This window comes from Myripristis murdjan, chromosome 5 (genome assembly GCF_902150065.1).
Source record: "Myripristis murdjan chromosome 5, fMyrMur1.1, whole genome shotgun sequence".
NCBI classification, from domain to species: domain Eukaryota; kingdom Metazoa; phylum Chordata; class Actinopteri; order Holocentriformes; family Holocentridae; genus Myripristis; species Myripristis murdjan.
In genome coordinates, this window is record NC_043984.1 from 26,366,461 (window position 1) to 26,435,514 (window position 69,054).

The 69,054-nt window shown below is 42.1% G+C and overlaps 2 protein-coding genes across 3 annotated transcripts; both read left to right on the forward strand.

Annotated features, from left to right (window-relative positions):
* The first annotated feature begins 16,714 nt into the window (after positions 1 to 16,714).
* On the forward strand, positions 16,715 to 26,735 carry kbtbd8 (kelch repeat and BTB (POZ) domain containing 8). The gene is made up of 5 exons (XM_030052144.1): positions 16,715 to 16,730; positions 18,282 to 18,489; positions 21,459 to 21,765; positions 22,487 to 23,306; positions 23,495 to 26,735. Exons 1-5 carry the CDS (start codon positions 16,715 to 16,717, stop codon positions 23,956 to 23,958), a joined length of 1,815 nt encoding a protein of 604 aa, XP_029908004.1. The 3' UTR covers positions 23,959 to 26,735.
* Positions 26,736 to 27,032: 297 nt separating this feature from the next.
* LOC115359457 (monocarboxylate transporter 2-like) lies at positions 27,033 to 41,867 on the forward strand. Of its 2 annotated transcripts, none has more exons than XM_030051963.1 (5): positions 27,033 to 27,137; positions 28,239 to 28,459; positions 33,011 to 33,154; positions 36,315 to 37,130; positions 40,679 to 41,867. In XM_030051963.1, the coding sequence occupies exons 2-5, from the start codon at positions 28,243 to 28,245 to the stop codon at positions 41,011 to 41,013; spliced, it is 1,512 nt and encodes a 503-aa protein (XP_029907823.1). In that variant the 5' UTR covers positions 27,033 to 27,137; positions 28,239 to 28,242; the 3' UTR covers positions 41,014 to 41,867. The 2 variants fall into 2 exon arrangements, with proteins under 2 accessions (XP_029907823.1, XP_029907822.1); XM_030051962.1 differs by having other exon boundaries at positions 27,063 to 27,132.
* The last annotated feature ends 27,187 nt before the right edge of the window (positions 41,868 to 69,054 follow it).

The following is a 69,054-nucleotide window of genomic DNA, read 5'->3' on the forward strand; positions in this document are numbered from 1 at the left end:
TGCTTCAGTAACCCGCCACTATCACAGCAATTGTTTGATTTTACAAAGGTAAAATTTAAGGTGAAAGCATTTTTTTTTTGACATCGGTGCACCATGAACCAGCGAAAGACAGCAGGAATGACTTCTCTGTTTGTCCTGCAAAACAAGTGCCTTGTGTTTCACGGTAGAGTAATGAGACAGACTCATCCACCAGACGCAATCAATAGGATAGAAAAATGCAAGCAGAATGAAATGCAAAAGGCATTACCTGCAGCGTGGTGCAGAAATGACCACCAGGATAACCTGAGATAACCCGGGATAACCAGGGGTGATTGTGCAATATGGAAATAATTGCAGCATACACTTTAAGAAGCTACACCCAAATTGTCCAACTTGATGTCTGTCGCTGTCATAAGTTAACCAAACGAGCACAGCTGGCTTCAGTGTATTACAAAATCTTTTGCCAACGCATATGGCAGCACTTTGAAATTGGAACCAAAAACGTAACTGAAATATTGATTACAGAAAAGAGGAAAGATGATGATATTGCCTGAAATGAGATCAAATGATTGGCCGACACACTGCAGCAGACCTGTTAAATAGTGTATATGTGCGTGTGTGTGTGTGTGTGTTCCCAATGAATGTGTGTGAATGTGTGCGTCTCCTTTCCTTTCCTTTCCTTTCCTTTCCTTTCCTTCGCCTCCCCTTTCTTCCCTTTCCTTCCCTCCCCTCCTTTCACCTGTGCTGTGTGGCTAATGAGGCTGCAAGCTGATGGCCAGATGAAAGATGGTCAGTGGGAGTGACAGTTTTATTTTGGGCCTCTAATACAGCACCGAGCATGAAAAATGACGTGCCAGCGTGAATAATTAAACAGCTTCAGAGCTTCACTGATCCGCCCGTCCGGAGATCAATAGACAACGTTCTGATGGAGCGTGCCATATGTTTTAAAACAGCCCACACCACCACGGACCTGAAAATGGAGGTCCACTTTAGATTTGGCACAGAGCTGCTTAGAAGTTCAGAAATGCTTCAAGGATAGATAATCAAATGACCGGACTGAGTTTCTTTCAACTTGAGGTGAGGCCTGTCATCTTTGACCGGCAGGAGGATCATCTCCTGACCACTTGAGGCTACGTATTTTCTTCGTCAGTACATAACCTCACGTGTGATAATTCCAAAACATGCTCCCTCATCTGTTCACCTATGGGCTAAACGCCTAATGAATACTGTTACAGTATCTGCTCTGCTCCCAGAACTCAATTTTCTATTCTGCTTCTGAGTATTGAACATCAAATGCTTTGCAGGGCCCTTGTGGGAGATTAGAGGGCTTGTTCTTTCCTAAAAGGCCCTTGACCTTCGCAGCTCCATGACAGGGCCCAGGCATTAGCCCTTCGCAGTAGCGTCCGCTGCCTGAGCTCCCGTGATGCAAATTTCATGCCACAACATCAAACGGCCTGCTGATCAAAGGTCATCCCTCCTTTGTGTAGGTGTTTGATATCGAAATTTCTATTTCATCTCCAGCTGTCAAGAGCTGTTAGAGCTGGAGAGGAAAGATGGAGGGAGGGAGGAAGAGAGCAGCAGAGACAGGGAGAGCGCGGTGGAGAGAGATGCTGCAGGGCTGTGCTTTTGGACTACCCATGGAAGGAGGCAGATAAGCTCATTGCTAGATGCTCATTTGTATTTAACGTGGATTTACATACACTTGGTTGCATTCGTTTTCAGTGGTTTTATTTGTTCTGATTAAAAAATCTATTCATATACATTTGCATAACTACAGCATAGCAGAAATGGTACAGAACTGTTCACAGCGGTTTAATCAAACGCCACATCTGAGATAGCCATAGTTTGTATTCTTGTTGTGAGAAATTTCTCTCCTTTGATTGTGCTTCTATTTCCACACGCATCCCTCACAAGCCCCTCAAAATTGCAGAGGAAAGGGAAGGAGGAAGTTGGAATCGATGCATCATTCCGATTAATTAGGGGCATGATTTGCTGAGGCGTCTCAGAAATAAACCAATCTGAATGTGGAATTGGGATTCAGAGGAGAACAGTTTGGCTGCGGAGCATCCAGATCTGTGACATTATGCATGAAATTATGGTTAAGAAAGAAGCCATCTCTTTCAATCACAACAACGCAGCCCTGTGACATTTAGTGTGTGTGTTTCTGTGTGTGTTTGTGTGCAACTCTGAGTGGATGGATGCACCTTTCCATGTGCCTGAAGGATGTGTTTGTGTGTGTGTGTGGTATTTAAACAAAAGGACATGCATCACACACTCTGATGTCACCGCCACTGTCCCAGCAGGAGAACAAACATGCAGCCATATCAGACATGTTTAATCACCCACACCACCTCCACTTGTAATCTCACACATGGGCAGGCCACTCCATGAGCTACACACTTCACTATATTAGCCCAGAGAAATTAAATCACATTCACAGTAGGCACCAATGGGACTTTTGGATCCGCAGCAAAGCAGTATTATCATTTGACTTCATGGCAGCACCACCGCATCCCATGCAAATCGACTACCACAATGCAGGCCAGAGGAATAAATCTCAGGTTCACAGTGCAGTATTCCCACACACGGCTGAGCTGGCAGCATTATGTGCATGAAGAACGTCAGTCAGTAGTACTTCAGTCATGTCAGACAGGCCAGAGTGAAAGGGAGGGAGAGGACATTCATATTGGGCTGTTTAGCCTGCATAGGGTCAGCTCATGTTGTAAAGGTTCATTATGTCTTAATGTTTACGACTGATAAGTGTAAAGTGTCTTGATCATAATTTACTCAACACTTCATGTTGTCTAAATGGCAAAATGCAAACAGTTTCTCTATAATAACATAAAGACAGACAAGAGTGCAAGAAATATTACAGAATGTTTCAGCATTTTGACAAATGTGGACATGATCGGTTCCTCACTTTGTGGATTTGCGACATCATATTCCTCCAGCTTATTGTAAAAAAAAAAAAAAGTCCATTTTTGTATAGGTGCTATTCTGTTTCTTGATGATAGATGGCAATGTTGCTCTTCCACAGAATACCACCAGGCTGAGTTTGAAGGGTTTGGTATTTTGAGATTGCTGGCTCTTGCATGGCACATTTTTACATAGAAATTGCCCAATTTCAATCCATCAAAATTCTGTTTTTTTCCAAATATCATGGTGTATGGAAGGACAAATGAAGAAAATACTTATAACTCCCAAACCTGCAATTTAGTATCAGTTATGGGAGTTATATAATATGTATGTCAGAGACCTCCAAATTGGAAAGAAAGCATTTCATAATTCTCAGCTGCCACTGTAACTCAAAATATATGTTTTAATTTTATCCTTTCAAAGAGTGAAATACAGACCTTTGCACAAAGTAAAAACAGTATAAATACTTGTGTTTATCTGTTGCATAACATCTGTCATTCTTTCCTGTGCCTTTTAAACCAAGGATGGAGTTTTTCATTTGTATGGTTGTTTATTTTTGCTTTGCTTTTTATTGATGTTTATGTACAGTTGGGTTATTAGTTCAAAACTTGTCACTGTCTTTTAACAGTAACTTGCATTTCTCTGAGTGCTGTGTGTGCGGGCACAGATAAACATCATACCCGGCATTTCTTTATGCAACAAATTTTACCCATAATCTCTTGTCATCTAAAAAAATTCCTTTATAGTGAAACAGGAAATGTTCATTGACTAAATAATTCTGTGCATGAATCCCTGTATATTCGCTAATACTGAGTGATTGTAATTCAGCTCAGATTAAAGGCCGGGCTTCTGCTGAATTGGGAGAGTGATACAAATTTACACTCCTCATGGGAGTATGAGATTTTCCCACTGTAATCCATAATATTACACTGAAATGTGAATTCAAATACGACAAAAAAATAAGAGGAAGAAATAGAGGCCTTCTTAAACAGATTGCCTCATCATCGCACATATAAAATGAATCAATGGGTGGGGAGATAGATTCATTGCATGGGGGTAATTATTCTCCCCCTGATACAAATGAAGGCATGGGCCTCATCTCCCAGCTCATGAATAGGCTTTGTTTATGACGAAGGGGCTCCACATAGCCATGGAGCGCTGCATTAATTGCCTGACAAGCCTAACTCTGACATGTTCATGAAGAGGCGTGAGGAGCACAAAAGGGGGATCATTCTTTATATTTCATTTTGTGTGCGTGTGTGTGTGTGTGTGTGTGTGTGTGTTGTGGGCCTCACCACTTGTGGTGAGAGAGTAAGAGAAACAGAGGGGCAGTGGAGAGGGAAGGAGGTAGAGCACAATTAAAAATAAGTTAGAAAAGTTCAGAGTAAGAGGGAAAATGACAGGCAGAGAAAAAGAGCGATGCAGGCAGAGCGAAACTGAATCACTGCCAAAATTAAAAATATACAAAAAATAAAACAAATAATAATACTAAAGAGATATGGGGCGATAGAGGGGAATGGATCCAAATAGAGACATCACTCCAGATGCTGCTCAAATCATTCCTCTCCACTAATGCTCATGATGATGTGGAGGGGGCTTCCTTTGGGGCTGAACACTTAATTATAAAGTGCACACACGCATACACACCCACCTACTCTCTCTCTCTCTCTCTCTCTCTCTCTCTCTCTCTCTCACACACACACACACACACACACACACACACACACACACTGGCTGGTTTGTGTCACTGTGACAGGTAATATGTCCCTTAGGAACAATTTGCCTTCCAAAGAGTTCTGATTCTGTAATGAAAACATGACATCTCAGCATCATGTGACACATATTGCAAAACATCTCATTCTGGTAAGACATCACTGTCATGATTGGAGCGTGACACAATCTCCATCCCTCCATCATCCCTAAACGCACAATCCCTTGTAATAGGGAGGATAAAGTGTGGGCGTAGTTTGCCATCGGGCCAGAATGATGAGGGTAAGCCAGGCCAGAGGTAATAAACTTTGACATTTCCAGTCTTATTGTGGCACACGGCGTCTGGCTGGCCACCACTCCTCGGTCTGTGCTCCATCTCTGCACCTCAGGTCAGTAACTTTGACTCGCTAAGCACCCTCATTAGTATTCCAGAAAGCTCCATGGCAGACATCCAGTTTCTGTGTGGAAAACAAAGGCTGGTAGTGTCATTGTACTGTAGGATTCGCTTCATCCCAATTGCTGTGATATGATTGTAGCGGAGCCGGGGATGGAGAGCGAGAGGGCTGAGGAGAATGGGGAATTGTCTCTGATGGTGAAATAGCGAATATAAGGTGTTACTCTCAAAATGAAACTCTTGGAAAACAGTTCATGGAGATTTAGCAACTCTTGTGTTTAAATTGAAGGGTTTTTGATTATGCCTCGGCAGCTGTTAGAAACCTCGAGATATGTAGGCAAATAAAAACTGTAGACAGAAAAGGACAAACCAAAATGTGAACCTGTAAGAAACCACCCAAAGCTGCAAACATGGCTAATGCATGACACATGCACAGACACGCACACACACGCACACACATATGCATACAAGCAGACACACAAGCAGGCACAATGCAAGCAATAAGTCAATTCAGGGGTATTTAGCTAATGGATGCTCACGCACTATATAATAAAAGATGGTCTCTGCATGACACCCAGGAAACACAAACACAAAAAGGCGAGAAAATGATCCATATTTATGTACATTTTTACGCCTCCCTATTGAAAGATTAATGTAGGCAAGAGCGCTGCAAAATTACTGTTTGTTATGCTTGACCCATAATGCCATGCTTTCAAATATGCAGTTGACAAAGTGGTGTTTATCTTTTTATAGACCTGAATGCTTCTGAATTGAAACGAAGTCATCTGAAAAAACAAAGCAGCGAGAGATCTACGACTTGTATGATTTATTCATTAACATATTGCCATGACATTTGTTGTGATGGCGCATTTTAAAAATACAGCCATCAACTTACAAGCAGTAACTCCAGTGATTTACTTTGTGCTTTCATCAAGCCTTTGAAACAATTTCTAGTGGACTGGCAGGCTGTGCACCAAATGCAGCAGGGAGGGGAAATAAAGAAACAATAACCAGGGGATACAGAGAATATGTATGTTCTTAATCATAATTTACTTAAGCATGATTTTAGCATAAATCCTACATGGGTTACCTTTATAAAACATCTTAAAAATATTGACGGCAACAACACCAAGCATGTCTTACAAATGAATTGCTCTTGGATAAATATACAAATCTCTGGTTAAACAACCTTGCCCCCACAGCTTAGCATGTTATACTGCGCCAGCTAATTCACTGACTTGGCCCCCGGTCATAGGATTAAAAGAGATAAGCACTAGTGCATATTCCACTGCTTCTGGATAGGAGGTCTCCCATTTATCACCCAGTGAGACCAGTGAATAATACATGGGCTTGTCCAGCCCAAGCACAGTAAAGCAAGGGCACTTGTAGTAAAAAAGTATCGCCCTTGTCCAACCAGTTAGGCCTCCCTGAGGCTGATTCCGACAGGTCTATTTGGAACAGTCTTGTTTGACCTCTCCCTGTGTCTTCCCTTGGAGCCATGCATGCAGCTGATCAATCACCTGATAATACACACACATCCCTCCTCATTCTTATGCGCACACACACATGCACATGCACATGCACATGCACACACAGTCTCTCTCTTGCTGTGTGTCTGTATGGTTTCTCACACATAATCTTTCACCTCTCTCACTGTCTTATGTGTGCACGCACACCCACACATTAGGTCTGCATTGTCTCTGTTTTCTATTAAACATGCAGACTCCAGCCACAGCCCCACAGGATGAAACAGTAATGTGTGGTGAGCACGTAAGCCGATATCAATAACGCCTCACACCTATCAGTCACCACTCGGCTTCAGCATGCATGGTCCTCCTCACCAGCGTGGAATTCATCATACCGGAATGGCTCTGATTGTCATGAACTCCACTGCATGTCAATGGGACTCATGAATCCAAATGTTTCAGCAGGTGTCTGAAGGTAACATCACACCCAGCTGAGGTCTTTTTCCGCATGGGCTGACTTGACATATAAGCACAGGTCTGAGGCGGAGTATTTGCTGCTCTTCAGGTAAAGAAGGATATGCACGTGCAAAACCCTCAGACAACCAAGGGGGATACACAACAGCATTCCCACCATGAGGGATATGGTCCCATATTGTGTGGAAAACCTTCCCATAGACTGGCGTGGCAGCTATGGGTGAGATGATTAAGTGCTAAAGTTGCATTTTCTCCTCCGAGCAGGCAGCCCGGAGGCCAGGGAGGTTGTATGATTGCCTCTGTGTGCTACATTACATTGACATGATGGAGAATACTCTCCAGGGGCATGGAATAATGTAAAAGGAAAGTGGGAGAGAAAAAAAGCCCATCCCAGCCTTTTCTGCTGGGACCTCAGAATTCTCTGCATGCAATCGGATTTGCTGATGGATCTCCCTGCGCCACCGCCTCAGTATTGATGACAGGCAGAGCTTTCACACACGGGTGAGTGGTGCCGCACACCAGGGGAGTCCTCTAATCCGATTCTGCTATTAGAGCCCCAGACCTCCCAGTTGGGTGTCTCCAGCCTCGCGGCAGCTCTGGCTCAGCCTGACGTGGAGAGAGCTCAGCCATGCTCTGGACGCACAGGCCTGTGAAGAAGACCATTGGAGGACAATTTAGAAGGAGAAAAAAAGAGGCTAGAAGCTTAGTCAAATTGGACAAAATGTGTGGAGTGCATGTGTTTTTTTCTCCCTTCACTAATTAGCGAGTGGCTAAAAAAAGCCAAATTTTATAAAACCAAATCCATCAGCTGGACAAGTGGAACAAATGAGTTGACCTCACAGTGGGAGGCAGTACAGCCTTATTTGTTTACTTTTACAACTTGAAGGGCAGGCGATACACGGTCACCCAGCCTACTGAATCGTCCCCAAAGTTCCAAGCAATGTGAACCTCGGCTTCCTACAAGTCACTGTGTTCTTTGGCAACCAGATCAAAACAGATGAGCTTTGATCTAGCTTTAGCTGCTCACTTACATTTTCAACACAATTTCAACAGATAAAAAGAGGCCATTTCCTTTTTGGGCACATCTCTGCTAAATCGGGGTTTTGCCTTCCATCTAAAACCATGAAAGCATGAATGGTTAATATCACTACAGCGTAAGACCACCCACGAGGAGTGCAACAGACTAGATAATATTTGAGCAATTTCCAGCGGGCAGCAATATTTCTACAATCTCAGATTTGCTCAAATGAGCTTGCATTGAGGAATTCTTGGCAGCACCTCTATCACAGGCCTGGGTGTGTAGTGAGAGAGTATTAAACACTTAAGATCAGTGTGAATCTCATATCTTTCAACTTCTTTTCATTAGCAACAAAATTAAATATGCAAGCTGCAGTATGCATAGACTCCTTTCCAAAGCCAAATATAAAAAAAAGGCCCTCAACAAAGCCACAGAGACATCCAAATCTCAAGTTATTATATTTCTAAACAGCAGCCATTAGCAAACAACTTTGTCAGCAGTTTGAGTGGGTATGCTGGGATCGTGCTGAAATCAGGGTGCCTTTGGGCAGACTCAGAGCATCTGCTGGTCTGTTCCTTGGTTGAGGTTGGTGAGAAAGAAAGTCAGAGAAAATGAGACAGGGAGAGCGAAAGGGAGAGAGAGACTTTTTAAACATGGAGCAGGACCTCCAGGTCTGTATTTACAGCAGCCTCCCATGGTGCTTCTATTTGTCTCCTCCCGAGTGGTAGAGGGGAGCCAGCGGCTCTTCACAACATCTGCAGGCATTCTTGCACAGGTCCCTGGAGGCATATAATAACCCATTACCTCCATCTCTGACAAAAACACACATTTAAACTACAATTACGCCCCCTGCCTCCTCTCCCTCATGCATTCCATCTCGTTCCTTCTTCTTCTGTTCTGCAATTCAATCCACCATTCAAGGCTCCACCATTTACCCCCCACCCCCACCCCCAACCTTGCACTGTCTCTCACTCTCTCTCATCCGCCTGAGAAAAAGCGAGAGATTGGCCCACAGCTTCTCTTGGAGAAAATAAGGAGGTTCATCATAAATTCACCTGTACTGGGTGTACACATATTATACAGTTCTATGTGCACAAAAATGTGTATACACACACTGTTTATGTACATATAAACACTGTACACACATACAAAACAAGCAATTCATCTTTAAAAATCATACTTTCAACACTAGGACATGAGTATCCATATTTGTGGCAACCCAGTGATGACAGATTTTCTTGAGAGAAAATAACTGGACAGCAATTGTATCTGAGGAAGAGCAGCAAAAAAAATGATCCTGTCTTTTCCTATATACTCCCAAGCGACACTTCTCCTGATTTCATTGGCTACAGTCATTTCTGCAGTTTTTCAGGCTGAAACAGTATCATTGTGATCGCACACTAGAATAGTAAATCTCTCGTTCATAGTGCTGTGACCAGAAAATTCAATGCAAGATGGGGAGAAAGCAGAAAGTGCAGATATCAGGTGATCAGTTTCAATGTATCAAAAAGGGACATCTGTGTGGGGGTAAACAGAAACCAGAGCTATCATCAAATAATGGTGACCCCAGGAAGCCGTTTTCTCTCATTCAACAGTATCTAGGCCCAATTTCACAGGCCACGATGTGGCTGAATGGGAAGAAATTGGAAAAAAATGTGAAATCGATTGCCTAGATTGCAGTTGTACTTTTATTTGTCTCCCTTTCTGTCATTTTACAGTGATATGCAGCGTTAGAGTGCATTTCCAACCTGCACCGTGCTGATAATGGCACAACAAACAGTCAGCCTGCTACCTTTTGGTTTGCAACAATTTCACTCTGCCTGTTGGAAATACCTCTAAAAAAATAATCCAGGTGGGCACAGATGAATGTTGGCTGTTCAAGCTGGTGGAGGTGTGGATTTTACATCAAGGAGTATTTTGCTTTGTGTCAGTATTTGATTTTCACTACATTTCTTTATTACTCATTACTATTGTGGAAAAACTCAGGACAAGAGAATGGCAGTTTGACAGTTTATTTAATCTGCATATTGGGAGCCAGAACCTCAAAATATGAATACAAGCAAGTTTGTACCACCAAATATTTAGGAGTATGATAAACAAAAAATGCCTTACTCGTCAGAGGTTTCATGCACAGTACAACTACAATAACTATAGTGCAAACATAAAAAAAGAAATATAAAACATAAGACAAACAAAATTTTCAAGGTTAGCTATTCAGTGTTAAAGGAAATAAAGGCCTCTGTTAATCCTATCTCTTGGTTCTCAGACACAATGAATAAGACACACTGTGTTGTCTGTAACTATGAAAGCAATATAGGTATATGGAAAGGCTTTAATATAAATCAAGGCACTTTAAGTACTGATTGTGGAGCTTGCATGTTTAACTGTGTTCACCTTTGTTTCATCTAGGTGTCCAGTTTTCTCCCACAGTCCAAAGACATGCAAGTCAGATAGATTACAGGCACTAAGAGTGTGAAAAAGTCTGTGTCTACCTGTGTTAGCTCTGCAATAAACTGGCAGGCTGTTCAGGAGCTTTGCCTGCCTTCTGCCAAATGTATGCTGGGATAGGCTCCAACCCCCAAGAACCTCAAAAGGAGCAAGCAAATAAAGAAAATGAATGAAGTACAGTTCATGTTTCCCCATACTGCCATAAGTAGGGTTGTTACCTAACATGCACAGTAATTAAGAGACAATTCCCATAATCAACCTTCCATATGGCATGAACTGCCAGAAATATTAGTAGCTAGAAAAACACCATCCCAAGTCTCCTAAGTATTAACAGCATTTAATACTTAGGATATTCAAGGAATACAGTTTGTTTCGATAAACGATAACATCCTCAGGCAGGCTTGAGTAATTATTCTTGGAAATCTACTGGTACATGAATGCTAATTAGACTAAATGTAAAAGATATGAAATCACAGCACATTAATACATGAAAATTACATGGAAATAACTTTGCTCAATAAACAGCAATTAGTCCATTTCTCTTGACAGCATTAGATTGCAGGTGTAATCACACGTTCTGAATGTCAACAGGCCCACCAAAGCAAACTCACAATTCAGCTGTGAACAAGAGGTCAGATTGCGAGCAATTACTGAGCATATATCTTGCCATCAAAAAGGGGCATTACCTAGTTATTGATGACATCTTATGTGACAGTCTTGAAATAATTGACATGTTAATAGAAAATATAAGTGAAACAATTTGTTTTATGTAATTGGTATAAGAAAAATGCAGTTAGAGTGTTTAGTATTTCATATTTTTAATGTCTATCCTCAAGATACAGACATATAATATAAAAATCGCTATTTTTTTTCTATTTGCAAAAATAAGCTTTTCATAATATCTGAGATTGTTACTTCACTTATAATAATAATAATAATAATAATAATTCCCTTTATTTCAGACCCAGGGGATCCATATCACAGTAAAAAGAAAACAGCACAATAACAAAAAAAAAGAAACAAGAAAAATAAAACAAAGCTTTCCACTACTGTCTAACATACAGACTTGTTCTCCAGTGACTCCACAGTTTGGAGGAAAATCTGACAGAACTGCGTACAGGGTTAGCCAGAACAGCAATCAAGTCATTTTTGTGACTCAGATACCCTACACATAAATCACTTGTTTTGGTCTTACCTACATGTATATTTAATAGGACCTAGCATGTGTGATTACCTGTCCATCTCCTAAAAATGATACTTGTTGCTGTGGATATCAACCCTAAATAAATACCCATGTTTGCAAAGGCTGGGGAATATTACACACTGAGCATCTATCTGATCTTCACAAAGTACTGTTGTTAATTTGTGTAAGTGGGCCTGAAATGTATAAGTAAAGGTCTGTAATGCATTAACAGCTATGCAGTGCTCATTAAGAAGACATAGAGGACAGGAATGAGTGGGTAATAGCATAAAGCTCAGCTAGGCTAGGTCAGAGTAGGCAGCCATGTGCCATGGAGAGCCGAGAAGCTGCCGGTTTTCATTCCAACCAAAAACTACACTTGGTCTGCTTTCCAAATCACATACTTCTACTTTTTACTTTTAGTATTTACTGCAGCTGCCCTTACAAAGTATGTAGTGTAGTATGCAGTATGCATGCATATGCAAACTATTGGGACACACTACATGCGTCATCCCTGAACTCTGACCCTCTTGCTCACTTCCGCCGCCATCCGTAGTGCCACATTTGAATTTTGTTGTCAAAATGCCGTAGCTATTTCATACTTCGGAGATACAGCAAATCGCTTCTTGCTGAGCTCACCAGAGACATGCATGTGCACACCTTCAGAGGTGCTGGAGAGCTCTGTTGCTGTTATGTCGTAATGTATGTTGTTGTTTCTAATAAACTGATGTGATGATACTTACATGCAGTATTATTCCTTACAGTATAATAACGTGCATTTTTCCGTCAGTGTTATTTTCATAGTTATTCATGTGTTCACGTAAACAATTCCACGCAGGGTGTGTTTATATGTGGGCGTGGGTTGTACACGCAGCTCAGTCAGTGCAGCGTAACTTCTGCTGCGCAAAGGATTGTGGGTCAGAATGACCAGAGAAGCATGCTGACATGCATACTGTGAAATCTGACTGGATGTAGTAGAAAATCCTGGTACTCTTGGCATACTGCATCTGACAAACTATTTATTGGGACATACTAATTCTTTTCTTGCATACTAAATAGTATGGTAGTATGGTTATTGGAATGCAGGGCAGGTGATTTCACTCATTACCTCATTTTCAAGCAGAGAGGGGGAACTAATCAGTGAAATCACCTGGTGTAGTTTTTGGTTTGAATGAAAACCTGCAGACTCTTGGGTCTCCATGGCACATGCATGCCTAACCCTGGGCTAGGCTCAGAAAACCAACCACAAGTGAAGTGGCCGAAGTCCTGCAGCAAAAAAGAGTGGGCAAGAGTCAATGCAGTCCTGTGCAAAATCTTGGAAAGAATTTTGTGCAAAAGCAGAAAAGACGCTGGAGAGAATGGGTCTCATATACAACTATGGGACAGAACGGTTTGCAACAAAAGAACAGCGGAGGAAGACAATAACCTCACTTTCAGTCAAGTCAGCAAAATTCAGTACATCCTGGCAGTTGATGGAAGTAGGAATAATGGCAGGGTGCATCCTCTTAGTGTTCATCGTGGCAATGGAACAGGTCATCATAGTGGGTAGTAAGAGGAGAATGGCTGAAGTCAGGACTGCAGCTGCCACCTGTTTGTGACTACATGGATGACATGACCACCCTTGCCTCAACCATTGCGTACAAAACAACTAGTGGAAAAGTTTCACTCAAACATAGCATGGGCACAGAATTTAAACCCATCAAATCCAGGAACATCTCAATTATCAAAGGCAAACTCATGGACAAGAGATTCCATATTAACAGAATTCCCATCCCAACTGTATCAGAGCAACCAGTAAAAAGCTTAGAGTGGTGGTACAATGCAAGCCTTACGGACACAGACCAATGTCATCAACTGAGAGACCAACAAAGGCATTGAAAACACTGACAAGACTCTTCTTCCGGGCAAGTTAAGTTAAAGGTGCCCACAAATCAGATTGCTGCCCCATCTGATGTGGCCTCTGACTATCTATGAAGTTCCTATCACTAGAGTTAAGAAGCTGGACAGATCCTACAGGTCCTACATCAAGAGGTGGCTTGGTCTCCCAAGTTGCCTCAACAGCATCTGATTATATGGGAAAGGTGCTCTGGAACTACCTATCGCAAGCCTTACAAAAGAGTTCAAATGCACTAAAGGTTCTAGATGTGACCCTGATTGAATCCCAACATCCTACAATTGAGGACGTCGCTCCCAGGGTGGCAACTGGAAGTAAGTGAAGTCTGATGGAAACTGTACAACAGGCAGTGTCAGCCCTTAGACATGCAGACATTGTAGGCCAAGTGCAACAGGGAGGAGGTGGTCTAGGCCTGGGAACAAGCAGACCAACATGGCACAAGGCAACAGCTCAGAGAAGACAACCATTTGGCACAGAAGTGCATCATCAGGAGGAAGCAGGATGGTGTGCAAAGACTGTCTTGCAAGCCAAAAAGGGCCAGTAGACCAGATGGGAAAACCTGTAACATGATCTTTGGGAGATGGAGGGAAGTAGAATGAGCTACAGCAAAAATGTCATCTATGGTGTTCTGCCCTGAGAACTTGAGCCAGAGGGCTGGAGAAGATCTGGCATATCTAATTTGCCAAACACCAGCAACCTTGAGACACATCCTTGCCTACTGAAAAATAAGCCTCACTCAAGTATGCTATACTTTGAGGTACAATCAGTTCCTCTGACAACTAAGGAACAGAGAACCACGATCAATCCCCATCAACTGCTGGCTCCAAGTGCACCACTGCCTTTGCACCAGCAGGTCAGCTTCCAAGAAGCATGACTGTGAGACAGGAATCAAGCCTATTGGATGCAGCTGGGGCTGTAAGATGCAAGTCAATCTTGATCAGAAGCTCATCTTTCCATCTGAGATATTAACAGGTCTCTGACCAGACTGAATCCTGTGGTCAACCTTGCTGAACTCCTTATACATTGTTGAACTAACTGTGCCCTGGGAAGAAGTAGTTGAAGTAGAGAGACTTAAATATTCCAGTCTAGCAGCAGCTGAGATGGGATATCACGGCTGGAAAACACAGGTGCTCCCACTGGAACTTGGCTGCAGAGGCATTGTAGCCACGGCTTCCACCAAACTGCTCAAGTAAATGGAAGTTGTGGCTGCTGGCTCCAGTGTGAACCGCAACATGACCAGCTACCAGCAAGAGGGGTAAAAACTGAGGGTGTACACCTGGTGCCCCCCTGATGACTCTGGTGATGTGATTACTCCTTCCACCACTCAAGAATCAACCAGTGCTGGTTACTACAAGAGGGATTGTAACATCAAGCCCAATATGAACTCAGCATCACTAATCAGCTGAATATAACTTTGAGCTTGAGTCTAGTAAAATATAAATGAGACGTTTACATTTTATAAACTACAATTCTACTTTGAAAAACTTGTTTCCTACTTTTTCACAGAAGTAAGCTGGTAATTACCCTGTGTGTGGAACCATAAAATATTAAATATTAAATTAAATGGATTTGTGTAACCGAACAAGGTCCAGATATATAGGATACAGCATTGACAAGAAATTTGCATGTCCCTTTTAACAGTAGATGAGAGGGTGATTGATGTAAGTGGTTTTTGCATGTCAAAGGGACTACAAATGTAAATGCATAATATTTTTCACTGATATGGTTCATGCATCATCAAATATTAAAATGTTCATAGATCTTTTAGAATAAGTATTTTGATATTCAAAATGCACTCAGAGTATTAACAGACTTTTTTCAAAGAAACCATTTTGACATATAACACAGGTGTCACTATTATTATTTTCCAGTCCTTTTAAGTGCACTAGAACCTTTCCAGTGTTTACCTTGCATTTTCATGTCAAAAAATGCTGCTGTGAATAAGGTCTACTAGTCGTTTGCCTGTTATTCATCAAATCTCTTTATTTGTCTGCAAGGTTAAAGATTTTTCAAGAAATTCAAAATGGCCACCAAAATCAAGTGTCAGTGTGAATGCACAGTAAGTGGACTTTAATGTGTATCCACTAAATATTCTGCGGTCCGTCCTTTATCACCAGCACAATACATGAAATCATTGAATGCTGACAACCTGACACACTGAGCTTGCAGATACAGTTATGTTGTGTGTGAATTTATGAGGTGAAGAGGGCCAGCGGTTTCCAAAATATCTACCATTCGGCTCCTCTTCAAAGTCTTTCCACCTTCTATAGCTATGCTCATAGAATTCTTAATAAAACTGATTTTTCACAAGAGATTTTGAATTAATTTCTATGTGAATTACATCTGAACATAATTACAACCCTGTGTCCACATTTTGCAAGCAAGGTGTTTTAGTTTTTTCATGTTTGTCACAAATGAGTTTCCTTAATATTACTGGTTACCATATCATAGGAAAGGGTAAATATTACATTCAACTGATTTTCATTGTACTAAAAGATATTCACCTCCATACAAATGAAAACAACTCTGAAAACGTTGTTGGTTCTTCTCCTAGTGGTTACCTCTGATTGGACTTCATAGGTTATTCTTATTTTTATTTATCACAAAACCACTGGGTAAAGTGGCAAACACAAGGAAATTGATACCTATTGGGAGCAGCAGGTTTCAAGACTATCAGCTCCTTGTTTGTTTGTTTGTTTGTTTATTTATTTGATATGGCAGGTGGACTAGATTTTATGTGGCTGGCTGAAACAGCAGATAAAATGTTTACAGCTGCTCAATGGAGCAAATGGAGAGCGCACATTCCATATTATGTTTTAGTTATTTTAATTTCACTATACAACCTGTTGTATAATGACAAATAAACTTCCTTGTATCCTTGTATAGTTGGCACTAGAGTCCCTAGCTTTCACGAAATGCTGAAAAAAACTTAAAATGCACGCAGCTTCCAGTGTTCAAGCATAGTAATATACGTCAAAAATGTTGTGTGTCTCAGTAGTCCTTGTCTGCCTTTTCGCATTTGCACTGGCGCGACTTTTTAGCTGATTATGTTGAGTCTCGGCTGTAGTAATGTTAATGTAATTAAGCAATTCTTCCATATCAACTTTTCCTATTTCAGAGGAGTGAAACCTGATTGGCTGAGAGATCCTTGCTCCTCTTCTGATTGGCTGTTGCTTGTTTCCGGGGCTCCGTACACTGACGTTTCTCGGTCTGCCCTGAGACAGACTGGGGGAGAATGGCTGCCAGTGGAGGTTAGCAAATCTTCAATGTTTTTTTGAGCACTAATCTTACTGAAATAATGCGCTTAAAGTTGATGTTTGCGTATTTATGCGTACACGAAAACTAGACTCACAGCCTGGCCAGAGGAAAGAGTCGTGACGAGTTGCGTTCTCGCTAAAAGCGGTGAAGCTCGATGCGACTCCTCAAAAGTGTTGGTAATCGTTAGCCCGGCAACGGTGCTAACGTTAGCTATCCGGCTAACTTTCGGCTGGTTAGCTAGCTAGCTTACCCACAGCTGATCGGTGTAAACACTTGTTTGTGACGAGACAAATGTTGGATAAGTTATAGCTACAGCTGTTGGTCTCACTAATAACTCGGCCGATACTTGACGCAATGTTGTTAAATTTCTCTAGGAAAAGTGAACAGCCCAATAACGCTTTTCATCGTCCTGTGATATATTGTCATTGTTCTGTAATGTTGTGTCAAAGAGACCTGGCTAACATTAGCTTCGTGACTAGCTTTCTGCTAACATAAGCCTCCAAGTCAGCTGGCTAAACTAGCACTGTCCAAATCTCTCTCTCGGCTGCGTGAGGCTGTTTTAAAGGCATATAAGAATTAAATCAAACTGTGTACAGCATGTGAACTGATAGCCCGTGTTCTTGAAGTTGCTTAGCCTCTAATAAGCCACCTATATCTGCTGCCAGATGCACTGTAATGGCTGTTAGCTCGCTAGCTACCCTGCGAGACGTTAGCCAAGTTTTCATTCACTCAGCGCGACTCTTTGTTCTGTCAACTAGTTAGCATTGCACAACACGGGATACCTGCCGGAGACAATGCCAATTAGACTTTAGCAATCGCGGACATTGGTTACATCAGTCAGTATGGTAACTTTACAGATGGCAAAAAAGCTAGTGTCGAATTTGTACAACTTCTGATCGCACATGTGATACAAAACGTGTCTGCCTGCCTTGTTATGACTCCTAAACGAAGGACACCAATTAATTTGTGTTTAGAGGCCCTCATATCATTCCTTTTGTGTAAGACAGTTCAGTAAATATATGTGAATGTGTTCAATTGCCTCCCAAAATTGGAAATCAGGAAAGAAAACTACAGTTTCTTATGGCAAAAGTGATAAAAACCTGGAGTTATTCCATACAAAAATGAATAGGGCACATGTGTTGTGGACCCACTGAAGCTTGGATTTTTTTAAAAAAATTTGCAAATAAGCTTAATTTTTTTGTGTAAGCTTTTACTAGACCTGACCATACACTTCTTTCAGTAGAAAACTTCCACAAGTGCTCTCCCAGTAACTTTTGAAATGTGGTGTCAGACTTCAAAACTGATTTGTTCCCAGATATCAACTTTAATTCTCTGGATTCTTGTTTTACGAGTGGCTTGTGCTGCACATGCTTGCAGATGCTGTTTGGATTTTCAGGTTTTGTGATGAGGAAACGGGAATTCTTAAACTGAGTCATGTTTTTAATAACCGCCTACCTTCACTTCCATATGATATTACATGATGAAGTCTGTTTTTAAAGGTGCCATGCTGATCATTTTCCTCCCTTTCTGCTTCTCTGCTTCAGAGGTAGGGAAGCTGTTACAAGTACAAAATGGGACGCCTCCAAACACCAACTACAACGGGGTAGATGCTGTTCATGCTTGTAACATCCTTCAGCAGCTCAAAGCCTTGTATGATGAAGCACAGCTCACAGACATTGTTGTAGAAGTGGACCATGGCAAGACTTTCTCCTGTCACCGAAATGTCCTTGCTGCAATCAGCCCATACTTTAGGTAGGCAATACCTCATGTTGCACTTATCCCTGTGCGAGAGATTATCATATCCTCGTATTTATACTGGCAATTAAGTTGACCAGCATAATTCAGCTCTTCAGTGTGGACTAAATGATGTCAACATTCAAATGTCTGGCCGTACTAACTTCATACATTTTTGAAATTATATCTTTGTTTTGAATGAAAAGTTGGTATGGCTGCAACATTCACTGTAGAAATATATCAAAATTAGTTGAATTAATTATCCACAGAGAAAGTCAGCTGTGTTTTTGTTTAAGCTCTGTTGGACTACTGTTTCTGTGTCTATTCCTGCCTCCATCAATAGTCGATTTCACATGTGCAGCTTGTTTGGAGCTCAGCAGCTGGTATTTGAACTGGTGGCAGAACAAACACCAGTCATCCCCGAATTTCAGATTGCTTTGTTGGAGGCTCATTGCAGTTGATTTTAAGATTTTACAGATCATGTTTAAAGCATGCCTAGCCTGGGCTTCCAGCTGTTTTTCAGTGTTTTTAGCTTCTTCTACCACAATATGGCTTGAAACAGTTTGCTTGTTAAAAGTTAAGACAACAGAGCCACGTGTCACAATATATTCCACTGAAAGATAATAAATAAATGATGATCCTTAATTATTGCCCAGACTTAGTTTCCAGGTACACCTTTTTTACAGGCTGTTGAATTGCTAAATAACTGAAAACTAACTATAACAACACAGCCTTATTTTTGTCACTACCATAAGAAATGTCTGCTTTTGAAACATTGTCAGCCATCACTAAATGGATTTCTCAGATAATACTGAAAGTTGGCAACAGACTTTTTTTTTTTTTGCATTGTTTGTAGTATTTTAGTATTTTAACAAATTAATTTTTGTATTTATATGTATGTATGCACACACAACTTAAGGCATAAATAGATCATCTGAGAATGTAAGTTAGCACAGCAGTGATGTGTACTCCTCAGGTAGTCAGTGATGTGACAGACAGATTGATGCTCTGTTCTTTTTAAAGCCAATTGGTGTAGATTTCATGAAACGTAAATGCTTCCCATGGGCAAATTGAGCATTGTTACTGTGTACAGTAACAAAATACATCAGATAAGACAAGGTTATAGCAAAGGAATGTTATATAAACATACTCCATCCAACATGTGCATACTTAGCAAAAATATATAAATGCTAAAAGTGCAAAAAAGTATGGTGTCCAGCATTGTGTTTGATAATAGCAGCAGTATCCATAGCAGCAAAACCTACTGAGACAGAAGGCAATGTGAGATTTGTGCATTATGAAAAAGGTGGAGAATAATACTGTTATGCATGTGTAGAGCAACAGTAGGCAGTGGAAAACAATAATGCTTGCCCGATACAGTGCAGCCTGATCTTATTCTACATTTTGACCACGTTTAAGCATTGTGTTAGCCTAAGGCGCCCTTTACACCTGGCATTAGCATGCATATTGTATCCAGATTGTGTCCAGATGTATGGATTATATTTATATCCCGGCCCCATTCTTCATATGTGAATAAACACTGGATACATTGTCGACAATTTGTTGATAAACTCAGGACCTGTTTATAAGTTCAAACCTGCAAAAATGCAGGCTGAGTTGGTGTTAAATGGATTATAATTAGGTATTTTTGAATTTTACCCCATCTGTGAGCCCATTTTCAGACGTGACTGCCCCTTTCCTCAGAGAGGAGCCAATTGAATAAGGGCCTATTGTAATTGGAAATGCTTTGAGAGGAGAATGGACGATTCGTTGGCGTTTGAAACACAAGTTGAATTATATCAAGATATAGATACTCAGAACATGAACATTAGGTACTGAGAAAAAGATTTGATTGGTGTTTTTTATCCAAACAAACACAGCTTCAAGGTTAGGTTGCTGTAATATCAGTGAAACCCAAGCAGGTAAAACTAAAATAGTAAATACAATCACATAGAATCAATCAGTCTATTTTCAAGGGAAATCATAAGATGACAGCAAGATCAAAAAAATGAATCCGACACTTACATTGGGGGAAACTAGTCACATAATCTGAACTGTCTAAAATCATAGTAGCCTGGATTTTTCAAGTGATTTACAAGGAATTACGCCCAAACAACACACAGTGCGCTTCCAATTCATATCACCGCGGGGTAGTGAGTGTCAAGAAGTTGACATATAACATGTAATATTTTTCAAAACAGAAGTCATCTTAGACAATATACATATTGTGTACAAGAGTGGAGGAAAAAACTACTAGTTTATATGTTATGATACAACAAATTTAGTTTGATTATCATGGTTCCTACATGCAGATTGACGATGCTTTGCATTTATACTACTTTGTTAATTTGTTCAAATGTGTCTTTGATAACCTCTAGAGGAGTTTTTAGTCATCAGATCTACAATGTGCCTTCATAGCTCAATTCTGATTTAGGAAAAATATCCCTCAGCCCATTCTACAAACAAGCTCTCTTCTGTGTGATTGTGTACCTCCCCTCTTCCGTGATAACCAGCACCCCACTAGCCTTGTGGTTGGAGACGAGACCCTTACAGTTTTGGCAGACTTCTCAGTTTTCCCCCAAGCGTTCCATTTCCGAGCACTGATGATACAATTTGTATAATGGCTTTGTCCTTACTAAATGCAATAAAGAAACAATATAATGGAAAGCTAATGAATAGTTGTATGTTTTAAAGAAACATTTTGTAGTTATGTAAGTAAATAGTTCACTTAACCTGCAAAAAAATATAGATAGGTCATGCTTTCATTTATTCAAAGTATAAAAAAGCTGTTTAGTATTGATATAGAATTCAAGGCTTCACTTGAAATCATTAACAATCAACAGCTCCACTCTTAGCTGAATGAATGTGTAAATGACTGTAAAAAAAAATCCTTGCCAAATGCTTGTACATTTGTATCTGAATGAAATTGTTTGAAAACTGATACCATCTTGTTGTTACATTTGTATTTTTCCCACCCCAACCAACAGGTCCATGTTCACCAGTGGCCTTACAGAAAGCAACCAGCGTGAGGTCAGAATTGTTGGGGTGGAATCTGAATCCATGCACCTCGTCCTAGACTATGCCTACACGTCCAGGGTCACTCTTTCTGAGTCCAATGTTCAGGCTCTGTTCACTGCAGCCAGCATCTTCCAGATTCCTGCCCTGCAGGACCAGTGTGCCCAGTTTATGATCAGCCGGCTTGACCCTCAGAACTGCATAGGGGTCTACATGTTTGCTGATGCCTATGGCCATCAGGAGTTGAGGGAACGCTCGCAAGACTACATCCGCAAAAAGGTCGGTTGAACTTTTAAGCATAGAATTGGGTTCTAAAAAATGTATTGCATTTTATTGTTATGTTATGATAAGGGCTGGGTGCTGAAGGTTGGTACTTTTTTGACACAGACTGAATGAGATGGTTACTGCCAAGTACCAAAACAAGCTTAGATAACTTCAGATACTTTTATGTTGTGGTTGTGGTAGATGGCTTATTTTCCAGCTTCATCACATGGTCTAACCTGAATCAGACCCATGGAATGCCACACAAGCTAACATTATGCCTCCCACGGAGTCAAACATAGGCAAAGTACAAATTCAGTCTCCTGACAAAAACAATACCTTACTTTGACTTACTGGGGTGACATGTATGGGTCGTGCCTCTTGTGGCAGTGTAAAAACAATCAAGTATGGAAAAGAGACTTGCTCTTGCACTTGATCTGTGACTGTGTCTCTGTACTCCAAACTCTTCCCCCGGTGTAAACATATCTCATATGTTCATGGAAGCTAAACTTCAACATAAAATTCAACCTTAAAATAAAGTTGATTGCCTTCTGAACAATATCATTTCCTAAAGTTTCCAAACAATACCCAGCCTTGGTTATAAATGGCCTCTTCTACACTTATCTTTTTGGAAGACAGTGTATTATTCTGCTCCTATAACATTGCATTGCTGAGTTATTTTTGTGACAAATGTGTTTTGTTGCTAAAAATCTAAAAACTTCTTATGTTTTTGTGGTAGTTCTTGTGTGTGTCATGGGAACAGGAGTTCCTTCAGATGACCAAGGAGCAACTGGTCAGTATTTTGAACAATGATGACCTGAACGTAGAGAAGGAAGAGCACGTTTACGAGAGCATTGTCCGCTGGTTGGAGCATGATTGGCCTGGCCGTGAGGTGTACCTAGCTGAGGTTTTTTCCAAGTGCATCCGTCTGCCCTTACTGGATGAGGCCTTCCTCAGTCGGATACCAGCCCCCTTTGCATGTGCCCTCACCCTGTCCAAGGACCCTGCTGAGACCAAAGGCCGCCTCAGTGACACCAATGGTTGCCCCCAGCGCTTGGGTATGACTGCCTCTGAGATGGTCATCTGCTTTGACGCCGCTCACAAACACTCAGGGAAGAAGCAGACGGTGCCTTGCCTGGACACAGCCACCGGCAGGGTGTTCAAGCTCTGTAAACCGCCCAACGACCTCCGAGAGGTGGGCATCCTGGTATCATCGGAGAATGATATCTACATCGCTGGAGGCTACCGACCTAGTAACAGTGAAGTGTCCATAGACCATCGGGCTGAAAGTGACTTCTGGCAATATGAGCATGCAGGTAACCGGTGGCTTCCACGGGCACCTCTGCTAAGGGCCAGGATAGGCTGTAGGCTGGTGCACTGCTGTGGGAAGCTTTATGCACTGGGCGGCCGTGTATATGAAGGTGATGGGCGAAATGCATTAAAGTCAGTGGAGTGCTACGATGCCAGGGATAACTGCTGGACAGCCGTCAGCCCCATGCCAGTCGCCATGGAGTTTCACAGTGCTGTGGAGTACAGAGACCGCATCTATATCCTCCAAGGTGAGCTCAGGTTAGAAGAGTACTGGTATGTAGTCTTTAACATGGACTGAAAATGATTGTGATATGTATTTCTTGACTAATTGAAAATGAGTTCCATCTGAAAATTAATTAGATGGTAATTTTATGCATATATGTATTGTAAAGTGGACAAAAAGACAGTTAATTGAAACTCCCTTTGTTGTCCACAGGTGAATATTTCTTCTGCTTTGACCCCCGCAAGGACTATTGGGGTCACCTGGCCCCGATGAATGTCCCTCGGAGCCAGGGTCTGGCTGCCTTATATAAGAACTGCATCTACTACATTGCAGGCATCTGCAGGAACCACCAGCGCACCTTCACTGTGGAGGTCTATGACATCGAGCAAAACACGTGGAGCCGGAAGAGAGACCTGCCCTTTGACCAAGCCACAAGCCCCTATATCAAGGCCATGCTGCTGCAGGGCAAGCTACACCTGTTTGTACGAGCAACACAGGTCATGGTGGAGGAGCATGTGTTCCGCACCAGCCGTAAGAACTCCCTTTACCAGTATGATGATGAGGTGGACGTATGGACCAAAGTCTATGAGACCCCTGACCGCCTCTGGGATTTGGGCCGCCATTTCGAATGTGTGGTGGCCAAACTTTACCCTCAATGTCTACAGAAAGTGCTTTGAGGTAGCTAGTTAAAAACATTTGTGAACCCAATCTTGGAGGCAGAGGGAGTTGTGAGGTCTTGCCTGCCTTGTGCCTGGTGCTACCTTGGGTTTGCACCACAAGGACCATTATCGATTAAGTCTTAAGTCGTTCAAAAAGTTAACATGATCAAAATGGGGGTGCTTTTAAAGATTGCAGTATTGTTTTTTGTTTTTTTCAGACAGCACCAACTACCCACACTGATGCTTGTTTAACAGAACCGTACAATGAATCATAAGTGCAATTATCATATTTTTTGCTTGTTGTTGAGCCATGTTGTTCCATTTTTATTTTAGATACATGAATAGGTAAGGATTTTTACAAATGATAAGCATGCAAATGAGGGGTTTCGTAAGATAAAAGTGCCCTCTGGAAATATGGATGCTACGTGTCAACATAAAGTGAAAATTTATATATATACATATATATATATATACACAAATAACTATATATACTATATATTAATACGGGTAAGATGAGCACTGTAGCTCATAAGTAGGTTGCTAGCTCTGATTGAGGAGGCTTGTGTGTGTGTGTGTGTTTTTTTTTTTTTTTTTTTTTTTTTTTTTTTTTAATTCTATGCTCAAGTTTCTGCAGCTTATTTTGTGGATAACTTTTAATTTGAAGTGTGTTCGTGATTTAGAAACCTTAGTATTTTTGAAGCTTGAAGCGTGTATGATATTTTTATGGCACCCTCTTCCCTCACAAGTGTCAGCGTGTCAAACAATACACTATGTTTGGCTTCTAAGCTGTTTTTAAGTTTGAGCTTTGTTTGAGATACAGTTGCGTGGAGGTTCATAGCCTCCCACTCTTGAGTTGGCATCCATTTTGTGTCACATGCCAAGACAACTTCAGTGAAAAGTTAGAATATTCACTCTCCACATTGGAGAAATAAGGACAGAGTAAAATGTGTGGCAAAGTTAAGTGGGAATTTCAGACCAACTAATAAGTTTTTCCAGTAGCAACTGCAGGGACATCTGATTAGGAGCATAGGGACATGTTTCAGGCCATTGCATTGTTACAGCAAGCGTGTGAAAAGCTCGGATCAGCATTGGGCTCTGTCAAGGTTGCCTGTTTTTTGACACTTTGTTATCTTCCTTTTGAAATAAAAGGTTGAAAGAGCCTTCTTCTCAAATGCCAAAAAAACATTTGAGATCGTGCTTTAGTTGATCTGGACATTGGAGAGAAGTTTCTAGTAGCAATAACTCATGGAACTGTGATTAGGATATATTACGTTTTATTACCTTAGTGGAAGTGCATTAATTGTTCTGATTTGGGTGCTCGTCTCAGCTAGTTCAAATCATGTAGGTCCTAAATAATGGCTGTGTGGCTGTCGTAGTGGTGTAGGATTGAGAAGTGATTTAATTTAGTGCAAATCACTTGGGATGTTATTGTGCCTGTGGCTAGATATTGGACATCATAATCAAGTACTGTGTTTGTCCTGATGGAAAAAGAATATCTCGTAAGTCTTACTCCACATTGCACTGAATCACTCTCCACTTCAATGGTCCTTAACTGCAAACTTTACGAAGCACCCTCCTGAAAAAGCAACTACAAATGAGAGGGTGGTCCGGCTTGTGTGCTAATTCACCTAACGGCCATGAATTCATCTTTACACGCCATCACACAGGACACAAACTGTTGGTGCTGCTTTTTTTGACAATCTTGTATAGAAGTAATACCATCGTGAAGTGACGTTCCCTGTCAAACTGTGACATTTTCAATGCCGCCAATAATTTCCTCATGCAGTTTCCTGTGTCATCTTTGCACTACATATTGCCCTTGTATTTTATCCCAAGGAGTGCCCCTGCATTTAGAAAAAAAAAAAAAAAAAGATTTGTTTCATCAACCGTATAGCAATCATATTGTTCTGTCCTCAACATTTTTATATGGAGAGTAACATGAGAAGTGTCACATTCAGTAAGGAGTTTTGGATGGAATAAACTTCTCCAAGAGAAGATCTACAGATGACTGACTTTGAGCTGATTTTCAATCGACCTGACTGGAACAGTGCCCTCAAACAGCCCTCATCAGGGTGGGATAAGGGTGGGAGGTTCACCCATGTGCCCACATAACGGCCATTTGGGAACCAGGAATGGACAACTCTCAGGATTTCTATTGATACACAGTACTGTATTTAAATGTTTTGTCATACGTGTAATATACTGTACTATAGGTTTGCTGTACTTGCACAGTTTTTTAAACTTATTTTTGGTTTCTTTTATAACTTGAAAAATAGATGTGATGATTTCTTTTTGTTGTTTTCAATGTTTTTTTTTTTTTTTTTTTTTTTTTTTTTTTTAATCTAATTACCTATTTAGTTACAGTAGAGTAATTGTGCTCTGTTGAAAAAAATGATTACCTGCACATGAGTGTTTCATTTTTCATTTTGTTCCTTTTTCCCCCCCTCTGTAGTAGTATTGCTTTATTGTAACATCTCATTGAAACTAAGCATTACAGCTAAGTAAGTACATTGTTACAACAGATTTCAAACACCAGTCATTTAACACAACAAGCTAGGAGTCAATCGATGTGCTTTCTGTGTACAAGAGTTAATGGCCTTGGGCTGCAATATCGAGCTCTCTACTGGCCATTGATATGCATTGCTTATGGGTGCTACACCATTGAGTTCTTCCTGCAGTTTTCTTCACTCTTTGCTGGTTTGTCTGTTTTTTTGGGGTTTGGGATTATAGTGGTGGTTGAGCTCAACTGTGAAATTCACATTGCACATAATTTGAAAATAAAACTATTAAAAGTGTCATTTGTTGTTTTTTTTTTTTTAAATATATGTACATAATAATTACATTAAGCATTAAAGTGTGTGCATCATCTGTTTTCATTTGCACATGCTTGTGTGAATGAAACATGGATGAGTTGAGTTGGGTGAGAGGTGTTTAATTCTACACTATATTATGACCTGAACAAGAGAAAGTGGGGACTACCTATTTGGGACCTACTGATCCTGTGACGATGATGACATGCAGTCCAGGGCAGGAAACAGTTGGGAAACCCCCCCTCTCCAACACACACACACACACACCCCCTAGGCTATCGATGACACGTGATCATACGTCAAATAGAGCAGCAGCAGTCGGCTAAAACTGCTGCTTAAAACTTGGAGAGAGAAATCTGGTCGCAGAGGTGCTGTTTCAAAGGTAAGGTAAGGTGCTTTTGGGGTGTTTCTGTATTATTTACCTGTATTACTTATGTGGCCTACCCGCGTTTTGCGCTCTTCTACAGGTAAAGCGCAACACCGTGCACTTAACATTATATCACAGATCAACGTCTTGTCCACGTGTGAGGTACAGTGCATCCTTCCTCACGGAGCCGCCGAGAGTCCGGGAGAGAAAAGTAAACTGTTGAGCAACTTTTTCAGGTTATCATGTTGTACTGCCTCTTGGCACTAGAAAGTAGTAGTTACAGTTTAACCTGAGTTTTTAAACCCATTCCCGCGGCGCTGTGTTGCCACGTCAGATTTTTGGCGCTTTTTCGGCCACGCTTATTCCTGTAAGTTGGTAACGCCTTTCATTCATTCATCGCCAAAACGTGTTTCCGCTTCGTTTGGTGGCTCATATCAGGAAGATGCCATGCCTGGATTTGGCCGCATGTCTTTGTTGCGGTAGTTATGATGGAGGCCAGTTTCACCCATCTGGCCCACGTTAAAGTACGGATTGTATCAAAATGAATAGTAGGGTGAGCTACCAAATAAATATATTTGGTAGCTCATAATTTTCTTCGCCTTACTGCGTTGATAAGCTATTGAAGTCGCGTCTAGCGTATTGTAACACCATAAGGGGAAGGCATATTCTTGTAAACTAACAACGTTGCCTCAGTAATGAGTCCAGGCTGATTGTCACATGCTGTGTGACTGGGATCTTTTGAAGTGACTGTGTTTATACTGAACATGTTTTTTCTGAAAAAAGTCGGACAATTACATCAGAGTCTTCTCATTTCACCAGCTTTACCAAAACCCCCTTTTATTACATCTTAATTACACAAAAGGAGGAGAAAGACAAAAAAGTTTACAATAAAATACTTTTTTCCCCCCAAGACCTTTTAAAGCCTTCCCAGCACTATCAATATTTGCTCTTGCCATTTCAAACCCTCTGGATGCAAATGACATCTTCTGATAGGCTGGAAGGAATAAGTGGTTTCAATTATTTATTAAGCCTCTGGTCATTCTTTTTTTCAGTTTTTCAAATTACAGTATATCTTGATTGTCTTGACAATATAATCTCAGTCCTGTCCTGTCTCTGAACAGGAACATGGCCCCTGCACCAGAAGCTGAGTTGGTTGTCAGACCCCTGGATGGAGGTTGGGGCTGGGTGGTGGTGTTAGGGGCCTTTATTTCCATCGGCTTCTCTTACGCCTTGCCCAAAGCCATCACTGTTTTCTTCCACGAGATCCAGGAGGAATTCACCATCAGCTACAGCGACATAGCATGGATCTCATCCATCATGCTCGCTGCCATGTATGCAGGAGGTGAGTTGGTCATATTGTGAAGAAGGCTGTCGATGCATTAGTCACATTGAATTGACCCATACACTGCACCTTTTGAACTGATGAACACGACATCTTGAAACTTTGTGGAAAGGTTGGTCATGTGGCAAGAGGTCTGAGGAGGTTTTCTGTCATCCAGGTCCTGGTTATCCACATTGAGTTGAATCAAGGGCAACTAGTTGTCAATTCATGTGACAAGGAAGCACAGATTAGCTTTTCACACTAATTGGCTGAAGCGTGGTGTCGGGGTGGGCATGATTAACTTTTGGTGAATATCCAACATGTGGACCTGGCATATCTTGACAATTGCATAGTGTTGTCAGAGGTATTTGCTCTACTTTTTTTTTTTTTTTTTTTTTTAGCTTAATTTGTAATAGCGCTTTTCATTTGAGATTGATATTTGTAGATCAAGTGTAATAACGCAAAGTTGTTAGTGGAATCTAAACCACAGACACTAACAACTAACTGAGAATTAAAGGATAATTCTGCTCTATTTCAGCTGCAGTTTTTTTCGTTATTTGTCGTTGTGTCTGTTCTCTGAGCAAAGAAAAAGTTGTTTTGGCTCCCTCAGGCTAGCAACCCGTATAATTAATAAACTGAGTTAACATGAGCAAAGAGTGGCTGCATCCAACTGAAAGTAGTGTGACTGCCTAGTGAAGGGAACATTGTTTGCATGTGCTTTCTCACCTGACTTGAATTTAGGTATCCACACAGACCTTGTTTACATGTTTACATATGAAGATATTTAAATTTTAGGGTCATTCTTATTATGAGGGATACACTACTATGGTGCTGGTATTGACACTGAAAAAGTGGTAATGGTGCATAGTTTTATTACTATCATTGTTGTTGTTGTTGTCCAGGACTTTTAAACATTTTTAAATTTCACTAGTGAGTCTTTGATGAAACAAAGCCAAACAAAAGAACAGCTGACTTGTCCTAACCCACATTTCACATTTCAGGTCAAATTGTTGATTTATTTTGTATAACCCAGCCTGTGAGTTTGTGAATTTTACTTCATAAAAATTCAGCCTGTCTGCCCTTATGTTAGCATTTATATATTCAGGTGCCACATACCTTGATTGGGACATGGTGTGATAAATTGCTGCAAGAAACATTCGCTGTCAGAACAGGCAAAAGCAATAGTCAGAGAAATCAGAACTGACTTTCCTTGATGGGTGTTTGGTCTCATTTCACCTGAGCCCGGTTTTAGTTAATGGTGTTTTTGAGAGACCTTGGAAGGCTCATTAGATGATACAAAAATATGACAACACTGAAATCTAGTGGAGGCTTTAAGTGAATTCATCAGTGGCCGCCTGCAAGGTTACAGGACAACAGGGTGCCTGACTCACCTGCAGTCAACTTAGGGAGACCTAACTGGTGAAATATTCCCCTCTGCTGTGGCTCAGGCACAGGGCTTTATCATATTGTCCTTGGCAATGCTTCAGCAATGTCACACGGTGGAGGAGAGAGACAGGGGGAATATATCAGAGAAAGGTTCAGCACATTGGGGTCTGGCACCAGGCCCCCATGGGAGAGACATGACAGCATTTTCAGAGAACCTCTGACTCAAGGAGTCTGAGTGATAAAGTTATAATGGAAGTGGAAATGGCAGTGGTGTGTGGGATGCCACAATAGGGTGGCGTCTAACCCCCATAGGCACCTTTTTAACTGTATAAACAGTAGGGCAGGTATTTTTATGTACATATTTCATCTAGATACAGTGGTTGAGGGCATTTCTTAGGTGATATGCTTTATAGCTCAGTAATAGAAACAGAGAGAAAAAGGAAAGAGAAAGTAAGAAAGGATGGCTATATCAATTCTTTGTAGTTCTCTGTGATTCTGCTTTCAAAATTCTTTCCTATCCAGATAAAACAGCATGCCTTATATGAAGATATTGTAATAGCATTCACAAGAGTAATGAACCAATTAAATTTTTTGTGAGATGTATGGATAAGGGCATGCATCAATAACTGCTTGTCTACCAGTGTCAAGAATATAGCGACTTTTTTTTTTTTTTTTTCATTATGCTTGACTGACTAATCTCCATCAGGATTGGCCAGCAAGCATCTTAACTGGCCATCAGATATCCACTACTGCCATTTCTGATTAGAACATCCACTAAAAATGTACATACCGTATTCTTGTGCTTTTTTGGCTCAAATCACAACATAGTTGTGCCATAGCAACTATGCTGTGATGTGTGAATTTATTTTTTTTAGGAAAGTCACTTAAAAATATTGGCAGTTGCAAGTTGTGTTTCTTGGGTTTGTTTCCAACATGTCTTTTTTCTCTCTGCCTCTGCTAGGTGGCGGCCTGGAGGATATAATGTGCTTGGTCTTGTGTGTCTGACTGCGTCTAATCTCACATATTACTGTGTCTATCAGCCTCAAACTTTTTGTGCACAGTTATCACTATATGAACCTCTCGTGGTTGCGGAAATTCAGAACTTTTTCAAAACCATTGCTTCTGTTCCTCTCTCTCTCTCTCTCTCTCTCTCTCTCTCTCTCTCTCTTTCTCTTTCACTTTCTCATTCTCTTTTTCTCTCTCTCCTCTCTCTCTCTCTCCAAGGCTTACTTTATGGCAGTCCCTCACTTCATTCACTGCATAGCTTGCTCGACCATCACTCTTGTCTGTCTGTCTGTCTGTCTCTCTCTCTCTTTCTCTCTTTCTTTCTCTCTCTCTCTCTCTCTCTCTCTCTCTCTCTCTCTCTCTCACGAGTTGACATACAGCTGACATGTGTTACACAGCCATCGCAGTTTCATATGTCAGTGGACTGTTGGCCAAATATTTGCAGGTCTTAAGTGTGTGCCTGTGTTTGAGAGAGAGAGAGAGAGAGAGAAAGGCAGAGAGAAAGAGGGAAAGAGAAAGAGAGAGACCTTTAGTTTTAATTTAGAATTTTGCCTTTTTAATTCATGCTCTTTTTGAAACCTGGAGATCTGCACCTTACTGGGTGCACTCTTCTAGATTAAACTTGTTTGCATCACCCGGTGAAATAAAACAACAAGATGATCTCAGATGAAATCCAAGCTATCAATCATCCCGGCTTGCTGCCAAGTTTGGCTGCCTGCATAAACTCATGGTAGCACCTGTGTACTAATGGTAGACAGGTAGCATCTCACCGACCACTTGCACAAATCAGATGCACGGGGCCTCAGACTACACTTTCATTAAAAAAAAAATATATATATATATATATATATATATATATATATATATATTTATTTCATGGTAAATTGAAATTACAGTAGCCAGTATCCTTCTTTTATCTCTTTTCAATGTGTGTGTGCGTGTGTGCAGCAGCCAAATTGGTATGTATGGCTATTTTTTTACAGTCTGTAGCAAATGTGGTATTCAACCTTGTCCTCATCAGTGAAATCTTCTCGTGCAGTCTTTGGCTGGAATAAAACCTGCACACTCTAAGTTCTCCATGGCACATGGTTGAATTTCCCTGAACTGTGGTATGCGCACACTTGTTTTGCAACTGTAACTATGTTGGTTACCCACTTTGTCTGCCCCTCACAGGTGTCCTCGTTTTGAGGGTCATGCTTGAGGCCACCCTAGAGCTTGCCAGTGTTGTGCACCTATTTTTAAGTGGGCCATTTATACTGCAGCATTTCTTTGGGTTGCAATAAACATTTCAACTTGGCCATGCTGCACAGGTGGCTGTTGAAACTAGTGTGGCTTGTTCTGCTGTCAACAACCTTGGCTTCCTTTGCACATAGCTGCCACAATCTATGTGAGTCCACATCTGTCATATGTACAAACAAAAAGAGTTTCAGATGTTTTTGATTGCACATAATCAAGTTTGTTCCCCACATACTATTAGCTCTCTGAAGCTCTCTCTCACTCTCTCACTGAAAAATTAATCATCTACCCTGGTAAACATGCTTTAGAAAATAGTAGGTGTTTGCCAAATATGTAATCCTCTTACTAGTTACTGGGCTGTTTTTCAATTATCATCGTCCACGCAGAGGCCCTTCCTACCACTGCCTTGAAAGGCAGCAGCCTGTTAAGATTTCAGTAATCGTGGCGGCCTACATATTAGTTTGATTGATGCTCTCTCCGTTTTTCTGTATAAATTGAGGCAGAATAATTTTCTATTCAAATGATTGAACTTAATAGCAAGGAGAAGAAAGACGTTTGCATTATGGTGCACTGCAGAGGGACGGTGTTGCTGAAATGTCACTCTCGCAGACAGGGTTATGAATGAAGGGAAGAGAATGACAGCATATAAAGGGCTGTTTAATTGCTGATTGATCACTGAGTGTAGTGTTTTATACATTATCAGGGGAAAGTATAATGAGTCACTGACTTGCTTCACTATGGAGACGAGTGGGGGGAGCACTCAACACCTGCTGTGACGTCCTTTTGCCCTTGGTTTAGGCCTGGAGTGAGTACCGGCCCTGTTTGTGTGCACTTCTTCAAAACCACGTGATCATGATGTGTACATAAGTTAATTACTGAACCTGTTTATATTGAAATGTGACATTTGATTATTCTGATCCTCTTTGTCTTCCCTTCTCATTGCAGGACCTGTGAGCAGTCTGCTTGTCACGACATATGGAAGCCGGCCAGTCGTCATACTTGGTGGTGTGATGTGTTGGGTGTCTATGGTAACCGCTTCTTTCGGAAATTCCATCATCCACCTGTACATTTGCATTGGTGTGATTGGAGGTAATTACACAAGTTTTATATTTCATGGTTTTTGTGGTAATCTCAATATCTTGTGGTACATCTTGCCTCTTGAGATGCTTTTGATAGGTTTGGTGATCATAATTGTAAGGCTGTGCTCAGTGAACAGCATCTTGTCAAATTAATGGCATCCCAAAACACAGACCATTTCAATCAGTGCAGCGTAATACCCATACATTTGCAAGGAAGCAAATGAATCAATAAACCAATCTCTTAATATGGATCCAGGGCTTGTTTACATCCCTGTTCACCACCACCATCCTTCTGCCAGCTCTGATTAAGCCCCTCTGGGTTTGGCAGCTCACATCCTTTCAGGCTCTCTTTAGGTTGCCAGGTCTTGTTCCCGGGACATGTTGTCAGTCTGGGCCCAGGGCATCTGCACTGCCTCGTGGGGTGCAGTTAGAGCACCAAGGGGACCAAGGCTAGGACGGTAATTAAGACAGAGCTGTCCCTGATCCCAGAGAGCATGGTCTTCCGTGGCCCTCTGTACTTTCCCGTAGGCTCCCATCAAGCTCCTCACATGGGGTCTCCTTGCCACCCTGCGAGGCTCATTACCCTGCTGTGTAGGATTAATAGGCCCAGCAAGCAGCCAGTCCATTTGTGGTGCCTGTGGGTGTGTGTGTGTGTGCGCCCTGCTATGCTCCCCTGTGCCCTGGCACACTGACACATAGGCACTGGGCAGTTTCACCTAGTACACATGCTCATATGCTTGGACACACACACACACACACACACACACACACACACACACACACACACAAATGCAGACAACCATCCAATTGAAAGACATCCTGACAACACTGACTGTGTTTGGCTTTCAATCAATAAGTGAGGACTTAGCCCTGTAAATAGTGCTCCCAGAACTCAAATTGAATTGATTGTCTGCCTTTGTTCTCCCTCTGCGCCTTATTTAGGAGCCAGTAACAAGCACAGATACTGCAAGACTCATTTTTTTTTTTTGTTTTATTGAAGTTCCTTCCTATGATAAGTATCTATGTGTGTATAACACCTTTATGATGCATGGAAATAATACTCAAGTAGACGTAAAATTACCTGTGTAAAAATCTAAAGACACTGTAACCCCTCCATCCCTTCATACAATACTAAAAGCGGGATAGAGCACTACATATTACATGACATTATTTTAATTGGAAGATTTTGAAATGATAAAAAATCACACAGGGTTATACAGCCCGATTACTGATTGACCATTCACTGTGAAAGGCTCCACAGTTGGCCACTTTATAATGGTCAAGGGTCTGTTGCTGTGTCCACAGTATTTATAATCTCTAATGGATGCAATTTAAAATGTAGCTATGCATGATACTTTACCAGAAAATATGCTTAAGTAAAAATGAAATTACTGACTTTAAAAACGCTCATATACAAATAACTCAAAAGACTACTCGGGTACAGTTACTGGTAAATGCAGTGAGCTGTTTCCACACTTTTATGTACCCTTGTAGGTATATACTGTATTACAGTGTTGGAAGGTATGGTGCATACAATTAAATAAATATCTGTCAACTCAGTGTATCAGAGATAGATAGCTGAGGGATTTTATGGAAAATATTTACAGAAATGCCTTCACTGCCTTCAGTCTGAAACAAATCAGCTCTTTTACACTAGATTGCCAAGGAGAGATTAAACAGTCATGCTGCAGAGGGAAAAGTTTCTGGCTAAATTGATGATTTGCAATAGTTATAAAGAAGCATCTAGCTTGACACGAGAGTCTATGTCATGAATTTTGAAGGCATATAGCGCATGATGCTTTTGATTTTGTGAAAATGGGAAATATAGGCATCTAGTGCAAATGTTTTTATTGTTTCAGCTCCCATTATGCATCTTAATTCTTTATAGTTCATCCAGCTTTGCAGCATCACTGTCAGCTCCTGTCTTTAATGAATGAAGTTGACAGATATTTACTACATTGCACACACTATCTATTGTGGCAGTTTTCACCATATATCTTGTCTGGTATTGGGAGTAACTCATTGAGCAGCTATGGTGTTAAAGTTACATTTTTATGAAAAAAGCAAACAAGCAAACAAAAATTGTTCAGCTGTCATCCTATGTAATTTTTAGTATACTATAATAGTAAGATGGCTCATGAGAAATGCACAATATATTATTTTGTTATTTGAGAGGATGCAAACAAATTTCCTTCGTCAAATTTCCCTTCTAGAAATTCTGAATTTGATCAATAGCTGATAAGTTGTGTTGGCAAAAATATTTTAACAGTATTTTCAGAGGCAAAATTAAAACATTAAAACATTAAAACTCAACACTCCTGTGGAAGGTAATGTGTCAATATTTAAAGAGAGGGTACCTCTTCCCAAATGAGGAATGTCTTACTTTGTACTGTCGTGTCAATTATTGGTAGGTCATGATTTACTCAATTATGACACTTTCTGAGGGGTGTACTACCCAGTGGTATAAATGTGATGGTTCCTCAATGATTGTTATAATTGTGAGTGCCTGCTATCAGTGTTAATGTGAATAAGTATGGCTGAGTTAGCTTTTATAATATATGAATTACTATCATTATCATTAATATTATTATTGTTGTTGTTGTTAACCTTTGCATTGATATTTTTTGGCAAACACTGCTTATTGAAGAGTAGAAATATGTAAATCTCTTCCTTTTGGGGTCCTTCTTAAATAAATCCTGAGCAGTCTTGGCTGGCCAGCTTCCCTAAGCGTGTCTCAGAAAATTCAGTAAGGGAATATTGAACCAGGGAAGAACATTAAGCATTAGAAGCAGGGAATGTAGCGGCCTAACCAGCTACCTGTAGCTGTTCATCTTAGGTGAACACTGATTTGGAAAATGAGGTGCTCATTTTCTGAGCAAAATGCTATTAAATTAGATTTGTGGGTAGAAGGACAAGTAAGTGAATGAATTACCCAGACTCTCTAATTTATTTCCACTTAAATGGAGAAATCATTTCTGAAATTATCCCAGCATTCTGTAATGAGATTTTAGTTGGCAAATGTGAAATGAGATGGAACCTTAATGTGCAGGCAAGTAGAATCAGTCTTAATTTAATAGAGCAAGTACCACTGGGTGTTTAAGTTCGGGAGGTTGTTGCCATCTGAGGCTGTGGTACATGACTGTGTTCTCTCATAATCTGTTTACTCACAGGCTTCGGGCTCTCCTTCAACCTTAATGCCTCTCTCACCATCATCAGTAAGTACTTCCTCGCCAAGCGTCCCTTAGCCAACGGAATTGCCATGGCAGGGAGTCCAGTGTTCCTGTGTTTACTGGCCCCACTCAACCAGTACCTACTTAGCAATTTTGGTTGGAGAGGAAGTTTCCTCATCCTCGGGGCCATGCTGCTGAACTGCTGCGTCGCTGGGTCCCTGATGAGGCCCGTTACTCCACCTCGTAACCCATCCAAGGCTGTGTCGCAGAAGAAGTTGGAGGAGCAGACAGATGTCTATGGCACCAGCCTAAAAAGGAACTGTATGAAAAACTTCAGAAAGTTCTTGGACTTCTCTCTCTTCAAAGACAGAGGCTTCGTTATTTACCTCATCGGGAGCCTGATGTTTTTCTTCGGTGCCTATGCGCCTATTGTGTTTCTGACGGCCTACGCTGTCAAGCAAGGCATAGAGGAGTACTCTGCTGCCTATCTGCTCTCCATCATGGGCTTTGTGGACATGTTTGCCCGACCTGGCACTGGCCTACTCGCTAACACCAAGTGGATTAGGCCCAGGGTCCAGTACTTCCTCAGCTTTGCCATGGTTTTCACCGGTTCATGCCACTTAATGTGCTCTCTAGGCACTGGGTATGTCTTCCTGGTGGTCTACACAGTGTTATTTGGCATCGGTTTTGGCATGATGTTTGGCCTGATATTTGAATGCCTGATGGACCTGATGGGATCCCAGCGCTTCCCCAGTGCCGTCGGATTGGTCACCATCATAGAGTGCTGTCCCATGCTGCTGGGACCACCAGCTGCAGGTAAGGGCTGTGTACACTCACTAAACATGGACTAAACATAAACATAGACTTTTTTTTTTTTTTTTTTTTTTTTTTTTTTAGAAATTACATAGTCTTACTATGTAGGCTTTGCAAACAATCAGTTGACCATTCAACTGATAACAAACACTTTTCCAGTTTTATCTAAACATAGTTTGCAGTCAGATAAGCCTATGCCAGGAGACCCTTGCGCACAGTTTCATAAGGTGTACAACTCTCTCCCTCTCTCTCTCTCTCTCTCTCTCTCTCTGTCTCTCTCTCCCTCTGTCTCTCTCTCTCTCTTGCCACACACACAGAAGGCCTCGATTGCTACAGCAGGGATTAAGAGCAAGTTTAGAGCAAGTTGGATTGTGAACCTAACAGCAAATAGAATTAGAATTCTCTCTCTCTCTCCCTCTCTCTCTCACTGTCTCTTTGTTGTCTCTTAATCTCTCTCTCTCTCTCTCGCTCTCTTCCTGTGTCTTGGTCACAGCCTGTGCACAATGATGCTGTAGAGCTCATCTGTTTACGAGGGTGTCATTACTGTAAGTCATTGCCACACAATTGGATTATCATCGTGAGTAGGGGCGGCTGGGAGTGCACGACCGGCCCAGAGAGAAGTAGTAATTGGTCATGCTTATTTACTGCTGTAAATAAGGCAGCCGTGGTGATTGCTTCAGCTTTCATGGCACGTCTAGTTTAAGGATTTGGCCTCCACACTAATTATGGAACATTTTTAAAGCAAATAAACTCTTAGGCTTATGGAGGTCCTTGCACTTCCTTCTCTTTTGAAGATTCCCCAGAGATGTGGCTACCTGTATCATATACCGTAAACAGTGGCACAGAATCCCAATAACTCCAACTGCTATACTGATGTATTGGTTGTGTGAGTGTAAGGATTACTTAGAAAGTTGAAGAAAGGACTTTGTACTCTGTAACTGTGTGTTGTGGCATTACAAGCTGTGAGGGTTAAGGAAAAAGCAGCTCAGTATGTATGCATTTGAGCATTACATTAACACTGCACATGTTTCAAAAACAAAGACTAGGCCCAATGGATTTGTGAGTGGGGAATAAAAATTAGAAGAAGAGGAGTTCATTAAAAAAAAAAAAAATGTTATTTGGAATTTTACACTGGAGCTTTAGAACCTCTAAGACGCAGAGCTACTTCATAGACATAGTTATACCTATTTTTATTTATTTATTTATTTATTTTAATATATGTTATTATTTGTATCAGTTTAATCACTTGTAACTCAGTGAATAGATGGGTCACCCTTATTCCTAAACAGTTCCCGTCAGGACTCTCAAAGTTACCTATCATCTTTCATCACAGGCCATGACATACCTGGTTGGTTTACACTTACAAGTTACACTGCCCTAGGACATGGGAATAAGTTATGAATTTTTAAATTATGATATTCCACTTAAATCATTTTTTTTTTTTTTTTTTTTTTTTTTTTTTCTTCAATGCAGATTCTTTTAAAATGGGTCAGTGACTCAGCTTCCTTTTTATCATCCAGCACCATCCAAGCTAAATCATTAAATTCCTTTACTGGTTATCAGCCAGTGGAAGAGAATGAAAAAGGGCTTTTAACCTGATGACTTGCAGCCACAGCATTCTTCTCTATCCGATGATGCTTTAGATTGAAGTGTTGGCCTTAGCTTAGGTTAGCTACAATGATGGTCCGAACTGCATAATCGGAGTGATATTGTTTTCCATACAGGTTTCCTTACCATTTTCAATCTTGCTACACTCTCTAACCCACTCTATAACAGCACAGTGTCGTTCTTCTTGTACTTTAGTCCAAAAGTCAGAGAAGCATGAGAAGATCTAGCAACACGAGCTACCCTTGGAATGAGGCCACTGGCGACAGTCCTTGAGCTGCTGGTTGAATAAATATAAATGTTGAGTTTAAAGTTCAGGTAGAGGGGCTCATTTCAGTGTGTGCTGCACAAATAACATAGAGAAAGACGGTGTGTATGACTTAATCAAGTCTGCATATCAGCCTGTTGGCAAACTTCTTCTTTGCCTCCATCCTGAGTTTTAATGAGGTGAAAATTTATGGGCCCTGCGGTTTGTCTGGTGTGATCCTGTTCTGGGGCGCCCATTTAATGGGGTAAATAAACGCCTCCTTGCACGTCGAACATTCTCCTCCAGAGGGCACAAACGTTTCGTCTCCCCTTACTAGTCTACTCTTTACTGCCCTCCCAAACCTTCAGGTCAATCCAATTAGGAGAATGTGAGGTAATTGGGTGTAATTAGCCTTTTGCTTTGGGTGTTTAATGATGCTCAGTTCAAACTCAAGTCATTAAAGTCCTGTACCTGGGCCATAATTAAGTTGTGAATACATTAAAAAAAAAGAGGTGACTTCGCCAGATGGACATAATTACTGCTCAGTCAATCAAGGGTTGTCTTAATGAGGGTGATGGTCATTCGCGTACGCCCACCAGATGAATGCTATCAATCAGATGATGCAGCCTGTGTAGAAATAATTGAGACTGATCCAAATGCAAAGTGACCCCTTCTATTCAGGTGCATGTACACAAACACACAGGCAAACATCATCATCGTCCTGACGACCAGCTCATTTAACAACCCAGTCCATCCCGTCTCAAAAATCAAGTCAGAGAAGTTTGTTTTGGAGGAAGTCAATTTATTGCAAATTTAAAAAGTCAAATCAAAGCAAGTTTTTTGGTTGCAAATTCAATAACTCTGCAATTACTCTGAGAAAAAGAGAACAAATTGGTGCTCTCCACTGTGGAATTCACAAGTTAGTTTGCCAGTGTAGGTGACTTAAAAGACATTAAAGAACACATCTTCTAGCTTACAGTGGTTTAGATATTAGCTAGTGCATGACTCACACGAATCAATAAGACCCAAAAGCATATATGAGGAGAGGTTGTAATACAGCAGACAGATGGACAGGCCTTCATACATGGTGAGACTGTGCAGACAGAGATAGCGAGACTTGCCAATCGATCTGTGTCTGGTAGCAAGGGGTTGGGGTGGGATGGGGTTAAGACTCAGAAAAGCTGGAGGCTTAAATCTGATCTAAACCACATTTGTCACTTTTCTGCAGACTTGGGCTGGATATTTATGGCTCTGAGAATGGGCCTCTCTCCTGATTCGTTCTGGTAGCAGCCGTCCAAATTGCCTTCCCAGCGATGCAGGGAGAGCCAGGCAGGGTGTAATGGCTCCCTGTCATTTCCTACATGGCTCTTCTTGAATTGGCCCATACTCTCTCATACACACAAACCAAGGCAGAGTTTGAAAGCTGTGTCGTAACCTTTGCCCTACACATCTTACCTTGAGTGTAGACACAAAAGTGCACTTTGGAAACGTGTCCTGCTCTTCATCCTCAAACTTGGACAGTGCTTGGATGGAGATATGCAGTGTGGCATATTGTAGTTTGTACTCTTTAACAGTTCCAAGTTGTTTTTTTTTTTTCCCTACACAGGTATATAATGTGGTGTTGAATAGGATTGACTGTGTCTATCTTAATATCTCAGTTTCACTGATATTCTATCCTCTCCATCTCCTTCCTCCACAGGGGCTTTGGTGGACATCACTGGCGACTACAAATACCTTTTCATCATGTGTGGTTCAGTGATTTTGACCGGTGGGGTCTTTCTCTTTGTCATGAACATGTACAACTACCACATGCTGGACAAGGAGAGGGCCATGAAGGAAATGGGCCAGAATCATGAACCCAAAGACAACCACGACCAGGAGAACGGCACAATGATGCAGCTGAAGGAGCATCCGCCCCCTGAGGCCACAGTGGAGCAGACTGCGCCTGAGGCCATAGATGAAACCGCAACCCAGGCAGAGCAAATGAAAACATGCAAGGATGACCCAAGGCCAGAGAGCTTCGAAACGCCATGAAAATCGTAATTCCTCTGTGTTTAGCATTCAAGAATTGTTTGTTGTTGTTTACTTTCTGCACTGTTCCACCTTGAATGATTTTGACTGTCCCTATCCAAAAGACCTATAGCGTCTTGTGAATGTTTTAAGTCTTTAGCTTTACCTCTACCTCTCATGTCCTCCTTAGTTTGCGTGTTTCTATTTTTTTTTCTGCTGTGATTATAACTCATGATTATGCTATGTCTTTTTGATTTGCTTTTTCAAATGTTCTTGTGACAATGTGTATAACCTTAGGGGACAGGAATCAGGTATTTTGCACTCACCCACTGTTCGTCGTTGTTTACAGAGTATTGAAAATGCATTTTACATATCTGGTCTGAAGTGGTGAGAACTGAAGTCAAATGAGCCTGCTGACAGCTATACATTTTTTCGTCCGCGGAAAATAATACTGTTGCCATTTTTTATTTTGAGTAATTTTTGGATTTTCTCATGCAGAAACACAGGGCTGTGATGTCTGTTCTGCTGTAATATAACAGAAAATGTATTTTGAATTTTACCAGTGACATTTATTGTTTGAGGGAGAGTAGACCAAGGTGTGCCAGTTTGTGGGACATGGAGTGGCACAGTTAAGGAGCTTTTTTTTTTAATACTGTAGTCCAAAGCATCGCAAGATGATCATAAAAGTGCACTGTACACATCAGCAACATTAAAAAAGAACGGTTCTTTAAAATGTGCCTTATTTTAAGCTATTAAAGTCGCCAAATGACAAAAGCAATGTTTGCTAGCTATTACAACTTAAAAACTGTATACATTGCTCATAACGAGTATCCCATGTTCTGTTGATTGACACTGAATTGAAATATGTACAAATTAAAACATGCTGTGATTTCCTGTACATAATGACTGCTTTGTCAGATATCTTAAGTTTGTCTTGCACCACAACAAGGAGTTGTTTGTTGTAGGGGATAATTTTGTCCTGCAAATCAGTGGAGATTAAATACAGTCTGTTTTCATGTCCCTCGTCATTTGCTGTAGAGTCAGCCAAGACTAAAGCACGTCTCTGTGTACCATTTTCAAGCAGCAACGTAAATGACAATAGAGACAAAAGAAATGGTGTCAAATCAAGATTTACCACATAGCCTTTCAATGTTGGTGGCTGTGTCCAATTTTTCATGCCAATTAGAAGACTGGGGAACAAGTTTGGAAATGTCAGCAGCTTAAGGGCGTGAGTACCTAATGAAGCAAGGCCCGGATGTTCCAGGCTAGTGCACTGAGCAGCGTGCAGCCTCATACACACTCAGCAAATCATTGGGCCAATAAATTAGAAACGTGCATGCAGACATGCACACACACACATCCACGCTCTCTCCCGTCCCACCACCGAGTACCGCACAAGGTCTTCGGACATGACAAGGTGGAGAGATACCCCAGAGACGAGGCAGCGACCACTGCGGCCCAGAATCTGTTTATCATTATTATATTTCCTCTCACCTGCTGTTTCCCTTCGGCCCACCGGCCCTCCTGTCCTGCCACTACCCCCACCCTCACACCCATCACCCTGCCCTGTGTGTCCTCATCGAGCCTCATGTTGTCCGCCATGCTTCGTGAGAGGACTTCAAGGTCTCAAGAGGGAAGATGGTTAGATGACTGCATAATTCCAGTTGGAAGGTGCAGCAAAGAATGAAAAATGTAAATCATGAATTAAAACAGATTCAGGAAGTTTATCATCTTACACTAGTTTTAATGTATTATCGGGAAACGATTTATGAAAAAGAAGAACAGAAGATGTTATTTTCTTCTCTGAACTTGACGGTTTTTAGGCCACAAGTAGGCTTAATGCTAGTGGGCAAAGTGGGTTCCCAAACAACAAAAACACGAGTGGTTTTCAAGCATGCGCACATGGAAAGATGAGCCTGGAGGTGACAGAGTACACAGTGTTGGGTTGAGGTAGGGATCCAGATTGTTTGCCATCTCTTTCAATAAGGATATCAGCACGACAGAGAGACAGCCTTTGTTGTGTTGACTGAAAACCTATGAACACAGTAGACACACGCACTTATGTTATCTGTTAACAATCCTTTGTTGAGGTAGAAGTTCTAGTAAATGGTGTGCAAACGGATGAAAAAGCTGGCATGGTCCTGAATGGCACATCACTTCAGCTATGCATCAAACAAAGGGGCAACATCTTCAGGCCTCAACACTCAGATGTAGCATTGTACAATAAAAAATAAGACTTTACCAACATCTCTGCAGGTCAAAACTTTATTTAATGTGGTCACTGGAGTCTAACAACAATTATGTTCTGTAGGAGTGAAATTATGAGCATTAACAAATCCATGTTGTCAACAAATCTTACTTTTAATGTGCAGCTTGCCACTTGCCAAGGGAAATTAATTTTTCCTTTTCACAGGACCAGCCCCTGAATTGCGCCCCTGTAGTTGATTGGCATTGTATGTGTTGCAGAAGGACGCTTCAACAAGATAGATGCTTTTTACTTACTATTCACCTGCGTTGCGAAATTTTAATTTAATTCCAAAACAACATGGAAACACACTAAGCCGCATCAACATCAGTGTTTATCAATGAAAAATGGTGCCAAGAAATAACAGGAGATGCTGTCATGTTTTAATGAGAAAGACTACAATTAAAATATATCACCATTTAGTAATACTAATTGACAGTTCTCAGTTAACTGTCAGTTCTTGTTAAAAGTAGCTGACTTGAGAGTGTGTAATTGTAATTGGGTATCAATCTTCATCAAAACATCTTGCCTGCCTGCACCAAGCACTGTGGTATCTTGTGTTCGGCGACATCTGTCTACACGAACAGTAAAGTGGTGATGAGAGACTGGTGGCCGGATGTTGATTATCGGCCCTTCTCCTGACCTTTGGATCCGTGTGAATCAGATCTCTGTTGTTTACAATAGGGGGCTGATCTGATGAATCTGGAGCGGTCTTGTACAAGAGAGGAGTCGGGGACATGCAGGAAGGGAGGAATGTGGTCCCGGAGGGCTCAAAGAGCACTGGCATCTATCAGCAGCAGAAATTGAATGGGATGTTTCAGAGCAACAGAGATTAGATAGGGCCCTGGGTGTTGAGCAAGCAGGGGCTGCCGATGTAATGCTTCCCTCACCAGAGAAAGATCAAACTTAACAGAACAGAGGAGCAAGGACAAGTATGTGTTCTCTGTCACACACACATACACACACACATATTGCTCATTATACAGTTGTTAAGTATAGATGTGATGTTTTGTTCAGTGTACAAAGGGATAATGGTAGATAATACTAGTAGTTTAACATTTCCACATTAGCCAGAAGGGAATGTTCATTATAACTTGCAGATGTCAGAAGTGTGGTTCCCATCAGAGCGTTAATATTAACCCGCACACAAAAGTTCATCAAAGTGGGCTTACACAGGTTTCATAAACCACCATCGTAAATGTCACAATCTGTTCCCATGAGCAACATGACGAGACTTTTGTCCCTCAACGAATTCCAGTTCAATTTAATTTGCAGGACAGAACTCTACAAACCTGGAGAGAACAGTTTGAAGAAGGTTATATTGCAACTTGTCTTTCACAAGAGAAAAAAAAAAAAGTAAAACCTTAAATGACAAAGAAAAACAAGCTTGGAGAATTCTTCTTTTTTTTTCTTGCCCTGTTTTTTGACAGGTAAATCACACAAAATAGGCACAGATGGCATCTCATTTGCATAGTTTGCCCCATCCTCCCATCAATTCAATTCGATTTGGAAAAATTGTCTTTGCAGGAGAAAATATTTCTCTCTTCACATGTTATTTAAGGACTGAATTTATTAGCGGTGTCTGCTATTGACACCACAAAGGTCAGAGCCAGGATGATAGCTCCTTTATTCAGATTAGCCTGGTAGCATTTACAATGCTAATATCCTCCTGCTCGTTCTCCATGTCACTGTAAACTGTTTTTCTCTGTAATTTCCTCATTGGATGAAAAGCAATTCACATATGAATATGGATGCCAGAGAGGCTGTTTTTTTTTTTTTTTTTTTAGCACTGGAGGTAAAAATACAATCTTGCTCTGCAAAGTAATGGATAAAAAACAATCATGCAGTGGTTATTGGATGTGTGATGTGTATGACAGTTAAACTATCTTGAACAGACCAGCGATCACTTGAAATCGCATTAATGTGTTCACAGCATTTGTTGATTTATCTTATTTTATCTAACTAGAGTGACACAAATTCATAATTGGATTGATTGGGGACTGGGGGTGGAGGGGTGACAATGAAGGATCCCAGGTCACACGTCTGCAACGCCACCCCACCTTCCATTCAACCCCATTTCGAATGTATTAGCTATTCACACCAACATTATGACATTGCCGCTCCCGCCCTAGTCCTTGTCAGAATAAGAGTAAAGAGAGAAAACAGTGTTCATGCTCAACCTGAGCGAGGGAGTGGGGTGTGGAGGAGGGGGGGGGTAGAAGGACAACCGCAAAATGAGCAGGAGGTATTCGCAAAATAAAGAAGCAGAACGAAAGGGCAGGAAGAGGGTTAGGAAAAGTAAGGGAGGGGCGTTTACTACTTGAGGCGGGGGGGGGGGTATCATGAGCCCCTTTCCATCCATCACCCCTGTCTCTGTCCCATTGGCTGAGCAGGGGAAGTAATGAAAGTAATTTAACGTACATCTATAATTAATATGCTCTCTTTGGGCAGTGTGGTTGGGCTGAAGCAGATGATGGAGTGTGTTTATTATGTGTGTGTGAGGGAGCTGGCATGATGGGGCACCGGGGCCACTGACATGGTAATTCACTAGCCATCACTCTAGCAGCACTGAGGTCAGATTGGTACGGGTATATGGGCCACCGCCGGCTTTGGCGGTCCCATAGGTACAGATGGAAAGCGTGTTTTTATTCTCTCTCGCCTGTATCTTTCTTTCCTTTTCTCCGAGTCTCCTGAAGGAAGGGGAGAAAGGAGGCACAGCACGTAGCAGCGCCCCAGGCCAATGTTCTCCCTCTATGTGTCCTGCTCTTTCTCTCTTTCTTTTGGCCTCACTGTCTCTCCTTCTTTCTTCCTCCTCTCTTTCTAGTCCACTATTCTCCTCTCTTTCTTATCCCTCCTTATACTTTAGTTTGTTAGTGTGCTCCCTCTCTCCCAGTCTGTCTGCCTCCATCATTTTCTCTTTATTTCTCCTAATATTCTCCCCCTCTCCAAGAAAACTCACTTCAGGATTTTTTTTTTTTTTTTTCCAAGCCGGACTGCTTTGCACAAACACAGTTCAAACCCGACTGCCCTCAGTGCTGTCTCCTTTTGAAACTCCCTGCTCTTTGAATCCCATCCGTTTGAAGAGAATGCCCTCTGCATCTCTTTTGCACAGTGACTCACACAGGCACCCACTTGCATTTACACACACACACACACACACACACATACACACTTAAGCATGGTAATGCGTACACATCCATGCAATCATACATGCTCATACAAGCACATTAAACCCACGCTCTCATGCTTGCATGCGCCAACATACATGCAAACACACACACACACACACACACATATACACCTACATCAAATTCAAGCAGTGTCATTAGTGAAGGGAGAGAATTTATCTTTCCTTTCAAAACCAGCTCACATCTCATCTCCTTCACTTTACATCTCTCAACCTCTCTCTCTCTCTCTCTGTTTCTTTGTTATTGGCTACGTTTACATGCACAGCCTAACCTATTGGCCATACTGTGCTTAGATTAAACTGTTTACATTCAGCTTTGATACCCTGCAATTGCATACCTTTCTTGCCATGAATGAAACCACTGAATACGCCTCCCACCGCCCTCCTTTGACTGAGCAAGAGTAGGTTATTTCTAATACTGGAGGAAGACAAGTCGATACCAAAAGTAATCTGTGCCATCTTCTTATTGCGCCTGTCAAGTAAACTGTTACAGGGTATTATACTTTTCTGTTTTGACATCAAAATGCACCCGTAACCCTGTGAGAGTCTGTTTCCGCAGATGATGAAAACCAAACGAGAGAGAAGTAACTGTGATTCCATGTCACTGTAAACTGTTTAGTGTAGGAGTTCGCCTGGCATCTTAACAGGGTTGCTCATAACTGTGAATGTAACCTTAAAGGAACAGTTCACCCAAAATATTAAAAAAACATATATTTATATTTCCCATTTACACCTGATGGAATCTCTTCATCTACATCGTTTACTATGATATAGCAATGGCTCCTGTTTGATCATGATAGTCCCTGTCTTCTGACACCACAATTGGGCTGGATGGATATTTGTTTGTGGAGCTCAAATTATCAAAAAATCACATGTGAAAACTCTTGCCAAAAACAACACGGTTACCCGGCACGATGCAGCCCTCGGGGGCAAAGAGTTTCATTTGGAACTATTTAATGCCGAAGAACACCAGGAAAACTGTGTCCATCTGCCTCTCATTTGTACTCAGTTGGGGATAGTTTGCCACTGTTGACTTTTTCACATGAAACTTTGTGACAGTTTGAGCTCCACAAATGAATGCCCCTTCCAGCCTGATTGTACCGCGGTGCTGGGAGACAGGGTGGGTTGTGTGTTGAGGGGAAACTTTGCCAAATTACACTGAAGCAGAACAGACAGATTGCAATTGGGTAAGTGGAATTTTTTGTTTTGTTTCTTTGTTTCTTTCTTTTTAAATTTTTTTTGGGTGAGGTGTTCTTTTAACTGGCTCATTCTTAAATGTTTAAATATGTCAACTCCAAGCCAGTTTACTTGAGAAACAGGACTGAGAAGTGAATTCTCCGTCTACTATCTCTTCTTGCCCCGTCTCCCTCGCTGACTGTCCTTCTCCTCCCTTCGCTGTTTAAGGCTTAGTCAACAGATGTGGAGCGGGTCACTGGGTGTGTGGACTTTGCCAGCCAGGTGCCCGCATGTCTGATTTTAATGGGCAGCATATGGAGGTGTTGACTGATGAGTGGGACTTGGCCGGTGACAGGTGCTGAGTCATCTGTCACATCGACCCCCACCCCACAACGGCCTAATGAGAGGACACCTTCATTCAGCAGCCCTGACCCCGTCACTGGCACACACACACACACACATACACATACACACAAACACACCTCTTTAATCACATCTCACATCTACATCTCTCTGACTCAGTGTTTGCCTTTGTTTGACTGTGACACTTCTCTTAGGTTACTGTACATCTGAGGATATTTATGACTCCCTTTGTCTGTCTTGTCCCTTTTAACTTTGCCACGACGTTGCAAGCGGAGCTGGTGTCAATAAAATATATAAAACTCTCAAATTCATTACTCAGGGTTATGTTTAGGGTTACAGTGAGAGGATGAGTCTGTTTTTCAGCGGGGTTGAGTCAGCTAGCGTATTACGGTGCTTCTGAGAATATACTGCCGCAGTAAAATTAATGATTTCAGTTGCAGTTTGTATCTCATCAGTAGTAAACACGGTAGGAAAAATGAGACACTACAAATCACTCCCCGGTTAGCTTATTCAGGAAGGAGGTTGTAGTAACATTTCCCTTGCCCGGGGCTCTGATTTCTTTGATTCCATTTGGGCTTGGGGAAAAGGCTCCTACAAGGGAAAATGATGTTCTTTGGTAAGGCTTTGTCGGATTGTTTATTACTGGATGTAGCGAGCACATCATTCTTGATCTTGGTGGGTGAAGCAGCATCCCTCGTCTCTTTCTCTCTACTTCCTTCTCCTCCTCCCTTTTTTTTGGTCATGTAATAGTCAGAGAGCATCACAAACAAACATATTCAAAAGAGCGTTCCCTCTAAACTCTGATTTTCAGTGTCTCATCACCGCTATTGTGAGGTTGATTTGGGGGCCTGTGAATCTGCAACTGAAATGTTAGTATTTATAAAATTGTTACAGTAAGTTGCATCAGTTGATGTACTGCCCACGATCTAAATATAGCCTTATCGGGAAATCTTGGTGACTCAGTTAGCGAAGATGCATACCATGTAACCTGTGACATCCTGGCTTAAATTACAGCCTCATCCCCTTGTCGCATGTCATCCCTCCCAGCGCTTCCCGTCAACCATCAAATACAGGCAAAATATAAAGCCTCATTTGAAACTGTTGTCATGCAGGTAGGCAGTTCACTTCAATGCAAAGACCCTTTATTAACATGACATACAAAAGTAATTATTGCCAAAGCAAAGTCAGCCAATCTGAAATTTAATTATCCAGTTTCCTTTTTCCACCTCTGATACTGAGAAAAGACCTGAAGCACCATTCGAATGCCGTGTTGATCTTGTGAAATGCCAGTTAATGTAATACGCCAGGACCGGAGTTAAAGTGTGACAGCTGAGTCTTGGGAGCCCTATTTTGTGAGATTATTTTGTGTATAATTCAGCTTTCTGAGGTAATGACCTTGCAACTTGTCTCCCTCCCCATTCTGCCTTTTTTTTTTTTTTTTTTTTTTTTTTGCCTTTCCTTTGAATCGGGGAGGAGAGATGCAGTTTGACGCAGGACCCAGAAGATGTAGTTGGATTCTATGGCAACTGGCGCCTGCAATAAGGTCGCATAGGAGGTGTTTAATTAGTGGGCCACAGCCGTCCCTGAGGAGGAGCTTTTTATTACCTCAATATGTCATAGAGTGCATCAGCTAGCAGCCACATGCACTCAAACGCACACAAACACACATGCACGGGAAGGCATGTACACACACACACATACACACACACACATACAAACTTGTGCGGCCCAGAGAGAGAGTGGTAGGGCAGAGACGATACTGAATGAGTGTTTTGTGTGACAGAAAGGGAGTAAGAGATGAGGAAACTACCAGAATGATAGAGAGAGAGAGAGAGAGAGAGAGAGAATGAAAAAAAAGGAGAAAGGAGGGGTTCAGAGATGGAGAGCAACAGAGAGGAAGAGAATGGCAGAGGGTCAGCAAAATATCAGCTAAGTAAGGATCAGCGAGAGAAACTGGCAAGAGCAAAAAAGGACAAATAAAAAGAGGGAGAGAAAAATGTGTCCAGTGTAGCAAGGCTCCTTGCTGTGTTGTCATCCAGTAGAGCATTCACATTGCTCATTACTTGCTTGCTGAGATTTTTAGGTGCTTAGCCAGCTGATCTTTGGGTCACTTTGGCCAGCTGAAATGAGTGGCATCTGTTCAGTCCCGACTGCGTGTGCCGCCAAGCCAGTTGGATGTATCACTTTACTGTGGGCGTGGGGTGCCAGGGCCATTAACACATGCCAGCCCTGTGAATGGCTACGCATCTACATCATGTGTGCCAGCACATCATTAGCTGAGGCAGAGGATGACTGTGAGAGGGACACACGCACAGAGAGAGATGCGGAAACAGTGCATGTTGTTGCAATTTTCTCCGAGAGTTTATCGCACATGAGCTGCCTTTGCCCTATAGGCCTATCATGTTTAGATCACGTTTCCTGCTAGCCTACATATTATTGGAACAACATACTGTACAGCGTGTGCACGGCCAAATTATTCTGCTGCACAATTAATTAAGAGAGAATGAGTGAGGGAGAGGGAGGCGGTGTTTGTACAAGGATGTTTGTGGATACATTACATGCCCACTTGGATGTATTTGGGTTTTCACATGTGCAAGAATACATAATGCCCTCAGGAGTCCACTAAGCAAGTTGATCAATATGAGTACATTAGTCAGGATATCATGTCCTGGGTACGCATTCATGCATTCTTTCGGCGCCTCTTGCACTGGCTGTTTGTTGCCAGTGGCACCCCACATAGCTTCAGATATTAATGAGCACGTCTGGGCCTGTGAGGACCCCTGCCCCAACCCCCAACACCCAATCCTCCCCAACTCCCCCTTCCCTATGTGCTCTGACTGCCGTCAGCTTGAGGTGGCATCCTTGATGCCCGCGTGAAAATCAGCTGAAGCATTTAAACGAGAATAGTCTTGCCGGGGGTCCTGAAGGGAGTCATGAATGACTATATGGATATGGATGAAAGCAAAATTCTGCCTGTCACACTGTCTGCTTGTCGCCTCTCTCTCTCTCTCTCTCTCTCTCTCTCTCTCACCCTCTCTCTCTTTGCATGTCTCTATCTTGTTATCTCTCTTTTTCGAGGTTTGTAAATTGTGTGCATTGTTGGTACTTTATTCGCAGGAATGCTCCATTTCTTCTTCCCTGGTGACCTCTTCCTATGGTTATAGCAGTGGGGTGTTAAACTGTGGACTACAATGTGGGTGGCCCATACTGAAGTGGGTGATTGATTACATTTTTATAAGGGCAACGTAGAACCCCAGCCAGTAATTGGCACTGTGCTTTGTATTTTTTTTTTTTTTTTCTAAATTTATTATTTCTATTCCTCAGGTTGCTTGATCTATGTTCCCTCTCACTCACATGGCCGATGATTTAAGAAAGCAATTTGAAGCCTCTGGCAGGCAGTGGAGCAAGGCGTTAAAGCACAAGTGAAACATGCACGGACGAGCGGGGGTTGCCCTCCACCACCAGAGGTCAGTCTTGCTCCACTGATGAAGTTAAAAGCTTGTCCCCTCTCTCTCTCTCTATCCCTCTCTCGCTCTCACTGCCCATCCATCCTTCATTATCCCAATCTCTTGTCTTTCATTTGCTTAATCTTTGTGTCAGCTCACTAGCGTCAGTCATTGCCGGTATGACCAACTGTGAGGATTACGTGAGAGTTTATGAAAACATGTAACATGCTGAGGGTACACACCATATGAATTCTGGGAACATTTAATTACACGGTAATCACTGCATAGCTTAAATTTTCTTATCTCACCCTTCCACTTACTGCAGATACTTGTTATTATTGAACAAGCATGTGCTGTAATTGCATTTGACTCCACTTAATGTAATGGCTTTACAAACAATGGAACATAGACAACGTGCTTTAAATGAGAAAATCCAATGAGCATGATGGAAAGAAATTAATAGAGTTGTGTGTGAAAGATGCTAACAGGATTTTGACGCAAATTAAGAGACACACATGAGAGAAAAGAGATTAAAATTCCAGCATCAAAGGATCCCTCCCATTCTATATTGATTGGTAAATGTGTTGTTGTCTACATTTAGATTTGATTACCGCTGACATGCAGGGCCGAGGCTGAAACACAAGGCTGGTAATGGCCGCGATGCGCTGTGCATATCAAATATAGCACGAATCCTACCGGAGTAATTAATATCGTACTGTGGTTATGAATTTCCTGGCATAAACGGCCAATCGGATTTGCATGGCTTGCACGGTGGTAATTAAGACAAAGCATCGGGGAAAACTTTGCATGAATGTTTCAGCTAATTCCTTTTCTGTATTTCTTTCCCTCTCTCTAAGGCTTTCTCCCTTAGTCACAGTTTTCAGATTTACAGGAAAACTAGGTGTTGACATTTTGCCTTTTTGTCATCATCCAGTTCGGAGGAAACACAATGGGATAATTTAACAGCTGTGTGGTAATGGCAGGGAGTAGCACAGGCCATGGCTAGTCAATTACAGCTTTGATACTTATTTATTCTTTTTGAAAAAAAGGCCTTCGTTTTAACAGCTCCCAATTTGACTGCTTTTCACATTTTTCAGCTCCCTTTAGAGCACTCAAAGCACCGCCCCTCCAGTGGGATTTGGCCTTTTTTTTTTCATCTCCTCAGTCCCATTTGACACTAGATTGTATTCTATTGGCTGGGGCCTCCAGGGCTTTGATGGTGGTTTCTAAAAAATCATCCCATCAAAAAGATGTCAGTGTAGTTTGAGATCAGTCAGCTGTCATGAGGTGGGGGCAGATATTGACCTTGCGGTGGGGTAAGCTACACCGTTCATAGCTATTTTCAGCCCATCGTGGGTAGATGTGGTGATTATCTGGCCACGACTGCAATTGATTTGTTACGATCCTGTGTCAGAAGGCAGTGGCGGTAACTGAATTCCGTATTAGCCAGGCTGCTGAGTTACATCATGGTTGTGTTGCCTTTAATTTAGACATGCAGCAGCCCCAGTTTACCTACAGCACATGAAAGGCTTACAATCGACACCTTTTATTTTTGGAAGCGTGTGCTGTATGAAAAAAACGCACCTCTGCGTTGGGCATCTCGGAGAAGTGACGGCAGTGTCCTGAAACCATAACCAGCCGCTGCCATCCCCAGCATCATCCCCCTCTAAAGCCATACTTAGGAATCACTCTTGAAATATAAAATTCTTGGGTATATGTGTGTGTGAGAGAATTTGAACGTGAGTGTGCATTGTGCGTGCATGCATTTTCTTGTGTGTGTGTGTGTGTGTGTGTGTGTGTGTGTATGTGTGCATGCCCGGCGGTGTGGCGATGCGTCTTTGTCCTTCCGCCTCTCCCCCTGCAGATGAGATGACTGATTCTGCGGTATGGGGGCTCTTCCCTCACTCCATGTCATTTCCAGGCCAGCGGGCCCCCAGGGAGCCCCCACCCTCCCTCCACAGCAGCCCCCGGAGCCCCCCAGGCCTGCGACACACATAACACATTGGCTCTGTCACCACCACAGCTTATTTTAGAGCGGCCTCCTTGACTGCCGGGAGAACTTTAACTTTATGTAAATCATATTAATAAATTTGCAAGCGGGGAGGTGGTGGTGGTGGCGGTGGCGGGGTGTTGCTCTGAGGATTTCAGTGCACATGCCTGTGCCAGAAGGTGAGCGGGACAGTGACAGTAAGCCGACAGATGAGGGAAGAGGAGGAAGAGGAGGAGGTGAAGGGAGAAGAGGAGGAGGAGGAGGAGGGGGTGGGGGGTTGATAGTGGTGTCAGTCCGGTTATTGTTGTGCTGGTGTTGGAGAAACAGAGCAAAAGGAGGTCAGGATAAAAATGATTTACAGTAACCTGCAGGTGCAGATTGCTTTGGCCTGGGATTTTGCAGGTGAGGCAATGGAAGCTAAGTGATTAACGTTAAAGGTAAATACACTGATTGCAGTGTATGAAAAAAAAACTACTGGATTTCATCAAGTTTCCCTACTGAATATTTTCAAGTAATATGAGGAAATTAAATCATTCATTGTGTGCCGTGTCAAAGCAAATTCAGCTTCAACGCGCTATGAAATATCTGTGTTGTAATATACGGCCGTTGTGCTGAATCTACTCTGATTCTGTGATTCTTGTAATTGTGCTGGACTAATTTGCTGGCCATGTCTCCATGCCTGTGTGTGTGTGTGTGTGTGTGTGTGTGTGTGTGTGTGTGTGTGCATTTGTGTGTGTTCAAAGCTTTCTGTTTATCCTTTGATAGGATTACATTCAGTTGGCCATGGGAAAGCAAGAAGACAACAGTGTTTCTATTTGTTCAATTGAGCTCCCGCTGCTGTCTTCTAATGGGTCTTTCCACTGAGCTCATCTTCTCTATTTCATCTAACACCTGGGTCCCTGTCACTGAGATGGAGTGAGCAGGAGAGAGATACACAGAAATAATCCGTCATTCAGAGGTAAAATTATTGCAGCAATTTCTGACAGGTTTTCACATGATAATGAAGATATTAAAAGGCTCTAAGCAAGAAGGAATCAGACATAAAAATGTGAAAGTAAATAGGAAATATGAAAATGACCGGACGTGGATGCTCCTGCATTGCTGAATTGCTGCTTCTTCACCTGACTCTGTCTCTGCTTTGTCTGTTTGCTCTGTTTCTGTGTGAGTTACATTCATATTTTTATCATCAAAGCAATCACTTTTTTTTCTTTTTTTCTTGCGCAAACACTAGCTACACACACACATTACCCATCATGGAAGCTGAGCTCACACTGAACACAAATCACCTCACTGTGACGAGAACAGTCACACATGATAGAGAGAAAACTGTGGCGGGAGCGATGCGAGGACGCGTTGATGTAATGATGTGAGATGAAATCCTGCACATTAAGCACAGCTCAATTTGGCGGGGAGATGCATTGATCGGTGAGCAGGAGATGCTAATGTGATCAATGCACTGTACTGATGAGAATGTTCACAGGAAGCGAAGCCTGTCATCTTCCTCCTTTACCTCAGCCGGCTTCCACAGGGGAAAAAAGGGGTTGGGGAAAAGGCATATGAAGGATGACAGGAAGATCCTTGCCACCAGCTCACCTCTGACAGACATTAAAGACACAATGAAATGACATTTTGACAGCCTCTTGCTACCTTAATTTGGTGCCTTTTCTGTTGAAACAGGTTTTTGGGGGTGGCACTTATTACACAGAGGCGTCATTCAAAAGTGTGAACTAATGGATGATTACCTAGGGAGAGAAATGCAGTTTTATTTAATAAGAGAAGCTTGACTGTTTGAAAATGTGATGGTTTTTTGGGTGAATTTTTTGTTCCAAGTCATTATTACAAATACACTGTTTTCCAGGATGTAGAAGCAATGGGATATTGAAAAGAAAAAAAAAAAAAAGAAAATAACAAATTTCAATGTAGTCAAGTCTTTTGCATTTATTGTTAAACAGGAGAATAGTCTGGTTAGGAAAATTAGCAAACATGGTGAAGTCATTTTTCATTTTACTGTGACATTTTTTATCATTATTATTTTTTCTCTTGGGTTAATTTATGCTAACGAGGATCCTCTTTTCTCTGAAACACAGAGCGCTACTCAAGTATAGCTGTTGAGTTTGGAGAGTGTGTTATAGTTGAGTAGGAGGCTTGGGAATCAGCCAAGGTGAGCCATTATAGAATATAACTCATGTTCAAGAGTTCTTATATTCAGTCACTGTACAGGATGATATGAGGAGTGTTGAGCCATGATTAGACTGATATATTGGATTGCTTTTATTGGCACTTTATTATTTGAAACAATTAATCATTTCATCTGATCCATACATAGGTTGTCTATACATGAAGAGGCACAAACTATTTGATTTTAATGTAACATTTTGGATGCAGCGTAGGACAACATTGTGCCTAGATATGTCTTTATTGCTAATAGAGTGCTGTTCTGACATTTTTTAAAATTTGGGGGGAAATATAGAATGAGGTTTTTGTTTTTTTTTTAGTCTTTTGGTGTGAACATGGGCAAATTTAAAGATACTGAATAGCAGTTTCTAAATTTGACAGCTTCGGCCATTAAAAAAAAAAAAAAAAAAAATAGTATTAGCACTAAAAAATTCATATTAGTTGAAGCCCAGCTGGAACAAGGAAGCATATCATCTATTAAATTGATGTCTATGCAAAGATAATATTTAGTCATAACATAAAGCTTTCTTCTTTAAGTGTTTCTTAATAGATGGTAAGGCCCCCTTTCCCTGGGCTTAATCTGCCTCCATATCCATCTATACTTGAACTGCAAACACACACACACACACACACACACACACACACACACACACACACTACCAATGTGTGGCTCTTAATTACAGACAGCCTTTGGCCCTGTTAGCGAGTGAGGAGGCAGTGGGGTCTGGGGACCCAGAGGGTTACTGTCACACCACTCCCTCAGTTTACTGGACGACCAGAGACGAATACTGATCACATCTCATACTGGAGGCCAAATAGAGAGAGAGAGCAAATATATGTGTGTGCGTGCGTGTGTGCGTGTGTGTGTGTGTGTGTGAGAGAGAGAGAGAGAGAGAGAGAGAGAGAGAGAGAGAGAGAGAGAGAGAGAGAGAGAGATGTGCAGGGAGGGACTGGAGCTGCTAGGGAAATTAATTAGCCTCTATTGGCTTCATAATATGGTTTCGGGTAATGGTTTTCAAATGACAACTGTGTCTGTACTTGTGTTTGCGTGTGTGTGTGTGTGTGTGTGTGTGTGTACATACATGTCGTGGCCTTACAAGACCAAATCAACGACCCTCTCTGTTCACTTGAGCCTGTGTTGGTTGATCTCCCTCCACCCAGATGAAGCCCCAAATGCCATTTGTGTGTGTATACGTCTCTGCATGTGTGCGTGTGTGATTTGTGCATCCTTGTGTTGTTGTTGTTGTTGTTGTTGTTTACCCCACCAAATTTTCCCTGGCAGTAGCATCAGCCTCGCAGGCCATGTGCTGATTACAAGGCCCAGCACACATACATATGTTCCCTGTCTGTCTGGCTCAACAAGCTACAGGCCGGCAACATGCTTTACTAATCAGTCCAACAGCACCCGCTCTCCAGGGACCGAAACGAGCTCGATATTTCAGCACAGTTTTGTCTACATAATGGTATCAGTGGCATCAGAAATGTGATATTGAAACAGCGAAGAACAAACAGTACTGTCTGCTGCCGCCACCGGCTTTCGCTACTGCCAAGATTGAGAGCTGCAGTGGAGAGAAGTCTCACAGTCTCAAAGCCGGTTAATTGATTATAGTATTTTATTGACTCGTGTAATCATCCATTTAACAGATAAATCCATAAAATTCTCTGCTTCTATCAACAGAAATGCAACCTCACTTTATCAAAGAAGACATATTTGCATATTTGTCAGTATTGTTCTGATGCCAGAATGTGCTTTTCATCGTATTTTGGAAAAAAAAAAAAACTATCAAAATGCAATGCAATAATGTCACTGAGACCAGTTAATCAGCTAAAATGATGACCATTACAACTGATGTTTCCTTAATTAATTTCACAAGCAAGAATTTCATGTGTTTTAATATCAGTGTCATCCAAATCACTTGTGTCTCAGCTTATTAATTTGAATTTTTGTTTGTCTCTTTCTGTTGTTCGGAAGTGAAATGTCATCTATGCCCCCCTTGAGATTTATTTTCTCGCTCTGTCTCTCCTGTGTTTTTAATTGTTGCACTTTATTTTCTATTTGTTCTTCGCGGAATTACTGCGCAAATTAGCCCAACTAAACACAAACAGTAATTTACAGTATTAAGGCAAATCACACTGTGAACAGAAAATTAGATCAGACAACGAGGAGCGTGCAATAAACAAATCAAATATTCTCGTGTCAGATGAAATCTACTGTTAAAAACCTCACATGAAAACAAACATTCAAATGCGCAATTAGGTCTGCATGAGTGCTGCTCACCCATCACGCACTCTCTTTCACACACAAACACGCACACACACGCAGGGGTTTAGTGGCACTTGGTTTAATGTAAAATGCTGTTCAGTTGAGTCTGCTTTAAGAGAAAGAAATGGGTGATAGAGTATTCATGCAGGGAGTGTTACGGACTGATATATAATGGAGATATTGTTCCAGTTTCAGGAAGAGTTTCTCTAGTCTGAATACGATGCAACAATGAGAAAATATGATTAGATTATTGTTGGATGATGTTTTATCAGGCTTAAATACGATATAAGAGGAACATAAAAAGACATATTACCATTTGAATGGGATTTAGAAATGAATATGTTACTGGTGAAGGATACAGAGAGCGATGTGCGGAGAGACAGCAGACTGCAGCCTGTGGTGTAAAACTGGTGCGCTGTCTGAACCTCTGGGTCTCTGTGGCATAATACTGGAGGAGAAGAGCATTCTATCATCTTCACCCTGTCACCATAAAGACAAAGAGCTGCCTCCGAGCAAGCAGAGCTGGTCATAGGTGGGTCTCTCACACACACTCACACACACACACGCACACACAGACACACGAACTCACACAGATACATACACATACACACACATTTGCTGACAACACCTACACACCACAATGTGTGCGCACACACCCATACACACATAGACACACACAGGCTGACCTGCAGTCACACATACACACACACACACTGAGCCACTAGAGACCAGACTGGCTAGAGGAGTAGCTGGCTGGAGTGCCCTTGGCTTGATCTTCAGGCCTCGCCACTCTTAATGGACACAATGGCTACCCACTGCACTGGCCCTCACACACACACACACACGCACACACACACACACATACATCCTGCCTTACAGCCCACACGGCTGTGTTGTCCCTCTGACCCCCCACCTTGGAGCCCCTGCTGTCCTGTCACTGTGCTCTGAGATGCCCCCTAGTCTCCTGCAGGGGAGCCAGGCAGGGGGGTGGTAGGGGTACAGAGGAGGAGGGGTGTGGATGGGTGTGGGGGGGGTGTGGGCACATGCTAGACTGTGCTGAGAAGTGATACAAAGAGGTGGAGGAGGAGAGGAGCAGTAGAGGGAGTCTCTACAGGCCCACATCCACTGCACGTGAGCTGACAGCTGTCCCAGCCTTTCATTATCTCATTCCTCCGGTCTCTTTTTCTCTCTCCCATGATGGAGAGGCTTCCACTCAAGTGACCCTGTGGCTTGTATGTTTGTTTAGGCTGCATAATTCATAAAGCCACTCGCCAGTTCATGCAGCTGTCCACAACTGAGAAGCCACAACGTGGCAAGACAGGACCTGGTGTCCTCTGAGAAAACTGCTGTAACATCAGTGTGGTCTTACGTCCCAAGGTGAGAAATCCTGCTATATCACACTCCTCCCGCTCTCGCTCTGTCTGTCGTGGTGCCTCGCTCCCCTGTGCGGCCTCTGACATTTTCTTCTCTCTCCAATCACAAAGTAGCTCTGCGAACTCTGTGCTCGCCACTCTTTCTCGCTCTCTGTTCTTACCGACGCCTGTCTGCAGGGAAATGTCGACATGCAACTATTTGCAGCTAGCCTTTCAACTCCCCTTTCCCTTCCTGAGCAAGTCTTCAACTATGCTCTAGTATGCTTAATAACAAGCAAGTGTCAAACCAGATTTCTATCACACCAACAGGGCTGTAGTGGAGGGGGAGCACAAGGGAGCAGTGCCCGGCCTGCCAACTTCTAAAAATAGAAATAATAGAATGCTTATTTGATCATCTGACTGACATATTAACAGCTTGTCAACCTATCAGATTCATGAAAATGTCTCTTAAGTGACTGTGGTGTCTTCTGTGACTGAATAAGTTTCACAGGATGTGCAAGCTGTTGATCTGATTTTTTGTGGGGTGTGTGTGTCAGTGTGTTTGTTTTGGGGGACGGGGTTAGAGTTAACAACAGGTCAGTCAACCTAACCATGCGAGATCACATTGTTACGCATTAACATTGTTAGGCAGTGTCTAAACTTATGCAATCATTACTCTGCAAATTCATAAATAAAGCTAAGACAACCCAGACCCTCTTCAGCAGCTTCTATTCATTCGTTAGCCTACTGTTTTTTTTTTTTTTATTATTATTATTATTTTTTAAATTTATTTAATGAACTATTGTGTTGTGAAAAGCGTTCAAAGTACCACTTTACAGATACACCACTCTCATTGATTAATTTTACTTTAATTAATCAATTAAGTTGTTTAATTGAATTTACCACACCTGTCAGCCGTTTGTCTAATAAGAGACAAACCAATCTCACACAAATTAGTTCCAGGAATGCTTCTCTAAAAACTGGAATTAGAAATAACATTACTAATTTGAAATTATAAATGCCAGATCTTCCCTCATTTTTTTTTTTTTTTTTTTCTCTTTTGGTATTGAACGATGCCTAATTTCATTCAGCATGCTGACAAAATTTCCAGAGCTGTGCTCCTAAGTGGGGAGTAAGACACCAACCCACTTTACTGCAAAGATATGCATTGTGGCCTTAGGAAGTGTATCCTGAAGGGGAATTTTTTTAGGGGAAGATTGCAGAGAGTAACCCCCCACCACCCTACCCCCCCTGCAGAGGGAAGCAGTGGGCAGCCCAAACACAGGAGCAGAGGATGGATTAATTGGCACGAGTCCTCGGTAGGTGTCTTTATAGCTTTTTCAGCAGTGTTTTTCCTCACTTCTTGGCACCTCCTCAGTACTTTCTTACTTTTGAGTTTTTATTTTTCTGACCTTGCTTTTTGTTTACAATCTCGCTGTCTCGTTATTTCTCTATCTTTCTTTCTTTCCACATCTTTCTGATACCTCCAGGTGTAAGGTGCTTGTCTCTGCTGTGGTGAAGTTTTGCTGAATTACAGATCTCAGCCTGTGTTTCTGGAGCGGTCTGTGAGTGTGTGTGTGTGTTATGTGTTAAACAAATGTGTAATGGATGTGCTACGGATTTTGTTTCATGTACTTGTCAATTTACATATCCATATTTTCTTCCTTGCTTTGGAACTATGGCAGATGTGCTTCTGGGAACAACTGCATGAGCTATCCCAAAATGAAAACATGTGCTTATAAATCTAACAAAAAAACAAATATGTGCATTTCCATCCTTGCATGCATATAGTACACCGACATGCATAGACACCTTACGTATATTCAGTAAGTTGGGTGATGTATCATGCATGTTCACCTCTTCCCAGTCTATCCTTCCATGGTGCAGTATTTCCTGGCCGAAGAGGAGCCCTCCCAGAGCTGGGGGACCTGCCCTCTGCGCCCTCCTCCTGTTCCTGCTTTGATTTCCAATATGACCTCCCATCACCACAGATGGCTGCAGAGGAAACATTTCCTGGGCCGACGGTGCTAGCAAGGCCCCTGGGCCCCTGAGGCAGATAGGGGGCAGAAATTGGAGAATAATGTAATAGAATATTTGATTGGGCTCTGATGGGCAGGACACTGGGAAGACTGCCATAGTAATGTGTCTGGGCTTGGCCGTGGGGTGCATTTCTTCCCTTCCCTTCCTCCTCCTCCTCCTTTCTCATCTTCATGTAGCTGCAGGTTGTGATTTAATAATGTTTGCTGCCCGGCGCTGAGGCCCCGGGGTCTGGGGCCCCGGAAACAGGAGCCCTGCGCTTCCTGTGGGCTGTCAGAAAGATGCTAACAATGTGACAAATGTTTGGCTGCACTGTCAGAGAATCTGGAGATGAATAAGTGGAGGTGTCAGCGGAAGAATTAATGGCTTCACCTGGGCCAGGGAGGGGATCAACCGAATCGGGTCCAGAGCAAAGACGGGATAATCCATATGGTCACACACACAAATGCCCGCACTCATACAAACAAGCACACACATACGCACTGACCTCAGTGTGTTTTCGGGGTGATGTTTGTCAGTGCAGAAATAGGTGTGCTTGCTTTACTTTCTGTCAGTAGTTGCAACTGGAGAGTCTGACTGGGTATGATGTGACTACACTCTAGATCTGTCAGTAAGGCAATATTGATAATCACATTATAACTTCTCTAACGTAATCTTCTCCCCAGACTGGAACTGGATTGTCCTGGACTGCCCCGCGCCGCCTTTTCTGTGCTGCTGTGCTTCCATCTGAGGACTGACAGAGAAAGTCATTGAATAACAGCAGCTCCAGCTCCAAACAAAAAAAAAAAAAAAAAAAAATTAGTATTAGAAAAAAAATAAGAGGCAGCATAGAATCTAAAAAGAAATCCATTCTGAGACAGTCCCACATGTCCGCCTCCACCTGCTCCCCTCTTGGCCAAGACAGGTGTCCGAGAAGCCATCCATCAGCTGGGACAGCCGGAGCCAATCACGCCTCTTCGAATCAACCAGACATTTACCCACGTTCCCCAGCGGGTGGGCGGTAATTGCCCGGTGCCACTTTGAGCCCACCAGGCAGGCTGCCATGGGACAGAACAAGGCAGGGACGAGCGGTATGAAGAGAGCGATGGAAGGAGGGAGGAAGTAAATGTGGGAGGGAGAGAAGCAGGGAGGGAGGGATGTTTCCGTGGAACAAACAGAAGGTCTGGACTGGCACAGAGATGCGCCTCCAAGCGATCCTGATGACTCATCTGAATGGCACAGTACGACACTGTTAATTCTAGTGACGAGGCTCAGTCTTGTCTTCACTCTTCTCTGAGTTTGGCTGGTGGTGGTCCCCCCCATAAATACCCCTGTTTTGTAACTCTGCTGCCCCGTGCCACTTTGGTGATTGTCATTATGCTGTCTCAGCAGCACGGTGCCCCTATGAGAAGAGCAATCACGCTGCTGGAGTATTTTCAATTTCACACCCGTACTGTGTGAGGGAATGGGAGACGGGGGCTTTGGACGAGGTGCTAATTGAGGAAGCGATACACCACCTGCATGTATTCCAACGCAAGCAGTCATTCAAATAGCTGATGCAGGGGCTTCAAGCTAGGCTGGGAAGTTAGGCTCTGGCTCACTGCTTTTCCTGCACATAGGGATGCTGAGAGAAGCCATTCTGAATGGGGTCCAAGATATACTACACGATCTGACTAATTGTGCCTGAATGTGGAAAATGGCTAGGTTATTAATGTTTCAGCTCTGTGTAGGTGTAATACACCACGGCCTTCCAACTGTGCAATTTTGTTTAGGTGCACAAGTTAATTCTATATTTTTGATTGTTTCAAAACGTCAAACACTGCAGTCGGTGTGAGCTGGAGCTGTGAGCTCTGCCAGTGTTTGTGGCACTGGATGGTGAGGAGCCCGATTCAGATGTCTGCCTGGCGATTGGGCCTGTCAGATTGGCCAGTCGGAGGAAATCAGAGCAAAGCTGAAGACTTCTCTCCCTAGTCATCAATCACCTGCCTGTAGCCGGTGTGCAAGCCAATCCGCCCAGGCCTCGGGCCCCAGAATTCATCAGAAAGGACAAGGCATGACACAGAGAAAAATGAGCTCAACTCTCCACACGTCAGGACAGATCGGAGCACAATGTCACCGCCTCGCTCACCACAAGAGCTCTTCATTCCGGAGGGATATGAAGGATAGAGAGAAAATGAATTGGATTAAAGTTTATCTATATCTTTATTTTTTTGCGGTTCTTACTATCGGTCGCCCATAGGTGTGATTTCCTTTATTTGAATAGTCCAGTTGGTGCAGGATCTGTGTACCACATGTGTACACATGCACACACACTCACAGTCACACACTAACCCAGGTTGAGGGGATGAAGGGGAGAGTCATCAGGCTGAGAATGATTAATGCAACTTTTTGCCCATCCTGGCATCTGGAGCACATCTGCCCCACTGGGACCAGGACAGATATTGTACCCACTGCTTCAGGGATTAAGTTGCCCTTGGCCCCCACTCCTGGGACACAAGCAAGGGATACCCCCTCCCACCCCCATCCGTCCTCAACCAGCACCACCTCCTTCTCAAAACCCCCAGGGTAGCGCGGTGTGGACCCACCTTAGAGATCAGCACATTAAGCAAGGCTGATATTTATGATGTGGAAATGGCCTGCTATTTATTCAACACACACAGTGTTGGGATGATTCATCGCAGTACCTCTCTCTCTCTCTCCTTCTCTCTCTCTCTCTGTCTCTCTCTTTTCTCAAAATCCTAGAATATTCTCCATGTAGCATAACTGAAAATATTGTGAATTTATCAGGGATGCACGTACAACATTCCTACCAGCCTCCTGACAAATTTTTGAATGCGCTGTCTACATCCAAACAAGCCCGCCTGAAGAATGATGATTCTAAGGAGAGGAGCTGCAAGCAACATTATACCACTGAATTTTAGCATCATAAACAAGCACAAATTAGGAGATGACACAAGACAGTAGTTCAGCTGTCGATTTTAAGTATTTCCTTGTCATGAAAGGAAAGGAAATCTGGTTCGGATTGGTGACTAATACTTACATGTCCTTTGCCTCATCAAGCAGGGTGACTCCACCTCCACTGGCTTACACGATGTGACTGGCCATCGGCTCACAGGTGTTTAAGCAGTGGCTGGTGATTGGTGACTTGTTAAACAATATGAGAACTGGAGTAGACAGGTGATGCATGCTTGGACATGCAGCAAAATATTTTTTCCACTGGTTCTGATAGATGCTCAAGACAGCAGCTAGTTGGTCCCTGAGTTTGATGGGAAGCAGCCATTTCCCTGATGGAAGAGCTGCGCAGCATTTATTGAGTAGACACAGGGAGAGGCTGGTGCATCCTGGAGAGGTACTTACAACTAAGTCCTGCAGTCTAATTGGTTGACTGAGTGGTAATGAGTCCCTGTTTTGAGTTACCTATATCTTAGATGATAGAGATTTTTCTTTCTACTTGGTAAAGGTGGATAGTTGCCCAGTGCCCAACCCAGCTGACTGACTGGCTGTCAGGGACAGAGAGAAGCTGAGCTGCTCTTTCTTGTTGGCTGCAAGGTGATGTGTTTCCAGTGTCCTGGCTGGTGGACTAGGGGGGAAGCTGTGATTTGCTGTCCTAACCCTTCATTGTTTGTCCCTGAAGATCTGGTCTTCATCAGACTTCTCAGAGTCTGAGAAGTCTTCATCATCCGCCTCAGTTTCAAAAATGCATCTAGAAGGCCTTCTCATCTTCAGTGGATGGGAAGGCTGGAAAAGAGAGGCTTGGTCCTCTGTTTACCAGAAGTTATCTGAGAGGAGAAGAAGGGCAAGTAAGAGACACCAATTCCACGCCACAAAAGTTTTCAATTCTGAGAATAATTACCATAATGTCAAATTTGGTCTTTTCTGTAAGTTACATACTTAGCCTATGTAACATAATGTAAGTAGCTGTATTATCTGATGTTACATAGTTTTAGACACAAAAAGCTTCACATGTAGGTGGATTGCTTTGCTAAATCATGAATATAACTTGAAATGTCTATAATAAAAGCTCCGTGTACAACTGCAATTACTTAGAATTTAAATACATACAGACCAAAAAGATGAGCTCTAACACAAGTTTTTTTTCCTCCTCCAAATCTCTGTAACAAATAACATCAGACACAAATTTTATGCATATTCATTGTTAAAAACACTACCGGCTGCAGACCTTTGATGCTAACAATCACACTTCAGATGATCCTGATTGATTTACTAACGCATGGACCTAAAAAAAAAAAAAAAAGTTGTGTTGAATCATCATGTAAACGGTCAATATAGCATGCATATTAATAGCCAGACAGGACCAAATGAAGATCATATCACAAATCTATACCAGGGTGGCTATGAATAGATAAACATAAATAGATAGAAACATAAGGCAAAACCCCAAGCCCACATGATACATTGCACACCAATAACAAATCAATACTCCAATACCACATCATGGGATCTATAACCGCTTAAGAGAATATTTTTCCATCCACACACACACACACACACACACACACACACACACACACACACTTACCCACATACAGATACTACCCGGGGAACAAAGAGAAAAGAGAAGAGTAGAGGAGAAGAGTGTGTGAGAGTATGACAGTGGATCAATAGTTGTGTTTGTGGCGGGTCTCCCACAGGACTGGAGCAGTATATGAAAAGCCACCGCTGATGGCTGAAGGTCCTCTCAGAACATTCCCTGTGTGTTTAGCCTAGAGCCAAGGTTAAACCCAGCACAAAGACGCCACAAAACCTCAGCCTGCCTCCCCCGGGCTACACACACTCACACAGTCAAGGGCCTGCAAGGCCTTTCTTCTTTGTGCATGTGTGTGGGAGACGGTGTGTGCCTCATGCTTCATGGTGACAAAAAGGTGAATCTTCAATAGCTGTAACGAAGCCACGGGCCTAAATTTAAAAACGAAGAAAAAAGAAAAAAAAAAACAGCTTAACTGCTTCTCATGTTTTCGGTCTTGTTATTAATGGACCACAATTAATAAACAGATGCTATCACATTCAGATAAAATTTGTTAAACTTTTAAAAGTGTATGTTTAAACAAGAGTGAGTGGGATTTCATAATAACTACAGTGGCACATCACCACACAGTGTTCATAGTCTTGTTGTAAGTAAACTAATGAATTTAATTTAGCACAGACTGTAATTGTGAGACAAAGTAGAGTTAACCTCGGTGATTTACCCAGACTTAATTCCTATCTTAACACCTCTTTATTGCTTTTACTAAGACTAAACAGCTCCTCTGAGAGAGAGGCAATAACTGTGGGACCATAACACCGCTAAATCACACATTAATAGCAGTACAATGTGTATATTAAAGATTCATTACACCCATGGTGGCTGGAAACTGTATAGGCTCCGACAAAGAAAATGTAGCATTGTTTTTCTCCGGTTGAAGTTAGATATTAAAGAAAAGAAATGTCACTTGCATCTCTTGAAAGCCCTCAACCCCCCACCTCCCTCCCCCTAATTATGTCTTATTCATCAGATTCTCCCTAGACAAAGGGTTCGTGTTGTTGTTGATTATAGAGACGGCGGAAAATAGGAAGCATGTCATGCTCTCTAACGCAATGATAGGATACTCTGTCAAGCAACTCTCAAGGTGTCTGCATTCCTTCACTTCAGCCATCCTCCTCCTGTAGACCGGTAACTAGCTGCGATGTGCCTCGACAGGCCGTCATCGCCACAGAGGACTGATGGAATACTAATTAGCGTGCCACCACTTGAATTATTCATGCATCTTAATTAGGGGAGAGATTTCCCATCAGGCTTTTAGTTGTGACTGAAGAGTTTGGCTCTCACTTTGTTGTGCAACACACACACACACACACACACACATGCTCACACACAGTCGTGTTTCCATCATTTCAGAGGACGTTACATTGACTTACATTGATTTCCTAGAGATTTACCCTAACCTTAACCCTAAACACAACTTGCCTAACCCTAACTGTGAAATTCCCCCTACCAATTGGACATTTTCAGCCAATCACTACCCTCCAAATTAACAACCTCTAGTCCACCTTAGGTGACAAGTGAGGTTCCAATGGGACCATAGGTGTATAACCAGTAATCCCATTAATTTAAATCCTAAATCTACAGTTTAACATCTTAGTTGAGAGGCCTTAACTTTTGCTTAAAACCCTAAAATTCTGCTAAATAGTCTAAGACCTTGGCTCAACAATGGCAACTCCAGAGGCAATTGAAAAATGTTTTATTAGGAGATATCTTAAGACCTCCACCACCCGCAAAATATGTCAAGCAAGTTGCTGGCAGCAAATAACAAAATTAGCTGGGCATGGAACATCAGCGGAGATTTGATCACCCGAGCAGGCTTCCACAAATGAGAGTGTAAAAACTCACCACTGATTTCAGGGTGACACTGCTGATGGTCCTTGCTCGAAACTTAATATATTATGTTTGGTATAAGCCGCTATTTTGTTTTAAACTCAACCCAAACCAATCCAAACCCTAATATTAACCATTACAAAATAAATCTGACAGTCCCGGACATCAGGGGCTGCCACATGGTTTCATCTTAACTCGGTATCGGTGTCGAGGCGTGTTGTTTTTCAGGGTTGTGGCAGATAAGTCACGGGCGTGGGCCAGTGCCTTTTCTCTTGAAAACTCAAAACCTGGCAAGCCACCCATACTGCTGAAATTGAAGATGGGGCAGGTGTGAGATATCGGGTGTATCGTTCCTAACACCTAACCTTAACATAACCCTAAAGTTGGCTTAGCTTTAAATCAAGTCTTCATCTTAAAATTGATGATTTTAAATAAGGGGACTTGCTTTTGGTCCCCATAAGGGAGGCAAGTCCCCACAACATGACTGTGTAAACAGATGTACATCACCACAACATTTGTGAGACCTCACACACACACACACACACACACACACACACTTACTCTCTCACTCACACACATACAAATAGATGTGCATGTACACATACATCACCACAGATACAGGTACACCCACACTTAAAGTGCACACACACCTTCAGTTCAAATTTTCCCAGACACTCTGAACCTCTGAACACTCATCATTAAACCAGAAAACTTTACAGGATTAATGTGAGTGGAAAACTCAGTTTCCAAGGCGTAAAGAAAAGATCGTCATTTTTTTTTTTTTTTTTTTTTTTTGATTCTCTGTATGTCAGGCACATAACTGCAGATTTGACAATAAAGCATCTTGAATCTTGAATCATTACAACCACAAACCATTTATCACAAATACACAGCTTTTTGCAAAACTGAGCATAGAATACCAGATCTCCAGAACTTTTCTCTCTTCCATAAATAATAAATAACAGCTGATAACTTTTCTGCCGGGCCACATGGAAAACATACAAGTGCTCCTGCTCTGCGATGAGGTTCACTATAGCAGCCATGTAGCTAGCAGTGCATGCTATTCCCCTCCCTCTCTCTGTTTTTCTATTATGCTGAGGCAGTGAACGCTGGTTGGCTCTAGTCAATGAAGCCACATCCATCTGCTACAGTTTAGCAGGGAAATTAGGCACTCAATGTAGCATATTTGTTTAAGTAATTGGAAAGTAATTAATAACCTGAAAATGTAATAATGTGCTGAGCAACTCTCCTTCCACGAGCCATTCAGGGGTAATGTGCTTTCTGCTGTCAAGTGTGTGTCTGCACGTGTGAGTGTGTGTCAGAGGGAATGCTTGTGTGCCAGCGTGTGTGTGTGTGTGCGCCATGTAAAGACAGGCCTTTCTCTTGTCAGCACATCCCTGCGCAGCTGCTTTATCCATATCTGGGAGTGAGATAAATAGGAATGACACTAGAAAGGGGAGAGGGGGGAGAAATCAAATG

Coding starts and splice junctions, on each gene's coding strand:
- LOC115359457 (XM_030051963.1), top strand. CDS start 28,243: ATGGCCCCTGCACCAGAAGCTGAGTTGGTTGTCAGACCCCTGGATGGA. Junction 28,460..33,010: donor CGCTGCCATGTATGCAGGAG/GTGAGTTGGTCA, acceptor TTCTCATTGCAG/GACCTGTGAGCAGTCTGCTT. Junction 37,131..40,678: donor GCTGGGACCACCAGCTGCAG/GTAAGGGCTGTG, acceptor CTTCCTCCACAG/GGGCTTTGGTGGACATCACT.
- kbtbd8 (XM_030052144.1), top strand. Junction 21,766..22,486: donor AAGACTACATCCGCAAAAAG/GTCGGTTGAACT, acceptor TTTTTGTGGTAG/TTCTTGTGTGTGTCATGGGA. Junction 23,307..23,494: donor CCGCATCTATATCCTCCAAG/GTGAGCTCAGGT, acceptor TGTTGTCCACAG/GTGAATATTTCTTCTGCTTT.